We start from the raw sequence: 72,089 nt of genomic DNA, 5'->3' as shown, positions 1-72,089 counted from the left end.
AGTCTGTAACATACAATGGTAAAAATGTTAGATTGGCAGCAGACTTATCCACAGAAACTGGGCAGGACAGAAAGAACTAGCATGATATATTTACAGCACTAAATGAGAAAAACATGCAGCCAAGAATATTATATTCATCTAGGCTATCACTGAAAATAGAAGGTGAAATAAAAAGCTTCCAGGACAAGCAAAAGCTAAAAGAATTTGTAAACACCAAACCAGCTCTACAGAAAATATTGAAAGGGGTCCTCTAAGCAAAGAGAGAGCCTAAATGTAGTAGACCAGAAAGGAAGAGAGACAATATACAGTAACAGTCACTTTATAGGCAATACAATAACACTAATTTCATATTTCTCAATAGGTACCCTGAATGTAAATCGGCTAAATGCCCCAATAAAAAGACACAGGGTATCAGAATGGATAAAAAAAACAAAACCCATCAATATGCCCTCTACAAGAAACTCATTTTAGACCCAAAGATGCCTCCAGATTTAAAGTGAGGGGGTGGAAAACAATTTATCATGCTAATGAACATCAAAAGAAAGCTGGGGTGGCAATCCTTATATCAGATAAACTAGATTTTAAGCCAAAGACTATAATAAGAGATGAGGAAGGACATTATATCATACTAAAAGGATCGGTCCACCAAGAAGATCTAACATTTTAAAATATCTATTCAGCCAACTACATAAACCAATTAATAACAAAATCAAAGAAACACATTGACAATAATGCAATAATAGTAGGGGATGTAAACACCCCCCCCTCACTGAAATGGACAGATCATTGAAGCAAAAGATCAGCAAGGAAATAAAGGCCGTAAATGACACACTGGACCAGATGGACATCACAGATATATTCAAACATTACATCCCAAAGCAAAAGAATACACATTCTACTCTAGTGCATATGGAACCTTCTCTAGAATAGATCACATCCTGGGTCACAAATCAGGTCTCAACTGGTACCAAAAGATTGGGACTATTCCCTGCATATTTTCAGACCACAGTGCTCTGAAGCTAGAACTCAATCACAAGAGGAAATTTGGAAAGAACCCAAATACATGGAGGCTAGAGAGCATCCTACTAAAGAATGAATGGGTAAACCATGAAATTAAAGAGGAATTGAAAAAATTCATGGAAGCAAATGATAATGAAAACACAATGGTTCAAAATCTTTGGGACACAGCAAAGGCAGTCCTGAGAGGAAAATATATAGTAGTACAAGCTTTTCTCAAGAAACAAGAAAAGTATCAAATACACAACCTAACTTTACACCTAAAGGAGCTGGAGAAAGAACAGCAAAGAAAGCCTAAACCCAGCAGGAGAAGAGAAATAATAAAGATCAGAGCAGAAATCAGTGAAATAGAAACCAAAAAAACCAATAGAACAAATCAACGAAACTAGGAGCTAGTTCTTTGAAAGAATTAATAAGATTGATAAACCCCTGGCCCCAGACTTATCAAAAAGAAAAGAGAAAGAACCCAAATAAACAAAATCATGAATGAAAGAGGAGAGATCACAACCAACACCAAAGAAATACAATTATAAGAATATATTATGAGCAACTATACGCTAGTAAATTTGACAATCTGAAAGAAATGGATGCATCCCTAGAGACATATAAACTACCACAACTGAACCAGGATGACATAGAAAACCTGAACAGACCCATAACCAGTAAGGAGATTGAAGCAGTCATCAAAATCTCCCAACAAACATGAGCCCAGGGACAGACAGCTTCCCAGGGGAATTCTACCAAGCAGTTAAAGAATTAATTCCTATTCTCCTAAAACTGTTCTAAAAAATAGAAATAGAAGGAAAACTTCCAAACTCATTTTATGAAGCCAACATGACTTTGATCCCAAAACCAGACAAAGAATCAAAAAAGAGAATTATAGAGCAATATCCTTGATGAATACAGATCTGAAAATTCTCACCATAATACTAGCCAATAGGATCCAACAGTACACTAAAAGGATCATTAACCACGACCAAGTGGGATTTATTCCAAGGCTGCAAGTTTGGCTCAACATCCACAAATCAATCAATGTGATATAATACATTAATAAAAGAAAGAACAAGAACCATATGATACTCTCAATAGATGCTGAAAAAGCATTTGACAAAGTACAGCATCCTTTCCTGATCAAAACTCTTCAAAGGATAGGGATAGAGGGTACATACCTCAATATCATCAAAGCCATCTATGAAAAACCCACAGCAAATATCATTCTCAATGGAGAAAAACTGAGAGCTTTTTTGCTAAGATCAGGAATATGGCAGGGATATCTATTATCACCACTGCTATCCAACATAGTACTAGAAGTCCTAGCCTCAGCAATCAGACAACAAAAGGAAATTAAAGGTATCCAATTCAGCAAAGAAAAAGTCAAACTGTTACTCTTTGCATATGATATGATACTTTATGTGGAAAACCCGAAAGACTCCACTCCAAATCTGCTAGAACTTGTACAGGAATTCAGTAAAGTGTCAGGATATAAAATCAATGCACAGAAATCAGTTGCATTTCTCTACACCAACAACAAGACAGAAGAAAGAGAAATTAAGGAGTCAATCCCATTTACAGTTGCACCCAAAACCATAAGATACCTAGGAATAAACCTAACCAAAGAGGCAAAGAATCTGTACTCAGAAAACTATAAAGTGCTCATGAAAGAAATTGAGGAAGACACAAAGAAATGGAAAAATGTTCCATGTTCATGGTTTGGAAGAACAAATATTATGAGAATGTCTCTGCTACCTAAAGCGATCTACACGTTCAATGGAATCCCTATCACAATCCCATACATTTTTTTTTCAAAGAAATGGAACAAATCATCCTAAAATTTATATGGAACCAGAAAAGCCCTCGAATAGCCAAAGGAATATTGAAAAAAAAAAAAAAAAAACAAAGTTGGTGGCATCATAATGCCAGACTTCAAGCTTTATTACAAAGCTGTCATCATCAAGACAGTATGGTACTGGCACAAAAACAGACACATAGATCAATGGAACAGAATAGAGAGCCCAGAAATAGACCCTCAACTCTATGGTCAACTAATCTTTGACAAAGCAGGAAAGAATGTCCAATGGAAAAGACAGTCTCTTCAACAAATGGTGTTGGGAAAATTGGACAGCCACATGCAGAAAAATGAAACTGGACCATTTCCTTACAACACACACAAAAATAGACTCAAAATGGATGAAGGACCTCAGCGTGAGAAAGGAATCCATCAAAATCCTTGAGGAGAACACAGGCAGCAACCTCTTTGACCTCAACCGCAGCAACTTCTTCCTAGAAATATCGCCCAAAGCAGGGGAAGCAAGGGCTAAAATGAACTCTTGGGACTTCATCAAGATCAAAAGCTTTTGCACAGCAAAGGAAACAGTCAACAAAACCAAAGGACAACTGACAGATTGGGCGAAGATATTTGCAAACGACATATCAGATAAAGGGCTAGTATCCAAAATCTATAAAGAACTTATCAAACTGAACACCCAAAAACAAAGAATCCAATCAAGAAATGGGCAGAGGACATGAACAGACATTTCTGGAAGAAGACTTCCAGATGGCCACAGACACATGAAAAAGTGCTCATCACTTGGCATCAGAGAAATACAAATCAAAACCACAATGAGATAACACCTCACACCAGTAAGAATGGCTAAAATTAACAAGTCAGGAAACAACAGATGCTGGCAAGGATGTGGAAAAGGGGAACCCTCCTACACTGTTGGTAGGAATGCAAGCTGGTGCAACTACTCTGGAGAACAGCATGAAGGTTCCTCAAAAAGTTGAAAATAGAGCTACCCTATGACCCGGCAATTGCACTACTGCATATTTATCCTAAAGATACAAATGTAGTGATCCGACAAGGCACGTGCACCCGAATGTTTATAGCAGTAGTGTCCACAATAGCCAAACTGTGGAAAGGACCTAGATGTCCCTTAACAGATGAATAGATAAAGAAGAGGTGGTATATATATACAATGGAATACTATGCAGCCATCAAAAGAAATGAAATCTTGCCATTTGCAATGATGTGGATAGAACTAGAGGGTATTATGCTGAGTGAAATAAGTCAGCCAGAGAAAGACAATTATCATATGATCTCCCTGATATGAAGAATTTGAGAGGCAAAGTAGGGGTTTGGGGGGTTGGGAAGGAAAAAATGAAACATGATGGGATCGGGAGGGAGACAAACCATAAGAGACTCTTAATCTCACAAAACAAACTGAAGGTTGCTGGAGGTTGGGGGGTAGGGAGAGGGTGATTGGGTTATGGACTTGGGGAGGGTATGAGCTATGATGAGTCCTGTGAAGTGGGTAGACCTGGCAATTCACAGACTTGTACCCCTGAGGCTAATAATACATTATATGTTAATAAAAAATAATAAATTAATTTAAAAAAAGAAATGCAAAGAATAAGCTTCATTTAAAAAAAACAAACTGTATGTGACTAAGTATTTTAGTTTATCATATATTAATGTATCAATGTGGACTACATTTTTAATGCAACATTTATTTTATAAAACTCCAATGACCCACATCAGTTCATCATTACATCATGAGCATTGTATGTTTCTGAACATCCATTTCTAACATTTTTTCTAGACTTCAGTATTATCAATACCATGTTATTAATGTAATTTCAGGAAAGCTGTGGGACAAAGAAACAAAGTGAAATTAACTAATGTACATAAGGATATATCTTGTTACCCATTGCAAACTTGTGTAATGAGACATTTATATGTGCTTTCACCTACAGTTTGCTACAATGTATATCAATGTATGTTAATATACAAACACATACACACACAAAAAATCTGTCTCTTTCTCTTAATCAGGTAGTCTTAAAAGTTATATTCATATTTTTTGTCTTCTGTATTTAAGAATGTCAAACTCCAGAGTTATGTATTATATTATTTAATATGTTCAAGGGTCTTGTTGTTAAAAAACAAAAACAATGAAAAACAACAATAAAATAGCCCTACCATTTCCTAGGAGACATAAGATCAAGTAAATACCATAGTCATTAGATAAATGACTACTACCATGCAATATTTTACCACCTCACACTAAATAAAAGTTCATTTTTAAAGACTTTATAATTACTTTTAAGCTTTATTACATTGAGTTTGGCATTAAGTTGATATAATTGGCTTTTATATACTTTAAATAGAAAATTCAAATTAACAAATATTTATGAGTCCTTAATAAAGAAAAAAGAACTGTGTGTAACAAAATGGGAGAAACAAAGAAAATATTTAAAGATTTTAAAAAAAGTAGAAATATGTTCTTCAGTAGCATCTATTATTGTGTTGTTTTATATTTGTAGAAATGTATGATAAGTCAGTACAATGTTTTTTTTTTTTTTCTTTTTAACCCTCTTATCAATAATACAAGACAGTGTGATGGAAGCTAGTAAACAATTTAGTTGTAAAATTAAGGTTGTTTTGCTTTGTATGTAGTAATTAATTCATACCTTGATAGAAATCACAGCATTGTTTTTATATAATGCTTAAATATTAACACAAATAATATTAATTATGGACATCTGATAAAATACATTTTTTTGTTTGTTTAGAGATGACTCAAAAGAAAAAATTCAAATCACTTGTGATAAACCTGGAATATATAAATCACATAACTGATATCCTAAACAATTTATTATTGAACTTTAAAAATCAGTAAAGATAATGCCATTTTTCCCATATCAAGTAAGGCAATTTCTGTGAATCTTAATATACACATCTGCCTGTGGTCTAGTAATGTAATTAGACACATTAGCACTCTCTCTTTAATTTGGGCATAATTTTGATGAGAAAATACAACTTGTGAAAGCTACATAATGTCAGTAACTTTGAGTCACTTGATTAGCATAAGTACATTTTGAAGTCTAATTCCTATGTGAAGTCTTTGAGTGACTTCTCCAGATAGAATTTGTAGTAAGTATGCCTTCTGAAAGATGCAAGACTGGACCCTTCACTGAAGCAAGTGGCCTACAACAGTGTTGTAAGTCAAATCTATTTGTCAAAAAATGAACTTTTCAGAGACTAGATTCATAAATAGTTTTGTGATTAATTGGACAACATATTAAGAGTATTGGACAACATATTTCAGATGCCAATTTATTTAAAATTAAAATAAATAAAATTATAATGAAAATATTAAGCTAATGATATATGATGGGCATTTAAATGCCTCTTATATGCCAACAGATTGTTGAGTAGAAAGCAAGTCATTTTTGAGAATATTTCATCATTTAAGTTAAGTGCTTAATATAATTACTTAAGGCTTAATCATATTTTTAAATGTATATATTAAATTATAAATCTTAAGAAATTATTGTAAAATGGCCAAATATCTTATTTTTAAGTATTATGTCATTATTCTCTTAAAATAACATTTAGTATCATTTCATAAAAACTAATGTTTGGTCAAAATAATGAATACGATATATTCTTTACTCTAGTGACAGCTTAAAAATGTATCATGTGATAGCTCTACTTATTAGTTAACTTTAATTTTAGTGTTTATTTGAAAAGGAGACCAGGAAACCAGGAGAAATCCTTGGTCTTCCTATATGAGATTACTAATGCAGTCCCTGGAAATTTGTTTCTGGGAAAATAGGGCACTTTTAAAATATTTAGTTATAACAGCATCAAAAGAATAAAATACCTATGAATAAATTTAATGAAAAGGGTAAAAGACTAGTATACTTTTTAAAAAGATTTTATTTATCTGAGAGTGAGAGAAAGCACAAGAAGGGGGAGAGTCTAAGAGAGAAGCAGACTCCCTGCTGAGCAGGGAGCCCAATGTGGGACTCGATCCCCGGACTCCAGGATCATGACCTGAGCTGAAGGCAGCCACTTAACCAACTGAGCCTCCCAGGCACCCAAAAGACTAGTATATTGATAACAAGACAGTAATAAGGAAATTGAAGAAGACACAAATAAATGGAAAGATAGTCCATGCTCATGATTGGAAGAATTAATATGTTAAAATGTCCTACTGATGATGTATGGAACTGTTGAATTACTATATTGTACACCTGAAACTAATATAAAACAGTGTATATTAACAATAATGGAATTAAAATTTAAAAAAGAAATTAAATACATAAAATGTCCCTACTACCTAAAGCAATATACAGATTCATTAAAATCCCTATCAAAATTCCAATGGTATCTTTCACAGAAATAAAACAAACAATCCTAAAATTTGTATGGAAGCACAGGACGCCCTGAGTAGTCAAAGCAATCTTGAGAAAGAAGAACAAAGCTGTATGTATCATATTCCCAATTTCAAATTATATTACAAAACTATCATGGTGAAAACAGTATGGCATTGACATAAAGCAGACAAATAAATCAAAGGAACAGAACAGAGAATCCAGAAATAAACCTGCACATATATGGTCAATTAATTTATGACAAAGGAGTAAGACCTGAAACTATAAAACTCCTAGAAGAAAAGATAGGCTGTAAGCTTTTTGACATATGTCTTGGTGATGATTTTTTAAATCTGACCCCAAAAGCAAGAGCACAAAATGAAAAAAATAAACAGACTAAAAAGCTTCTGCACAGTAAAGGAAACTATCAAGAAAATGAAAAGACAACCTAACTAATGAGAGGAAAATATTTGTAAATTATATATCTGACAAAGAGCTAATACCCCAAATGTGTAAAGAACTCATACAACCCAATAACACAAAAACAATCTAATCAAAAATGGGCAGAAGAGCTCAACATTTTCCAAAGAAAACATATAGATGGCCAATAGGTACATGAAAAGGTGTTCAACATCCATCATCACGGAAATGCAAATCAAAACCACAATGAGATATTGTCTCACACCTGTTAGGATGGCTATTATCAAAAAGATAAGACATAACAAACGGGATATTATTCATTCATAAAAAAGAATCAAATCTTGCCATTTGTGACAACATGTACGGACTTGGAGGGCAGTATGCTAAGTGAAATAAGTCAAACTGAGAAAGACTAATACCATATGATCTCTCTTATGTATGCAATCTAAGGAAATGAAAAGCTCATAGATACAGAGAACATAATAGTTGAAAGAGCTGGGAAGTGGGAAAAATAGGTAAACTGTTTTTGTTTTTAGTTTAAAGAAATTGGATACAATTTTTTAAGGAAACTATCCACTTAAGAAAGGAATTCAGTGAATTAAAGAAACGATGATTAGTAAATTACATTCAATTGAATATCAGTGTCTATTATTTTGCATATGAAATGGTAAATATTGAGAAGAAACCAGACTACTCTCCATAAAATTTGCTTAATCTAGGCTGAATTTTACTCTTCAGAGCTCTTCATAGCACCTTAAGATGAGCTTAATTATGCAAATCAAGTAGGTGAGAAATTTGATTTCAAACTCTTTTATCACCATAGTTTTCTAAGGTGCTAGTATTTTCTCTAATCGAAGCACTAAACTTCCTGCACTTTTCCTTTTTCTTTTTGCCATTATGCTAAGGATATATAATTTCTGCTGATTTAAGTATCTTATGTCAGGGCAGTAAGTATGCAATTAGCTTTAGTTTAAGTGATAGCAGCATGCTATAAATAAGATTCTTAATTGTGTTTGCAAGATTAAAATTCAGCCTCATTGTTTGTTCCCTTTATTTCTTTGGTGGCATTGTGGTATATTCACATTGCTACCTCTAAATGAATGTCAACTTGTTTTACCTCGACTGCAGTCGATCGATACTTCATTAGGCTGAATTGTCTTGTGCCCATGCAACCTTGAAGCTGTGGCTTAATTACCATCCGTATTATGCAGTGGCTCAGAGAGCTGTGCTCAGCTGTGTCAGGTTTGAAAAAAAAAATTTTTTTTAAAGCTATGGTGCTACCTATATCTTGGAAAACATGACCCCTTGGACAAAAAAAAAAAAAAAAAAAAAAAAGGTAATATTTAATAAATTAAGTATTAATGATTTTTAAAAATTCATTGAAATGCACAAATATAAGTTCAATTTTGAAACTCTATTATTTTACAAAACTCTTTGAAAGGGAACACAATTCTCATGATCAAGCCATTGTGCAGTTAAGATAATTTAAAACTAATGGCAAAATTGCATTCATATGAAAGAGAAGAGGGGGAAAGTGCAGTCAAATGGCAATCATGACAAATGACATCTCTTGTCCAAGAGTCATTTTTCCTCACTAGACTGATTTGTCATCCTCCTTTTGACATTTTTCATCCTGCTATGAAATCACACTGACAGAATAAGATATTTCTAGACTTAACAGCAGGCCACAGAAGATGGTTTTGTGCCTCCATTTATTTTTTGGTTGGCTGTTTCAATTTTTATTTTCAAGCAGCTAAAGTCTGGACATACAAAACTTAGTTATAACAAAATACTATCAGTTAAACAACTCCATGGGAGAAGACTATTTTAAAATAAAATGTGAAATGATATGTGATATTATTTAATCGACAAGAAATCTCTCTATTGCTGACATTAAAATATACCAAAATACCAAAAGTTTCGTTTGGCATAGTGTTTAATGAATCATTTAATAGTTCCAGCAGTTTAGGCCAAGGTCCTGGAATTGGAACAGTCCCATAGAAAAATAATCAAAACAAGGAGATTGTTTATCACCTCGCAGAGCTACTACATTTAGATGGCAAATTGGCTTTAAAATTTGTATTAGTTTCCTAGGGCTGTTGGAACAAAGGACCACAGAATCATAGCTGGAAACAGTAGAAATTTATTGTCTCACTGTTCTGGAGGCTAGATATCTGAAATCAAGGTGTTGGCAAAGCTATTTCCCTCTCAATTGTAAGGGAATCTTTCCTTGCCTCCTCTAGCTTCTGCTGGGTTGCCAATAATCTTTGGCATTCCTCCAATCTTTCCACAGCCTGCAGGCAAATTTTAGGGTTAAAACAGTCTCCTGAGCTTGAGTTTGAGAGGGTCCCTTTCTTCTTTCCTCCTTTGCTTGCTCCCTTCCTTCCTTCCTTCCTTTCTTTTTTCCTTCCTTCCATGCTTCTTTCCATCCTTCCTTCCACCCTTCCTTCCTTCCTTTGAAAAATATTTACTGAAAAACTACTATATGCCACAAAACTAACCTAATATTTAGGGATATTTGGATCCATAAGAATTTTCCTTTCAGTACATCACAGCTTATAGGTGGGGAGTGGATAGAAAACAGTACATGAACTATGAAGGTTCTCTATAACACGTTTCTCAGTGGCATATAAATCTTGAAAATCTTCCTAAAATGCAAATTGGGAAACAAGTGTTTTGGGGCCTGGATTCTGCATTCAAAAGAAATCTCCAGCTGATGCTCACGGTAGTGTTTTGTGGCCACAATTTGAGTAGCCACATTAAAAGGCATGAATAGAAGAGGGAGGATGGACTCTAGGTAAAGATCTGGAAAACTCTTAAAGGATATAGTTTCACATGATCTACACATTGAAGAACCAGACTGGGTTGTCACCACACAACAGGGGAAAGGATTGCCAGGTAAAAAAATGTGCAGAAAGAATGACCTGAATTGCAGTGTGGTGGAAGTAAAGAGCCCAGAGTGAATGGGAAGAGGATGATGCATTGGTAGGTGAGTTGCAGCTTTGCAGGCCAGGTTATAGAATGTAAGTATAACCCTAGATAATGGAGAACCAGAGCAACATTAAGCAGAGTTGCCTAGTGTCAAGGCAAGATCTAGTAGTGAGAAACTGAGTTCGTTGGACAAATATTCACTGACTGGTTGCTAGGTGCTGAGCCCTGTCAATTCATTCAAGAAGTACTAGTGAGTAAGTACCCCACTTACCCGTACACTGCGACTTGCATCCTAGTGGGAAGATCTGGTCTTAAGAAGGCAAATCATCTCTCTTTTTTCAGAAGGGGGAATCAAGGAATAATATGAAGTCAAAGTGTTGGTTAAATGGAAAAATGTAGGACATCAGAATGATGTCACCTAAAATAAAACAGATATATCCATTTATATGCATCAAGATAAAATACATATTTCCAGTGAAGTCTGTGGAAACACTGGTCTTAGGTTCTTAGAATATTAGGCAGATGAAAAGACAAAGCAATCAACTCTAGGCTAAACAAAAAAATGTGAAAATGAAATATGATCATTGTACACTGCATGACTTAAGTGAACATATTATGTATATAATAATATTATAAACATGATGACTGATTTAACCCAAAACTTTGAGGTTAAAGGTTAGAAGGGTTTGGTAAGTATTAATTTTCAATTTTAAGAATTCAAATAATTCCCTCTAAAGCAAAAAAAAAAAAAATTCAAGAAATAATAGAATTAGCAGACTTATTTGGATACATGTAGCTAAACGCCAAAAGAAGTAGGTTGAGAGGGGTTGATGGGGATGCAGGTAGGGCAGGAGGCTATTCCTTTTCATCACAAATTATTTGAAATGTAAATTTATATGTACTTACTACTTCGAAAATTGTAGTAGTGGAATGTTGTTGGTTCACAACTTTGGGAGTTCCCCAGGTGAAATCAGGAATTACTCCCATGCAAAGAAAGACCAAAGTAGGGGAAGGCTGTCACAGATTGGTAAGTGGAAGTTTTAATAAGCAAGGGAATTTGCATAGGAGGCTGGTTTTGGGCAGCTGCAAGGCAAGTAGAATTCTGCACCTGCCTACCAGAATCTTACAAGTTTACACCAAGACCTTACCTGGGTTTAGGCACCTATTCAGTCCAGATGGTCTCAACACCACATCACATTACTCTATCAAGGCTGTGTCCTTGAAATGGCTCTTAGTGTGAGATGAGGACAGAGATAGATTCCAAGGATGGAGGGGAGGTGGGTGGTTAGAAACCTCTGAATGCACCCATCTACTCCACAGGTCAACTGGTGGCCATGGACTCTAGATGACTTCTCCAATACTCCAACACATGTTTTGAAAATCTTGTACACAAACTACAGCATAATTAAGGAGATATGGTAAAGCCTATCCAGCTAGGCAGGGGGAAATGTTTCACCACCTTGGAGCAAGTGATTAGCAGAACCTTCCCTGATGGAAGTGATATTTGAATTGAGACCTGAAGGATGAAGGAGCTGCCTCTTTCAGAAGTCAAAAAGAAAGGCCTTAAAATCTGTGGTACCAACAAATGCAGAAACTCTGCAACCAGAAAGAGATTGGGTTATAGGTGGGGAAGAAAGAATGCCCAAATGGACTTGAAGCAAGGGTGAGAAAAAGGCGAGAATGATTCTGGATAAGTTTATAAAATGTAGGTGGGTCAAGATAATTTAAGGTCTTGTGGAATTTTATCTGAAAATCAAGAGGAAGCCATCAAAGGACTTTAAGCCAGGGGCCTGCAAGTGATAAATCAAATTCCTTTTTTAAAAAGAGAGAGAGACCCTCTGGTAGCAGTAGGATGATCAGGAGGTGGTGCTGTGTGTTAGGATTGAGGCGATGATACCTGGACCAGGTGGATCCTATCAGAGAGGCCAAAAAGAAGTCAGACTAAAGCTCTGTTTTAGAGTTTGGAACTGCAGAGTAAGTGTAGATGAGCAAATGACAGCTAAAGGGGAAGAAATGGTAGAAACACCAAGTATGTCCAGATTCAAAAGTCATTTTGGAAAGAGAATTTATAGAGCTGGTGACTAATCAGATATTGACAATAGTTGTAAAGGTAGAGGTTGACTCAGTTGGTTTTTAGCTTTGGATCTTGGTAGGGGCAGATCGATTGACCCTCTTTGAAATATTAGAATAGATCTGGGAAAACCCTTTCTTTCTTTCTTTCTTTCTTTCTTTCTTTCTTTCTTTCTTTCTTTCTTTCTTTCTTTCTTCCTTTCTTTCTTTCTTCCTTTCTTTCTTTCTTTCTTTCTTTCTTTCTTTCCTTTTGACTCATTCTACAACTTTCAAATGTCAGACTATTTCAAAAAGGTTGGAAACTATTTTGGCCGAATTTGAGATCTGCAAACCACCTTAAAGGGCTCAGGTTGTTAAAATGTTATTTAACGGTAGGATTATTATTCTCTTGGTCTCACGGATTTATGAGATAAAAATTAGTTTTGCCAAACTTTTTTCTTAGCTTGCACAATCCTGTTTTGTTCACTTTCCTTGCAGTTCTTCCAGTCTAACTTTTCTAGGCACAGCTCATTTTTGTTTTAGCCTCTCACCCTATATCCTCCCAAATATCACTGCATCTTGCTCACTGGTCCTTTTCTTCTTTTCTTCTTCTTCCTCTTCAGTATGGACTATCTGGATGGGGCTACCAACTTCACCATGCCCTCAAACATCTTGGGCCCTCATATGCTCATACACAAGGCTACAAGAGTTTATGAAATTTCTGATGGTGAGTTTTTACTAAAGACTTTTTCTCTCTGAAAGTGTGAAATGTACTCTTGGAAAAATGGGCTATGTGTGTTGATGTGTCTGCGTGTGCCTGTGGGTTTTCATATGCCTATTTTTGTTTTCTATTATGCTTATTAGAAACTGATCGTAGAGTAAGCAAAGCCCTTGTGTTTGTTAGGCAGCATTGCTTGAATGCAGTGTGTCCTGAAATAAAAGTTAGGGAATCCCAATACCAAAAATCTGCTTCTCTTAAAGTGAACAAGCTTTTTTTCTGAAACATTTCCACTTCTTTTTAACCAAATTATTAATACTTTCAGAGATAAGTGAACCTTATAAGTAAAAATCACTTCTGAAAATTATTTAACTGACTAAAGCACCCATCTGCTTTATTTGATTTTTTATTTATTCCATCATATCTTTATACATGGACTTACCGTGTACATACTGTGTGCCAGATGAGTTATCGTTTGAAGATAAAAGAGTACATTGCTTGGATTCTACTTTAGGACACTATTGCCCCTTTATTTTAATCCTTTTTTTCCCCTCTGGGTATATAGAATTTGTGGTATGAAAAGATTTAGCTGATTTGGCTTTTAAATTATATTTTTAAGTTTCTTTTTTGTTCTGTGATGTTTTGGCACCTGGAAATTATATAACTTTACCATTATGTCACATGGTTTCATTAATATAAATGCTAATTATATTTATCCTGTAACTATCAAGGAAGAGTCCATGCCATTTAACCTGTCACAGTTTCTAGAACTTTCTGTGCTGCAGATTTATTATATTCATATTGAATTTCATTGCATTTTCCCCCATCCTCCACAGTTGCTATTTTTAACATTCAATTGTAGCACAAATATTCCATATAAAAGTATTTCTTTTTCATAAAAATAGATCCAAATTTATATATATCCTTCTTTTGGTATCACTTCAGTCAGTATCAAATAATTCTCTGATCATATATCTTTTACTGCTTTTAGAATAAATGTGCTAATATAAAAAGAAATAACTGGATTATATATAACTTTCATTGGGTTCAATTAAAGGAGACTAGGGGAGAATAAACTGGATAATCATTTCTTTTAAGTATGGTTTGTAACTAAAGAATACTTTGTAAGAATTGATTCCTTTAAATAGCTTCTGATTTTTTTGTGGTATTCTGGAAAACGTTGAAATTTTATGATATTTCCCTTGGCTGGAATAATATTTTTTTTAATTATATTTTTTTCAGGTGAAATCTGTCATGCATTCTAGTACTTAAAGTAAGCAATATGATTAATATTGTTTTAGTTAGTGTCCTTCTAGATTATTTGTCATATTTGTGGTTAAAGACTAAATAATTCATTTGGGGGATACAATTTTTAAAAGATATTTCTTTTTAATTTTGTTTTAAGATTTTATTTATTTATTTGACAGAGAGAGGTAGCAAGAGAGGGAATACAACAGGGGAGTGAGAGAGGGAGAAGCAGGCTTCCTGCTGAGCAGACAGCCAGATGCCAGGCTTGAGCCCAGGACTCTAAGTTCGTGACTTGAGCTGAAGGCAGATGCTTAATGACTGAGCCACCCAGGCACCTCTTTTTAAAATGTTCTTATCCATTCAAGAGCATGTGGTGGTAGAGAAGCCAGCTAAAACATCTCATGGAGTGGAGAAAGACAGTGATTATTAAAATTACAGGGTTAGGAGTTGAGTATTGAGTCCATAGCTTACACCACCAGTCTGGTCAGGAATATTCTGAGTTATGCATGCCCAGAGGAATGATGAACAGCATTGCTGCAATTTTACTAGGCCATAGATACCTACTCTTAACTCCCTCGTGGCAACATGTGCATTCAGGAAATCTCAGATTCACTGCAGCTGGACTCAGGTAAGAAACGTGACAATAACAATGACAGCATTTCCTGGTTCTTATTTATTTATTTATTTTTCCCAGTGTTTGCAGGCAGTGAGTCCCATGTAAGGTAGCTGCTTTTCTTCATTGCTATGTCACTAGGACCTTGCATTTACTAGGTACTCAGTTCAAATGATTATGACTAGAACCTTCAAAAGGTTCATTTGTCATCAGCCCCTCTTCCTGTCATCCATCACTACATTAGGACTTTTAGAAGACACAACTCCATATTATATACCACATTGGACATAAATTCAAAACTAATACTAACATCATAGGAAATCTATAAATTACATTAAGACTGAAATTTAAAAATGGACTTTTCATGTTTCTCATTATCTTAGGTAAGATAGTCTAAGTTTTTATTTTAGGGGGGAGTTGGTAGGTATATAACTGGCTATTGTCTGGACTTTGCAAAGTGTCATCCAAATTTTAGAAGTGATACTTGTATCCAAATTTGTGTCTTGTACTTTAAAATTGATTGAGGTATAATTAACATTTAACCATCATATTGTTTCAGATGCACAGCATAATGATTTGATATTTTTATACACTGTGCAATGATCTCAATAAGTCTAGTTAACATTCACCACCTGTACATAGTTAATTTTTCTTATTCTTAAGAGAATTTTTAAGAACTACCCTCTTAGCAACTTTCAAATATGCAATTAATAGTATTAATTACTATAGTCACCATGTTATACATTGCACCTCCATGACTTACTTATTTTATAACTGGAAGTTTGTACCTTTTGATTCCTTCACACATTTCTCCCACCCTCGCCTCTGGCAATCAACAATGTATTCTCTTAACCAGGAGCTTGTTTTTGTCCTTGTTGTCCTTGTTTTTGTTTTGTCTTTTCAGATTTCACATAAGTGAGATCATTCAGTATTTGTCTTTCTTTGACTTACTTAGTATAATGACCTCACAGTCCATCCGTGTTGTTACAAACGGCAAGATTGTGAGCATTTCTTCTTTTTTTATGGCTGAATAAGATCCCATTATGTATATATACCACATTTTCGTCCCTTCTTTTAAATAATAAACAGAAATTTATTTCTCACAGTTCTGGAAGTTGGGAAGTCCATGACCAAGGCATCAGTAGATTCAGTGTCTGGTGAGAGCCCACCTCCTGATTCATGGATGGTGCCTTCTTTGCTGTGTCTTCTCTTGGTGGAAGGGGACAAGGCCTCATTTTTATTATTTATTTTTTAAGGTTTTATTTAAATTCCAGTTAATTAACATGCAGTGTTATATTAGTTTTAAGTATACAATATAGTGATTAAACACTTCCATACATTATCCAGTGCTCATCACAAGTGACCTCCTTAATTCCCATGTCCTACTTTATTTATTCCCCCCACCCACCTCCCCTCTAGTGACCTTCAGTTTGTTCTCTATAGTTTAGAGTCTGTTTCTTGGTCTGCCTCCCTCTGTTTTTTTCTCCTTTGCTTGTTTGTTTTGTTTCTTAGTTTCTATGTATAAGTGAGATCATATGGGATTTGTGAGATCATATGGGATTTGTCTTTCTCTGACTGACTTATTTCACCTAGTATAATACTCTGTAGCTCCATCCACATCATTGCAAATGGGAGTATTTCATTCTTTTATACACACACACACATATACATGCATACCACCTCTTCTTTACAGTTGATGGACACTTGCGCTGTTTCTGTAATTTGGCTATTGTAGATAATGCTGTTATTAAACAATGAATTAGTGTTTTTGCATTCTTTGGGTAAATACCTAGTGGCGCAGTTGCTGAATCATAGGGTAGTTCTATTTTTGACTTCTTAGGATCATTCATACTGTTTTCTAGAGTGGCTGTACCATTTTGCCTTCCTACCAACAGCGCAAGAGGGTTCTCTTTTCTCCACATCCTCACCAACATCTGTTGTTTTTTCTGTTGTTAATTTTAGCCATTCTGACAGGTGTGAGGCAGTAGCTCATTATTGTTTTTGATATGTATTTCCCTGATGGTCCGTGATGTTGTTTTCCTTATTTTAAAATATTTTTACTTTGATAAAAATCATTTTCAACTGTAGATTTAAAAGATTCTTGAGATATTAAAATGACAGGTTTAAAATATTTTTAAGAAGTATTTATAAAGTGTTTTTGATATTTCTGTTATATTTTTATAATGGCCTCTTGAAATGACCAGACAAACCCCCAGAAACCAAGGCAAGATATAGATAGGTGAAGACAACTAGTTAGACAGCTAGTTAGAGAAATATGAATTGGTCTATAAAAGACAGTGAAGAAAAACAAAATTATTATATGACACATTCATGTGTTTGCCCTATTTTGGCTGCCTGCATGCTGGCTTCCAAGAACCCTCATTACCATGGCACAGAAATGTAGATGGTGTGAGCAGGGTGGCCTCCCCAGGAAGTGCTTTTAGGAGTCAGCTCACATTGTGTCTCGGTCTTGGTGAAATAGTCGGATAAGAAACTATATTGGAAGAAACAATGAGAGTTGAGAAAAGAGAGAGAAAAGGAAACTCTTACCCTATCTTTTTCTGGTGATAAATTAAAGAGGATAAACATCTAAGTTTCAGAAGAAACCAGAACCCATCCATTTGGATTTCAAATTTGAGTTGAATCTTGCAGGCCAGTTTTTCCGATATCCCTTTAAAATGGGAAGAGTGCTGACAAAAATGCTCTGTGTGGTAGTAGAGAGTGGCTAACCCATGGATCTGTATGTACATCAAATGGTGTGTATCTTACCTTCTGTGCTTCAAACGCACAAATGGTAAACCAACAGGAGAATTTGGGGAGAAGGGACTCTTGGGAACTGGAGTCCTAGCGGGAAGTTAGCTAAACAGGTGAATAGGTCACTGAACTTTTATTGACTCTCACTGTGTTCACCTATGTCCTCATATTATTATACCTGGGGAAAGGGAGTGTGAAGCAGTAGAAGTGACCGTCAGGTTTATGAAATTCCACACAGTATGTCACTATTGCTGTCAAGGAAGCAATGCAGAGTTTTCAAGAATATGGCTCAAATTCTCCTACCATTCGTCCCCATCAGTGTCCCCGATTGCAATAATCAAGGAAGCCCAGGAGATCCCTGATGGTTTGTGAAATTGTCCACAGTGATGTGGATTTTTACATGAAGACTAAAGCAATTAGAGTAATACAGTTTTCATGTTAGATAATAAATGTGACAATGCATGGGCAATCAAAATGCCAAAATGTTGACAGTGAAAAATATACAGTGTTGAAAAAAATACAAGTGTGGATTATAAAATGTAGTGTTTAACCCCAAAGTTGGAAATCACCAACAAGCTGGTTTATGAAGAAATATGTTCATGTAGAGATATAGACTATAATGTACAAGACTATGTATACTGAGGAAAGATAATCAGTGTGCATAATATGAGGCTTTAGTATCATTTTAATAATTTGAGGTCTTATATATAAAATAATTATGGTTTTTTTTCTAGCAGGTTATCTTTTTCAATCTTTGTTTTGCAAACTTTGCACGCAAATTTAGGAAGATCATTCTTACATTAATTAATGAATGTTTACTTCTCACAAATAATCAATTTTTGTCCTACCTACCCCGAGATGCCAAAAACAAAAGGATATTCAATGAATATCTGGAGTATATTACATGTGTTACTATTCTACATGTCAGAAAGGAATCTTGTATGGTGATTCCAGACAGTGTTGCATTGTTTATATCTGCTTTAAAAAAGATACTTTAAATCCAGTAGTTTATACACACAGATCTTAATTTCAAATAAAAATGTTTTAAAATCTATTTTTAATTTGTATATTATATGGATTAAATATAACTTTAATCCATAGCCAACAATTTCATATTTTAGATTTTATCTTCATAATTAAATTAAATTCTTCATCCACACAAGTCTTTTAATTCTCCATTTTAAATAATTTTTATAATCAAAATTAAATAAATTCATTTAATAGTCACTTAGTAGCTAGTTTATCAAAGGTAGAAAAAATAGCATTAACTAGAAATTTACATAATTCTTTAAAAAACTGCTTTATTTTATTTTTTTAAAGATTTTATTTATTTATTTGACAGTGAGAGTGAGAGAGCATAGGCAGGGGGAGCAGCAGAGGGAGAGGGAGAAGCAGGCTCCCCAGTGAGCAAGGACTCTATGGGATCATGATCTGAGCTGAAGGCAGACGCTTAACTGACTGAGCTATCCAGGTGTCCCTAAAAACTGTTTCAATCTATTTTTTTTAGAAAGTTTTGAGACTCAGTTTAAAAGAAGAAACTATGTAAGTGGCATCCATACACTTATTTTTCATTCAAAACTCTCTTATGGTTATGATTTAATACTTGATTTTTATTAGCATTGAAAAGTTTCAAGAGCAAAACAGTCTTGCCCTCTGTGAATAATTTTGTGATTTCAGGTATAAGAAAAACATGATATGGACAGGGTATCTGAGCCCAACTTCTCTTGGCTCATCTCCATCAACAGAAAGGCAGTCAGGAGATAGAAATGGGTCTTTTTCTTTCTGGTCATGATTTACCCTCCTGCTGTACTCATCTTTTTGGATAGAGTTTTCACATCTTGTTTTTGTTCTTAAATCATTTCAGCATTCTATAGTGCATAATTTTGTTCAACTACTTTTGACAAAAATTTTATTTGAGAGGAATCATTATTGGATTTCTCATACACAAATGGTACTAATGATTTGTACTTGAAAAAATACTTTGAATTAGTCACAAAGCCCAAATGTCATTATCCTTTAAAAAATAATGAAGACAAAATGCAAGTGATGTTCTAATTCACGATTACAATTAAATTAAACTTTGTCTCTGGATGGGAACAGGAAGGATATAAAACATAAAAGCATATTCAAGTTTGGTAGGGACTTTGGTAAAGTTTGTACTTTATTTGGATTAGGAATGATTTTTTGGTAATAAAACATCTTGCCAACATTAAAACAAATAAACAGAAAGGTTGAATTTTATTACTGTCAAACATATTAAAATCTAAGGAACAGCACGTATGCTATGTCTTGTAAATTTGTCTTTACAACTTTATTGAGATTCATTTCACATACCATAAAATTTACCCATTTTGCTTGTATGGTTCAGTGACTTTTAGCATGTTCATAGAGTCCTGCAACCATCCACAAATTCTAATTTTAAGGGATTTTCTTTACCCCAAAGGAAACTCCATATACACTAGCAGTTGCTCTCCACTCCCAATCTTTTCTACTTCCCAGCTCAGCTCCACCTCCACCCAAGTCCTAGGCAACCACTAATCTACTTTCTCTCTGTGGATTTTCTTATTTTGAATATTATTTTGAATATTTCACAAAAGTGGAATCATCAATACATGTTTTTATGACTGTTTTCTGTTACTTAGCACATTGGCTTCAAGGTTCATCTACGTTGTAGTATGTATCAGTACTTCATTCTTTTCATTACTGAATATTTCATAATTAATACACTACATATTGTTTACCCATTCAGCAGTTGAGGGAGAAGTGGATTATTTTTAGTTTTTGGCAATTATAAATAAGGCTGCTATAAACATTCATGTACAAGGTTTTGCATAGACATATGTTCTCATTTCTCTTGTGTATAAACCTAAAAGTGGAATTGCCGGTCAAACGGTAACTCAAATAACATTTGAAGGGTGCCAAATTGTTTTCCAAAGTAGTAGCAATGTTTTATTTTTCTACCAACAATGTAGGAGGATTCTAATTTCTCTACGTCTTTGTAAACACTTATTTTCTCTATTCTCTATTTTATCTATCTGCTGTGTTTGAAGTGGTATATCATTTGCATTTCCTAATAGCTTATGTTAAGCAACTTTTCATGTATTTATTAGTCATTTGAATACCTTCTTTTGAAAAATGTGAATTCAAATCCTTTGCCCATTTTTGATTGGATTATTTGTCTTTTCACTGTAGAGTTGGAAGATTTCTTAATGTATGGATACAAGTCCCTTGTCATATAAATGATTACCAAATATTTTCTCTTATTCTGTGGATTGTGTTTCTTGATGGTATTATTTGGCATATAAATGTTTTTAATTTTAATGAAGACCAATTTAAATTGTTGTTGTTGTTTGTACCTTTGGCATCATATCTAATCAGCCATTGCCTAATTCAAGGCCATGAACACTTATTCTTATAATTTCTTTTAGGAATTTTGTAGTTTTCTTGAACTTACATTTAGATCTACAAACTGTTTTTAGTTAGTTTTTGTATGTTTTATGAGGTAAGGATAGAAATTCACTTTTTACATGTAGGGATCTAGCCATCACACTTTCCCCAATATATTGTCTTCTTATCCTTGTCATAATCAGTGAACCATAAATGTGAAAATTTTATTTTTGGATTCTTAATTCTATTCTGTTGATCTATGTGTCTGCCTTTATGTCAGTATCAGGCTGCTCAATTACAGAAGATTTGTAGTAAATTTTGTATTTTGAAACATCAGACATCAGTCCTCAATTTTATTCTTTTAAAAAAAGATTTAAACTACTCTAGTTCCTTAAATTTCCATAGAAATTTTAGTATTGAAATTTAGTGAAAATGTACAATGTGTATTTTCAGTAAATATATATCTGTGATTCTATGTATGCCTATCTATATTTATGTATTACCAAAGTACAAAAATGATAATGATGATTAACTCAGTGTACATCTTAGGCTAACAAGTCTCATTTAGATTAATATTATTTAAATAATATAGATATTGTGATCTCTACTTCTATAGATAAGGAAACTGAAGCTTAGGTTGGTTAAAAATATTTAGTGTCATTTAGGGTAAATTTCGAATTAAAATTTAGGAAAATCCTATTCCAAATATTATATACATTTGATTACATCAAATATTCCATTTATAGGCATATACAATGTTAACTAAACTGATTGGAAATTAAATACTGAAGAAAAATAACTAATGAGTCACTATAGCTGTAAATAACTCTATTACACACAGTCAAATCCTAATTAAAAACCTAATTTTTAATTATTTTTACCATAGATCTTGGATACAGCAAAGGTATTTGTAGATGTAGAATGGAAAAATCCATTAATATTCTAATCCAATGTACCATGAAAATTAAAAAAAAGGTTTTTATTTTTCCTAAATTCTTCACCTCAGCATAAGAAGTAGTTCTAGCAACAATATTTGTAACATCTTACTGGTAAATTGTTGGGAAGAATAGCATTTGAAAAAGCAAATGTATCAGGGTGCCTGGGTGGCTCAGTGAGTTAAAGCCTCTGCCTTCAAGCCTCTGCCTTCGGGCCCGCATCGCATAGGGCTCTCTGCTCAGCAGGGAGCCTGCTTCGCTTCCTCTCTCTCTCTCTCTGCCTGCCTCTCTGCCTACTTGTAACCTCTATCAAATAAATAAATAAAATCTTAAAAAAAAAAAAAGCAAATGTATCTTCTGCTTCTAGTAGTGGCATAGAAGCACTCATTGGACTAACATTACTTCCAATCAGAAATACTAAATTTAACTAATAACTTTTTGAAGTCATGCAGAGAGTGGAGATGGATAGCTATGTACTAGAAAGCAGAACTCCGGAAGACATCCACATTTAACTGGTTTCTCCCCTAAAGATACTCTTGTCTGTCAAAAAACATGGAAGGTTTTCTATAAAACAACCTAAAAAGTCTTTTCTAATTACACAGTCTTCTCTCCCTATAAGTGCGCATATAACACATTTATACATGTGCAACAAATATATTTAAATATTGTATAGATGTATATATATATGTGTGTGTGTGTATAAAACTTGCATGTTTGTATATTAAATAGTATCCTTAAAAGTAAGTACCACCTAATATTTAGAAAGCTGTCTCTAATCACATTTATTTCTACCATAGTGATGTGTGAACCACAGTCAGGAATTGAGAAATTCCTCAGAGATCAGATCTGAAGCATAGCCATTATGAATTGCCCATGCATTGAAATTTAACCTCTCATCCCCATGGAAAACTCAAGGAATTAGTATTCAGTATTATTGGATAAGAATTTAAATACATGATTTAGCCGTGGCTTTAATATAATTTAGATTGTAAATTATAAGATATCATGTACCCCAATTATACTACATAAATAATGGATAGGAAGAATAAAGGTAGAGAAAATTATTGTACCAGTAATTTTAAAAGATCTAATTTCATATAATCAGAAAAAAAAAGTCCTTAAAGCAACCTTGCCTACACTGCTAAATGAATTAGATTTAAAAAGAAGAAGAAGAAGAAGAAAACAAAAACTTGTAGGTAAAACTATTTTCTGTAGATCTATAAATGCTCTATAATTTTTTAGAGAAATAAATATTTTTTCAACGGTTAATTAAGATGTAATACTATTGCTGAGCCACTGGAAGATTAAGAAATAGTTTAGATATATCTATAAAATAAACACGTATTAAAATATAAATTTCTAATGATAAAAATAGTTATTTGAATTATTAAACTCAATTTATATTATCAGGTGAACACAAGGTTACACAGCTGAGAAAGTATATAAATGTTTAGTGAAACATAATAAGTAAATGCTTATCTTTGGCAATGTTAAATGAAGGAAGAATAAGCTCTAAAATAATTAAATATAATTATTTGCATAAGAGTAAATGGCTTTATAAATAATATATTGCTGACATTAAATAACTAATGAAAAATTATGTTAAAAAACGCTTTTGGCAATATTACAATTTCAGTCTAAATCACATTACATCTGCTTGTCAGTGTTTCCTCTCTTCATTGCTTCTCCCTTTCACATGGCAGCCCACTAAAATTTGACTTTTGCTCACATCATTGTAGAAAAATTATTTATTCAGAGGTCAAAAAATGATGTCTTAGTTGCCAAATTGAATAAAACAACTTTTAGTTCCAGTTTACTTCACTGTAGCCTGTTCTCAAAATGTCTTCCTGAGCTTTTGCAATTCCACTTTATCTATTTCCCTCTTCCCTGTCATTCTCCTTCCTATGTCTATTCTTAAAATTCTATTTAGGGGCACCTGGGTGGCTTAGTTGGTTAAGCCTCTGACTCTTGATTTTGGTTCAGGTTATGATCTCAGGGTTGTGAGATCCAGCCTTGAGTCAGCTCTATGCTCAGCACTCATCATGGAGCATGGAACCTGCTGAAGATTCTCTCTTTCCCTCTACCCCTCTTCCCCATCCCAACCATGATGTCTGTCTCTCTCAAACAAACAAACAAAACAAAACCTATTTAAATACTTCCAGCTCCTTTTCCCATCCTTCTCTCTTCTCACCTATCTTCTGTGGTTCTCAACTACTTCAGTCCAACAGGTTTTTTTGTTTGTTTGTTTGTTTTTAAAGATTTTATTTATTTATTTGACAGATAGAGATCACAAGCAGGCTGAGGGGCAGGCAGAGAGAGAGGAGGAAGCAGGCTTCCTGCTGAGCAGAGATCCCGTCGTGGGGCTCGATCCCAGCACACTGGGATCATGACCCAAGCCGAAGGCAGAGGCTTTAACCCACTGAGCCACCCAGGTGCCCCTCAGTCCAACATTTTTAACAATAGTTCCAGTTTTCAATTGGGCAGTTCCTTTGAGAGATCAGGTTGATATATCAAGCTCAGCAGAAACCCATAAATGAATGTGCCATAATTCCCCCACTAAACCCTCTGTACTCTCTTTTGGTTGGCTCTATATCCCCCAAGAAATATCTTCATCCTCGACGTGTCCTGATTCTTAACTCCATAATACAGAACTAATCACTCAGTATACTTTGTTGTTTTTTGTCTCTAAAATATCACTCTTGTTTCTGACTGTCATCATCATTATAGCCCCTGACCAGGTTCTCTGCATGTCCTAAATTATTACAATCGCATCTTGTCCTTTCCCAGGGTAATCTCTCTCTTTAGAGCTACTGGATTTGATCAGTTTAACTTGCTTAACAAGCTTCAATGACTTTCTGTTTTTGAAAGAAAGAGAGAGTGAGGAAGGAAGGTAGGAAGGAATGGAAGGAAAGGAAGAAAAAAAGGAAACAAAATGCACATTAACAATCTAATTAATGTACTAGGTGCAGCACCGCACACTTTATATACCTTACTTTTATACTAATAACTAGTGTAATAATAATAAATAATAAATAATAATGATAATAATAATAATAAAACAGGTTTTAACTCAAATCTCTCTCCTTGTGCTCTTTCTATTGTATCTTACAGTCTCAGTGAATTCCAGTCCCATCATGGTACATATGAACCTTCACAAGCAGACCCATGGGCAGACATGGGTTTCTGCTGTTCTAATAGCCATCTCTAATTCTTTTATCTCTCACCCTCTTCCTCCTGTGAAAGAGGCAGACACATCCTTTTCCTTCTTCCACTGCAGATAGAGGGGATCATGGGATTTAGTCTTGGACAAAGAAACCCTGAGGGTCGTCTGAACTGGAATTTTCTCCATGATAAAGAGATAGAGGTAGGTGAAGAGATCCACCTTTGTTCCATTGCTGACCTTTCTGTTTTAGTTACTTTAGGGACACAATGTCTGAAATTGCAGTGGCCACCATTTGACCACAAGGTGACAAGCCCAAAGATGAAAATCAACACTTTTATATTGGAAGGGAAGGGTGGGAAGCACTTGGATTCTTGATGACATCAACAAACCCCCAAACTAACTCTGGACTACAAGTTGAGCAAATAATAAACTTTTTAAATTTATAGTTTAAGCCACTGTTTGTGGTTTTCCTGTTATTTATAACACAAACTGTAGTAAATGATAAACTACTATTTTGGTTTCATCCATTTTAATTCTGGCCAGAGACCCATACCTGCAAATAGAATTAAATACCATTTCCCAAACCTGATAAGCATTTTCATACCCACAGTCTTTGTAGGAGAGCTTCCTGCCCCAGTCCATACTTATTTTTCTGAATGACTAACTTCTATCTTCTCCTTTGATAGATGGTAAAATCTCACCTTTTCAAATCTGTCCTCTGTGTTATTGAAATTTCTTATGGTAGTATGGTTCATTGGAATAACCAGTTGTGGGGGGTGCTTATAAAACTATATCTGCTTGACTAACTGTCATCCCTCTTAGATTCTTCTTCCTTGAGGTTGAAGATTTTAATCATATTTCTCCAACCTTAACAAGTATTTCTATTTAGAACACTAGACGTGCTGGAGGAATACATGAATGCAAAAGCTTGAATCATTTTGGTGGTTGCAGTTTAGCTTTACTCATTTTTTGTTGTTATTTTGTTTTCAGAAGGTCAAAATTATTTCAAAGAAATTTTCTAGGCCATTTTCTAGGGTAATCCACATTCACTGGAATTGAATACAAAGTGTCACATTAAAAATGGACATATTTCAGAGAAAACTCCTTTTCTCTGAAATATGTGGGGGATCTCTGAGCTTTGGCATTATACCACAAATATCAGCCGTGGTATGTGTCCTTAAATCTGCTTCTTCTGAAGCTACAAGATAGGACTAGGTAGGTAAACTGCCTACTGTAATGCTGATGTTTCTTCTCTCACAAGACTTGTGATTTATTACTACATTATAACAACCATTTAGTTTGTCTACCTCATTAGAGTTTAAGCTCCTTGAGGTCAGACAGTTGCTCTTATCTACTCTTGTAACACCAATATTTTGCCCAAAGCCTGGTTCAGATTTACTAACATAAGAATATCTTGCTTTTAAATTTATTCTTAAGTTTATAATATCAAAATACTTCATCTCTGTAAGTTTGAAGTATTTTTTTTAAATTTAAAGTCAAATATGTCTATATAAAAATTCCATAACTTGCATTGACTAGGCTCCCAGAAGAAGTGTAATTCTATTAATATTCCAGTAATAATTAATTAATTCAATTCAGACAGATGTCTTTTAAGAGATGCATAGGACTGAGTTGGCAGTGTTGTCATTTACCCAGGAAAGGGTAGCTCAGACAAGACAGGACTTAACCTACCCCTGGAGACTACACCCTAGCTCTGCAGGACATTAAGCCCTGGCCAATTTCTATAATCTCTTCTCAAAGATTGCAAACCTCATCTCCCCGGGGTCTACAATCCCTGACAGTCTGTAAACCAGCAGGTATAAATTCTGCTTGTAATTTGTAATTACTGGGTCCACATCCCAACGAGAGAGATCAGACATTATTGAGATTGCCTTTATTTAATTAGTGGACATGCTTTTCTCTATAAAATAGTGCAATTTGATATATAATGTCATGAAGACTTGCTTTTTAGGTTCCTTTTTTAAAAAATTGTTCTATGATTCACTTGCCAGGTCTATATACTACTGGAGCCTATTATCACCAACATTAATAATTCTCAATTCAATGCATATTTTAAAGAAAATTTGTTTTTCCTAGAATCAAAACAAGGATAGCAGGTGATAGAATGGAGACTGTTGGATCTTGAATTCTTATCCCTTCTCTGAGAACAGTCCCTATTATTAATGTATATTATTACTTCAAGTATGTCAGAAAAGGAGACATACAGTCAGAGGCAGGAATTTCTCCCTAATTCACTCTGTCTAGCCAGCAAAATGTAACGCAAAATTATTCAGGGGAAAAATGCAATTTTCTGTCATCTCTGTCATACACTGATAACAAAGCTACAGGCTAATATGTTTTGATATTTTTGTCACTCGTTTATCATGTGACCTTTCATGCTATCATTAATACAGCTGAGGGACAGAGCAGATACACTGAAATAAGGGTGTGGAAAAGTCAGATTGCTTCTCTAACAACCAATGGTCAGTCACAGCAATTTATGCTTTTCTCCAGTATAGCCCTGACTGAAGAAGAGGAATTGTTATTAAAATTTGATATTACTGTCTAGGTTCTGCCACCTAGAATTTGCAACTTTTAGCAATGATGGGAATACTGGAGGGTTAATAAATTTCCCTTTGAATTATGATATTAATACAATACAACGTGCCTGTTCAGATATTCAGGACATATATATGAAAAAATGTATCTTAGACATTTGAACATTGACTATTAGTCATACTCTGATTTGGTAAATCCAGGGAGCACATTAAAATATGATTGCTGAAATTGCTCTGCATGTGTTCAGTAAGAACTGTTGATATTTTAAGAGTAAAGATGAACAAAATAATTTGTGGTACTGGGGACCATGGTATGGATACCCGAAAGTTTAATATATATTGTATTTTCTTTGATGATAAATGATACCTGGTTTAAATTTGCATGCAGCCTAACACCATTTCTGACAATGGTCTAGTTTTTATGTTGCCCGTGGAGGCTAGACTGTTAAAATTCCAATATAAAACTAATTTGTACTTGACATTAATGAGTTAAGAAATGTTTTATATAGTACATCAGGGCAGGAAAAGAACTTTACAGGAGTACACTAAAATCAAATTATGTCTGAATACTACCATTATGTTCAAAAATGAAAAAATTCTTTCCCAATCTTAGCTAAGCATTGATACAAGACTCTATGTTTTTAATGTTTCTATTAAGGCAACCATTTTTTTTATACCATATAGAATGATGATAATATGAAGCTAAATTATTAACATTTTAAAAATGTTAAAGGTTATGAAAAATTATAGGGGTTTGTTATAAAATTATTAGTATGAAACTATCTCTTATTAAACAAAAAATAATTATCCTGTCACTTTGAAGAATACCTAAAAAATACAAATAAATCAGAAAATGACCTTTCTAGGAGAAAACAACAACAACAACAAAAAACAAGAGAGGGTGACAGCTTTATATAGAAGAATTGTTAAGTAGGTCCCAGAGAGACTGTGAACATGTATAGTGAATTCTTAAATCTTTTTTTAATATGTATTGTGTAAGTTACAGAGCACTTTTTTTTTACTCTAATTCACTGCTTATTTACTAATAGGATAATGCCACTAGCATAATGGTTTTAAAAAAATACTTCTATTTTGAATTTTTGCTCATTTTATGTTTATCTTAATAGCAAAATAAAATTTTTATACTTCAACTGTAGAAGTGAAAATCATTTTACTTGAAATTTGATCTGATTTCATTAGAAATATTTTATTGAATATTTATTTTATTGCATAATATGATTTAAACTCATATCATAAACAAAAGGAGAACTCAGTAAAATAGTATGTGAGTGTATCTATGTTAGTTAATAGGAGATTTCAGGGAAATGTTAGTTTTATAAATGGATTTATTTCATTGAATAGTTTCTGACAAAATTTATTAATAAATACAAGGCATATAATAGATTTATATAAAAACTAGAGCATTTGGTTTTTAGAGGATGACATATAAATATATTTCAATATAATGTTGAAGTCTCAGTTTATATCCTTTCATTATTCTGCACTCAAGCAAGGATTTGCTAAGACGAATTTTTATAGGGCTTCTCTATCACAACACATAACTTTGATATGGGAGGGGAGGTCCAATTGGAGGGTTAGAGTGGATTCAGTGTGTGCCTGGTTCATCCCCCCGAATCCATGAGCAGATTATTCACCAAAGTGAATTTTACAAAATTCCATTTTTCATTTATGTCACAAGAGGGTGAGAAGCTGGTTATGAGAAGAAAGTGGAATAGTTGGGGCAAACAAAATGAAAAGGAGGGTCTCCACTCTCCAAAGGCAAATATCCTGCATACGAAACAAAGTCATCGGAAGAAGTTTGGATTAGGTCATTCCAGAAGGGAATTCTAAATAGCTTAGCCTCTCAGGGATGCAAACAATACATAAATGCTTTCCTAATTACCATTTAATCTAGTTTATGGAAATAGACTCTGTCATTAGCATAATTTAAAGGAGTTTATTTTCTTCCTTCCATGTAAATCTTATCATCAAATAAAATATGATACCGATTTTGTGGAATCTTTTTAAAAGGTACGTATCGCCATCCATACATATTTTTTCTGTTCTTGGGGCAGAGGATTGACGGTGAGGTGCAAAGCTGAATAGAACAAGATCCTAAGTTAAGCTTCTATACACAGCTTCAGTGGTAAATGTGTTCTGATTTCATTGTAATTGTAATATTACTATAAAGCTATAAAATTAAGCCCGTCCTCCTAATTCTATGATAGTATGCTTAGCGGAAAACAATGATTTCAGGTCTGGTATTCCTGTTTGCATGTAAATAAAGCCAGAGTCACAAACAAAGCCAACAACCTCACATACTTGCCTTCAGTGGTAAAGGATGGAAAGCCTGCCTGCTACCAATCAGCAAGTGGTTGCTATGGTTACAAGGTCAGGAAATATGCCTTTTCCCCAGTTGTCCAAGGCTTGCACATGTCACTTTTGAAACTATGAATTTTATATACAGGTCAGGAGATGCATACCGAGGAAATAAACAGTGAACTGGACCATAATGACAGCTAACGCTCAAGCGTCCTTGGATTTTTAAAAATATCTAGCCAAACTCATTTTGTTATTTCACATGGATTGGGTTTTGTTTGTTGCCTTATCTGTTATATATGTCTGAATAATTTTTTCAAAAAAATAATTTTTTTGTCTAATAAAATTTTATGGGGTAGCTTCAAATTATATCCCATTCTTGTAAGCATGCATCAATAAACTTGTTTCAGAGAAGTGTTATCTTTTCCTCTCTGTAAAACTATTTTAAATGACAGCACTGGGAAATCACAAAAATATAATGCCATGGAACTTATGAACATCATATAAAAACTGTTCTTTGAAGAAATGAATATTGTTATGTTCATCTCTAAACAACATGGGGCTCAGGTTATTAATAAAGGGCTTGTTCTTTTTAAAAAGAATATAAATGTTTCTGGCTCACAATGCCTAATTTGTGAGCTTTTAAAAATATGCTATTTAAAGACAAATTGAAAATTAGCAAATTACAAAAAAATTTTTTATGAAGCAATGAAAAATGTTTTGGGTAAATTAAGTTGCAAACCTCCCAAGGGAATTAGTGCTTTGCAGTTTATAAAACAGGTCAAGGAAATTTGGTAATAATTATTTAAGCATTGACATTGCTTTAACAAGACTTCCTTCTATGATAATTTGTTACTAATCTACCCACATTAAATTAATATTTACTTAAAATGTTAAGGGTAGGTTTTGAGTTTTAATTTATAGAAACAATCTTTATTATTTCTTTACTTTAAAATGCACTAGGAAAAAGAATGAGCAAATGTATTTCAAGTAAAATGATCCAATATTATTTGCAAAGTACTGGATAATTGTTTCAATGCAAATGTGCTTTGCAAAAATGCTTTACCTGTGTAAATACACATCTTGATACACTAAATCTTTATCTATGGGACTCGAGGGGATGCCTATCCATTTGAAGTATGACTAATGTGTGTCATTTAAATAGTAAGGTATAGTTTGGCATATATCTCACAGATTATAAATGACTATCAGCTACATGTGATTAAACAGTAGTATAAAAAAATCACATACAATTCTTCAACAGATATTTTTCTTTCCATAATAGAAATCAGTGATTTTGTACATCTTTTCAATATGAAATGGATTTTACATTGTATTAATTGATACTAAAAGCTTAAAAATAGCCCTAAAATACAATGGAAAACAATGTTGGCCTTTTTTCTTTTTTCTAGATTGCTGAAGCTTTTGTTCAAATGAACGTTTTTTGATTTTTGTTTTTTTTTGTTTTTTTCTTCCTCCTCTCTCTCTCTCTCTCTGTCCTCTTTCTCTCTCTCTCTTTTGGTCAGGAAAGATTAGTCCTTACCTTGATAACAATCCCTCCTATTTTTTTTTTTTTAACTGAAAGCAGCATTCAAATGAGAAACTAAGTACATTTCTTTTCAACAGGCAATTTACCCCATGATGAGATATGCTTTCACTTATTTTTCTTTGACATTCTAGCATCTAGCAGCACAGCAGGTATCTGGAGGGTAGGCTTCAAATAAAGGATAACTACATTCTTACATTAATAGATGCCATTGTATGACTATGTCATATTATTGTAGCATTTAGTTCCTTTAATTGTGCTTTTAAAATTATACATGATAAGCTGATTCAGACAAAGCGAGAAAAATATCAAAATCAATTCTGTTATCATTATTGTCCTATTTATGCACATCTGCTTACATATACACCAGCTGTTCTCCAGACATAGGATTCTTTAAAATTAAGAAAACATTCTGGACCATTTTATTTATATGTAGTAAGGCTCAAAGTATTTAAACTTCACTGAATCCGTACTTTATGCATTGTATTTATCTTTTGGGGACAGAAGAAACTCCAGCAAATATAAAAGTTTCATGTTCTAATTCTCAACATTAGGAATTTTGCTGTCAGAAATAAAAATAGACATAGATTTGTTCACCAAAAAATGCCGTTTGATGTGGATGTAGTTTACATAGCACTGTTAATGCTGGCTTTCTTTTCTTCCTTCTCTTTATATAGTTTCTCCAGAAGACTGCTTCATGCTATCTTAGGAACCTTTTCCCTTCTTTTTGGTGACCTTTCTGTTTGGCCAAATGAGTCCAGGGTATATGTCTTGTGGCCTGTGTGCAACCTTGCCCATTAGCCCGTCCCCAAACCTTTGATGTGAACCATCAGTCCTACGATTTTTGTGGTTCATTCATTTTTGTGTTTCTCTAACGATCTCTGCCCCAGCTCTGAATCCTGTCTTTATTGTAGACAGAACTGACAACAGGCAGCCTTGTCTTTCATTTCCTTGATGTACTTTGTACTGTGGTATGGCTTTTGTTAGTATTGATGCAAACATTACCATAAACCACCACCTAGGGACTAGAAACAATTGACTAACTGTTTTCAAATCCAATACACTTAAGTTGATCAGACACAAAGTTTAAGTACAGTTAGCTATAAACAGCACCAATTCTGTGTGGTCCCAGTCTCTCTAGACTACAAAATAAAGGTCAGTGGAATGTGGATGCTTATGTCAAGACAGCCTGCATTGAAATTTATTCAAGAAATGAATATGGGACCAAGGACTCACTCCTTTACTTCTTCAACAGAAGAAAAGCCAATTCTGTTTCCTGGTCTATTTTAAATGGTTTTCTTTTTATCTACTTAAAAGCTTATTCTTAATAAGAAAAATAGGTTGGCCACTAGGAAAAAACAACTCTTTTATGAATGAGCTCAGATTTCGATGAGATGCACATTTCAGATTGAGAAATATTCATTTTTTTCACTTAGAGTTTAAGTTGCAAACTCACTGTCAGTGAACTTATTTTAATAACTGAATGTGCCCTAGCATGCAGAAGAATTACAAAGGTAGCTATATTGTAAATGCAAAACTGGGCTGACCCTTATTGTGCAAGGAGCAGAGGCCAGGTCATTTTCTTTTTGAGCCTGTGAGATCCTATATTCAGGGCTTTGTAAAAAAAAAAAAAAAAAAAAAAAAGCCTATTCAGATTCAGTTTCCCAGATGATGCTTCAAAGATGTCAGCTCAATCTTTGAAGTTTCTTCCTAAAACAATCAACTGAGAAATTAGGAAATTAAAAACGAAAGATTAGGGAAATAAAGCAGGCTTGAGATACCTACTATTTCTTAATCCTCTAATTGTACATTAAATATACAAAACATTTTAATCAAATTTCTAATTACCTTGTTAAATATTCTAATACTTTAAAGATTCCACACATAAAATATTAATAAGTACTTTAAGGACATATATTAAAATCTTAACACTTCTTTGAAATAAGGGTTTAAGTCAAGAATAACACTGTTATACCACAAATGGTTTTTGTAAGGACATAGATTTATAAATTGCTGTTTTGACTACAACTCCATCATCAAAGTAACACAGCTGTGTGATGTATGAGCTCTGTGGTTTCTTTTCTATAGACAGATAGGACAAAACATTTTTCTACAGATAGTTTAACATTTTTTATCTTATTTAAATTAAAAAAAAAAAAAACCCAACAACTATAGTTTCCAGCAATTTAAAAGTAGTTATTGGGCAGCTATTATTAAAAGTGAGCTTCAAAATAGACAATGGAAAATTAAATCTTGCTTGATATTATTTCTCTCTATATAAAAAGGTTTTTGTACTACATATACATTTATAATTCATAATATTCTATGTATTTAAATAATATTTTAATAGCCCTGTGCATTTAATTTTATTAATATCTTGCTTTGAGGCACTTTTTTCCTGTGTAGTCTTTTCTGTTGCTAAGTGAACTGGAATTGCTATTTTATGAAATTGTATTTATGACATTTACATTATAACTAAATTTGTTGAGACTTAGCCATTCTTTAGTAGACAACTTCACCAAGTTCAATTCAAGTCACATAGATACAAGGAAGCCAAGATGATTTAAGTCATGAGTTCACTATGTCATACCCTTCTTGACATCATTTTATTTTTTAACCATCTTCCAATGGACCGTATAAGATGTATAGGGGTTGATGATTTAAGTGACTGAATTTATGTACAGAATCTCTTGCTGAATCACCAAATAATTGTATTTTGAAAATATATTTGGTAGCTTAAAAGAAATCACCAACTGAAAATGTTTACTTAGGAGTCCTATAATACCCAAATGGTTGAAATTATTATTGCCTGCAATTAAAAATCTGATGTAGTTAAGCTATAGTTAAAGGACTTAAAAGTAAATAGCTATATCAATGCTTTGTAGTTGTAAGTATTGCGGTATCATTCATGACAAAATGTATTGTTTTCTCTGGTGATTATAGTGGCAATATAAGAATTTTAACTGATTTTACAAATGTATCAAAGTAAAAATATTTTAGTTGAACTATGCATTCAGTCTATCTGTTTAATATATAATTTGCAAGTGATTACTTGATTAGACAATTCACTTACTAAATACTTATAAAATTAAGAGTGCTACACTCTGGGAAAGAATAGTGTTTAGAAGTGTTACAATAAGAGCAAATATTTAGGGTACTTGAAATAGGCACGTATCTGTTTAGTTCATTTTCAGAAAACGTTTTACTAAGGATTATTTTTTTCTTCCAAAAAATGTTTAGAAATCTTTATATCACACATGTAGAAAACTAAAAATACAGAAAACTGTATTTATTTAATTTTGTTAAATCATGTGAACCTATAAAATGGTATATAACAACTCCTGCAGATATTTCCTAAGAAAAGAAATGACAGTCTATTTTGTCATTCCTTCCATATAAAGGGATTATTTTTCACCACAAGTTAGCTATAGATTTAATATTTTGTATCATTTTTTAGCTTATCTTTATGGGTAACAAACAGGAGGAGAAACAATAGATTTATTTTTCCAGCACTCATGTGGTCCCATTTCCAATGATTCTTATTTATTTTAAACATTATCTTTCTTTTAAAAGGCCATGAAATTGGTGTACTGATATTTAAAGAATTTTAGTGAGGTATGCTGATTTTTATTTCAACAAGTACACCGTAGATTAACTCATCAGAATTCTGAACCACAACCACTGGAAGAAATATTGGAGAGGAGTTAAAAGAAGATAAACGGAAGGGAGAAGATGTACTTAGTTGTGAAGTGGACACATGCACTTTCATTCAAACCATTTTGCTTCAAGTAATGACCATGGGTCAAGTTCATAACTCTGTAGAGAACTGGATGAGCTGGGAGATACACAAACAAGAACAGGATTACAGCTTGTATTTGCAGACAAACCAGAAGTCGGTGTAGAAACCTTTTCTTATATAGTGAGGAGGTGGTTGCTTACTGAGACATAAAATCTATTTTTAGCAACATGAAACTTTACAGATGTTTCAAACAAATTGAAACCCCTTCAGTTTGACTTTGACTTTGTCTTCAGAGTTTTGAGATTTTAAACCCCTACATTTCCTGCTCAGAAACCAAACTACTCTGAGGGCAAATATGCAGTCATAATTTTAACCTTACCATCAGTGAATATTTTTTAAATAAAAAGTGACTGGCAAACTAGTCAGGCTGAGAATCAGAATTGGTCATCATACGTTTCAAGTTAGGAAAGCATGGCAGAGTATTTTCCTCTATCATTGACCTTTTAACCATCCTATTGTGTACTCATAATAAAATTGAATTTTTTCACCTCTTTTTTTTCAGATAAATATATAAAAATAATTCTTACACCAACTGAAAATATTGGTGAGGTTTTTTCGGACTTTGATTTATCATTCATGGAGACAAATTAAAATAAAAAATTACCATCTTTGGGTACTATAATATTGTGCTAGCTCCTAGTGTCATAAAAAAAATAATCTGCAGATAATTATAGGTTCTCAATGTAACAAAAAAGAAAAAATAATTTATATATTTTCTAATTCAATCTATTCATCAAGCATAATTTCCATTTATTTACTCTTTATGAATGAGGAAATTCTGAATGGTGCTGAGTTGTCCACATCAAACAATGACACTAGAAACTCAACCTACAACTTCTGACCAGAACACATATTTATACACATAATCACACAAAATAAAGAACATAGAGAAATTAGATTTTAAGATATGCATGATAAATCATCTTTAGATGATTAGTTTATAATCTCGTGAAGGATTAAACACAGCAACTAGTACAGAGTTGGTAGTTAGTAATCTTAAAAACAATCAATAAATAATCATGGTTATATTTTGTAAATGATTAAGTGCTTTTTCACACCACAATCAGAATAGAGTTCTAATCACATTTATAAATAAGAATTGTTTTTAAATCTTATTTCCTTGGCAATATCTCTATCCTTTTATTTGTAATTTTTAAAGAGAAGAGGTTCTAAAATGTTTTTGATTAGACTCACTGATAAAATTTCTCAGGATAGCCTTGGAAAGACATCTGCATTAGAGTATTCCAGAAAATATTTATATTGAATATATGACAATATTAAAGTTCATTGCAGCACTTTGGCAGCTGCTCCAGATGCTACCCAATCTAGGGTTTTAAGATTTCAAATAAGAGTTTATGGGCAGTTGTCAAGGTAATTTCTCTTCCAAGAATTTATTTGGGCAATTTCATTACTCCAGTCACTACAGCTAAGGTCTCTTTCTTAGACTGAGGATAATTTCTTTCAAATTTAGTTACAGTATGTGACACAAACCAAGTACTGCTTTCACTGGCATCTGAAAATCTATATAATATCAAAGAAGTAGCTTGAGGAGAACCACACAAGTCATGATTAAAAGCAAAAAAGGGCCAAACTTATTGACAATTTTACTCACACTCTTGTTGTTGGGTTATTTCCATTTTTTAACAATTTTTCTTGATTACTTACATATCCAGTATATTTAAAATTTTTTTCCAGATGCATTTTGTTCGGCTACTCTGTTTAATGGCCATTATAAAGTCTCTGTAGGAGAACTTTAAGAATAACATATATTCGAATGTACTATTATACATATATATACATGTTACTGGACATTTCAGTGCTTCTAAAAAATTATAAGTATTTTATCTCATGGTTAGACATTCTGCATATATTTGTCTTAGTATTCCTTGATATTTTTTGCAGTAGACTTCTCTATTATAATAAAGTATTTTTAATTAACTTTGATTTCATTAATAAATTATTTCTCTTCAGTATTTATAGAGATGAAAAAGCTATTAGGTGTTCAATGGTGTTTAAAGCCACACTTAGACCTACTAGCCATAACCCTTATCAACATTATCATGTTAGAAAATAAAGGATGGCAATAGTGGGGCTTCAATTTAAAGAAAGTAACAGTAAAACTGGGAAACCGCAATTTTACAAAACCATCTCAATTACTTGGTTGCTGTATCTAAAGGGCCAAACTGAAGTGGAGAGTTGTACAATTGCTCCAGTAATTAAGTCCCGAAGAGTTCAAAACACATTTTGCCTAGATAATCCAGGTAATTCCGACTCAAGTGCCCAAGAGTCCCACTTTAAGATTACCCAATGTACTAGAAATCCAAACTTATGGAACAGCTAAATCAGAGAACTATTCTCCTGTCACAAAAGGATTTATCTTAGCAATTTTTTCATTGTTAAAGAGGCCACAGCTCCCCAAGAATGAAGATTTCTTTTTTTTTTTTTTTTTGCTTATTAACTGAGTTGCTCATATATATTGACCAGTCTCCTAAAAGTAAACATGGTATTACTGGAACAGCTCTAATTTCTGATACCCTTGTTTCAGCTATCCAGAGCAGTGCTTTGGGAATCAAACATCTGGCTTAATACCCAAGATCATTGCTTAATAGTTGCTAATCTTGGAAAAAAGTTTTAACCTTTCTAAGTGTCTGTTACTCATTTATTAAATAAGGGTGATATTATTCCATATTTTACATGACTGTTGAAAGAATAACATGACAATGGAAATAAAACAGTCTAACCAGAAAAACAGTAAGCGCTCAATTTTAAGTACTAATATTTGGATGTTAGCTCCTATTTCTCACCTAAAGGAAGCTTAACTTACAAGTCACTTCAAAATGTGATTGATACTCAGTGAAGATAATATGTAAGTGGGAGGTTTGCAATTTTTTTTTAAGTTTTTCGTGGAAACTATTTTCTGAAAGTATACTCACTGATAGAAAATATTTTTAATTCATTTAAAAACTGTTTATTGAGTATATACTTTGTACCACTTACAATTCTAGGCTCTGAACATGTAATAATGAGAAAATACCCTCAGGACTATGCAGTCTTACAGGGAAGACAGATAAGTTATTTAAAAGAATGAATATCCTAACAACAGAGAGTCAAATTATGTATAAAAGAACTTCAAGGAAAAATATATAGATCCATTTTCATACTTGAAACTTTAACACCCTTCTTCCAGAAATAGATAGGTCCAGTAGTCAGCACATTTCAGGAAAGTTCAACTCAACAATACTCTCAAACAAACTGATGTAATTGAGATCTATAAACTATATCCAACTATAGCAGAATACACATTCTTCTCAAGTTCGCATGAAACATTTACCAAAATAGATCACATTCTGGGCCATAAAACACACCTTAACAGATTTAAGTAAGCAGAAATTATACAATGTCTGCTCTCTGAGCATAATGAAAAAAAAAAAAAACAAAAACTAAAAATCAATTACAGAAAGATAATTGAAAAATTTTAAATCTTAAAATGTATGGAAATTAAACAATACATTTCTAAAGAACATGTAAGCCAAAGAGGAATTCTCAAGATATATTAAAAATATTTTGAATAATATGAAAAAAATTATCAAACTTTGTGAGATACAATGAAAGCAAGGCTTAGAGGGAAGTTTATAGTGTTAAGTTCATATATGAGAAAATAAGAAAGATCCAGGGGTGCCTGAATAACTCAGTCAGTTAAGCTTCTGACCCATGAATTTGACTCAGGTCATGATCTCAGGGTCACAAGATTGAGCCCCATGTTGGGCTCAGTGCTGTTCATGCAGCCCGCTTACGATTCTCTCTCTCCCTCTCCCTTTGTCACCCTCTCCATTCACTCTCCTCTCTCTCTCTCAAAAAAAAAAAAATAATAATAATAATCTATGGGGAACTTGGATGGCTCACTTGGTTAAGCATCTGTCTTCAGCTCAGGTCATGATCTCAGGGCCCTAGGATTGAGTCCCATTTTGGGCTTCCTGCTGAGTGGGAAGTCTACTTCTCCCCCCCCACCGATAAATAAACAAAATCTCAAAAATAGAAATCAAAATCAGTAAGTTTTCACCTTAGAAAATTAGGAAAAAAGAGCAAATTAAATCAAAAGTAAGCAGTAAAAAAATAATTAGAGTGGAGATCAATGAAATTGAAAACAAGAAATCAATAGAGAAAAGTAATGAAGTAAAAGGCCAGTTGTTTGAATATCCATAAAATCAATAAGCCTCTAACCAGGCCAACTAAGAAAAAGAGAGAGAGAAAAAAAATTACTAATATCAGAAATGAAAGGGAAGACTTCATACAGATCACATAAACAGTAATGGGATAATAAAGGAATATTACAAAAACTCTAGGCCCACAAATTTAATTAGCTAGATGCACCAAGTCCTTGAAAAACACAATTTGCCAAAATTCAAATAAGCCTGTATCAACTTAATGAGCCTGTATCTACTAAAGAAATTGAATCAATAATTAATAAATTTCCAAAACAAAAATCACCAGGCCCAGATGGATTCACTGGTAAGTTCCAATAGAAATTTAAGGAAAACAAAACAAAACAAAACAAAACAATTCTCTACAATCACTTTCAAAGGATAAAAGCAGAAGAAAGACCCTAACTCATTCTGTCAGCATTATCCTAATACCAAAACCAAACTTTACTAAAAAACCGTGGACCAGTATCTCTCATGAACAGAGATGCAAAAATCCTTAACAAAATATTAGGAAATCAAGTTCAACAATGCAGAAGAATTATATACCACAACCAAATAGGACTTAATTCAGGTATGCAAACCTGTTTGAACATTTGAAAATCAATTAGTGTAACTTATCACATCCACCAGCTAAAACATAATAGTAACATGATCATATCATTAGATGCAGAAAATTATTTGGCAAAATCCAATATCCATTTCTAATAGAAACTCTCAGTAAATTAGGACTGGAGGGGACCTTCTCCAACTTGATAAAGCCTATAAAAAAGCCTACAGTGAATGTCAGATTTAATAGTGAGAAAACTAGTTTTCCCAGTAAGATCAGGAAGAAGGAGAGGACGTCCCCTCTTAGGACTCCTTCTCAACACCATACTGAATGTTTTATCTAATGCATTAAGACAAGAAAAAGAAATAAAATGTATACAGAGTGGCAAGAAAGAAATGAAGCCATTTGCATATGAAATTATTGTCTATGAAAAACATCTGAAAGAATCAACAAGTAATACTTAGAACGAGTAAGTGAATATAGCAAAGTAGCAAGATACAGGGCTAATACACAAAATCGATCACTTCCTCTATACCAGCAGCCAACAAGTGAAATTTGATTTTAAGGACTTTAATACACTTTCAACAATGGCAAGATCATCCAAAGAACCAATATGGAAACATTGGACTTGAAATAAATTTTAGACCAAATGGACCTAATGGGGCCAGTATTAACCAGATAGTTAATAGACATATTTGTACCATTGTATTTCAATAAGATCATTATTTTACTTTTTCTATAAAGCTAAAACATAATAGATCCATTTACTGAAACTTAAGAAATATATTACACACAAATTCAAAGGAAAGAATAACCTTGTAGTAAATGCAACTGTTTTTTTAATCCCATGCTGTACTTTTCCCTAAAGAACAAGTACTTATATATAATATATATGTAACATATTATATATTATATATTATATATAAGATCTACTTTAATATAGGTAGTCAAGCATTGTAAGAAATGAGGTCTAGATTCCTAAAATATAAAGTCTGAAAACAATTGTGTTTTATTTTATTTTATTTTTTTGAAGATTCACTTATTTTAGAGAGAGAGCATGCAGGAGGAAGGGCAGAGGAAGAGGGAGACAATCTTAAGCAGACTCCCTGCTCAGTGGGGGAGCCTACAGGGAGGGGGTGGCCCAGTCTCACAAGCCTGAGATCATGACCTGAGCTAAAACCAAGAATCAGATGCTTAGTTGATGAAGCCACAAAGATGCCCCAACATTTTAAAACAAAGAAACTGAACTGCCCAATACTATCTCCCTAATTAACTTGTCAGAATTGAGTCTGATATTTTTTGAATTTTACATTTTACATCCTTTATAATTCTTTATTTTTAAATTATTCTTTAATAATATGTCTCTTTTCTGTCACATTATATATGTTATATGTGAGTGGAAATCATTTGTGTTCCTTAATAAAATAACTTGTTCTTTTTGTTTTTTTTCTTTTTGTCTAGCTAATGCCACTTTTACTGGTAAAATTACCGATACATTGCTATACCATTAGGTAGAGGTAGCATTTTCTGGAGTTGAAAAATGTCATTGAGGTTGGATGGAGAGGGCAGAGGACAGGAACTGGAATAGAATGTTTTCTTTGGGTAGACTAACCCTTCTTAATGTGCTATCTACTGGGCTGAGCTGGACTTGTGGGGTCTGAGGCCGTGGGAGTGGTGTATGATGGATGAAGATCAAACACTTGGGACTGGCATCTCCTTCTCCCTCCCTCTCTCATTCATTTCTGTTAATGACGACCTCAGTCACTCTTGGCACAACGTTAGTCATCACACTTACAAATAAGAGTAAGCCACAAAACTTAAAAAAAATTTAAAGTCTAAATTATTAGTGATACATTATCACTACCCCCTGTATGTTTTATTGTATTTGGAACATCGTAGTCAAAGAAAAAACACAGGCTTTAAAACTTAGAAAAAAAAACCACCCAAAATACATACTGAGTATAAGATCCTTTTTTTAAACATTTTTCTACTTATTTATTTGAGAGAGAGTGAGAAAGAGAGAGAGAGAGAGAAAGTGAGCAAGCATGAGCAGTGGGAGGGGCAGAGGGAGAGGGAGAAGCAGACTCCCGGCTGAGCGGGGAGCCTGATACAAGGCTCAGTCCAAGGACTCCAGGATCATAACCTGAGCTGAAGGCAGATGCTTAACCTTCTGAGCCACCCAGGCACCCTTAAGATCTTTTTTTGGAAACAACCTAAAACTTATAAAGTTAAATAAAGATTTGGTATTTCTTTAATGATTTGCTCAAGCAAAGTTGGAAGGAGGAGCATCTCAGAGAGGACTGCAGACTCCATTTCAAGTTGGCCAGCTTTATGAAGGTGATGTTGAAAACGATGGGCCTAATATGGGCAGTACTTCCTAATAACGCTTCCCCAAGTAGAGAAATCTACACACCTGATTGCCCATCAGTGCTAGACAAACATAGGCCTGCCCAGGCGCCTCTGTAAAATTAACCTAACAGAATAGTAGAGCAGAACCTCTGCTTCCTGGTGGTCCCTTGACAAACTGGGGGAATACTTGTGGGAAGGAAACTGTGAACATTTTTTTCTCCTTAACTCATTAATTGCTTAACTCTTTTCTCCTTGCATGGAGGAGTCATAATTGGTGGGACAAGACATCAGGAATTAAAAAAAAAAAAAAAAAACAGCTCTTATTATGGGTAGAATATAGCACACATACCCCATTCCCAGCAACTCTTACTGGACTGTAGAATCCTAGAAAAAGAGAAAGATCTGCTATTACGTATCTCTTGGATAGTGGAAGGATGCAAAGACCTACTAGTTATAACAGGAAAATAACAATAGCAAAAGTGGTACAAAAGATGATGGGGTTTTGAAAACTTCGGAGGGAAGAAGTATTCATTTATATTTTGATTCAGTTGCCTTTCCACACTGGATCAGAATGGAAAAGAAGCAAATGTATTAATTTTTAAAAATTTTACCATTTCTGCTTATTTGTAAAAACAAACAAACAAAAAAGATCCATTAAAATGAGTTAAAAGTAGCCCTAAAAGTTGCGATTCAAGGACAATGTGCCACAGAGTCACGGCAAACAGAACACAGATTCATTTGGACACTAAAAGTCCAAGTAAATTATGCTGCTTGAATATATATGTACTTCTCTTTAATATATACTGTTAAATAAGTCCTTTAAAAATTTTTTTCTTAAAGATTTTATTTACTTATTTGAGAGAGAGAGAGAAAGAGCACAAACAGGTGAAGGGCAGAAGGAAAAGCAGCTCCCTGCTGAGCAGGGAGCCCATTATGGCACTTGATCCCAGGACTCCAGGATCATGACCTGAGCTGAACGGAGGGAGATGCTTAACCCGACTGAGCCACCCAGGCATCCCTAAATAAGTCCTTTGAAAATATTACAGAAGTAATAGTATCTTTATTACCTATTTTATCAGTGATCTATTACTAAATGGACAGCTATCAATAAAGTAGTTTTGTTCTATAGAGCCATTTATTTGACTTTAAAAAAAGTCCTCAGATTCACATAAATATTGTGGAACTCCACTATCACTGGTTACCCTTGTACAGTCGTCAATGCCCTCTATGATATTCAATCCAAAGGATATTAGCAATTTCCTATCCCTCTGTGCCTCAGTGGCATTTAACACTGCTGCCTATTAGAAAAAAAAGGTCATCCCTTGGTGTTTTGGCAAAATTTTCTCCTGTTTCTTCCTATTGGACTTGTTATTTCTCTTGCGCTCCCATTGTTTTTTGTTTATTTTTTTTTAAAGATTTTATCTATTTATATTAGAGAGAAAGAGAGAGAGAGCGAGTGCATAAGCAGGGGGGAAAGCCCGTGGGAGGGGGAGAATCCTAAGCGGACTTTGTATTGAGCACAAAGCCAAACGTGGAATTCGACCTCCCAACCCCGAGATCACAAACCTAGTCAAAATCAAGAGTGGACTGCTTAGTCAACTGAGCCACCCAGCAGCCCCTGGAGTTTCCACTGTTATCTCATCCTGTTGTACCATGGTTTTCCCTGTTAGTGTTGCTCAAACTTTTACTACAATGTGTTTTTTCTTTGCATAAGGTTACTCATCCCCATGACCTCAACTGTCTTCTGTACCCTTGAACTCTTCTCAGAGTTCATACATGTGCATTCACCTGCATACTGAAGTATTATTTGTAAATTCCAAAATAAAATCTGACATGTCCAAAATTAAGCTCCCCATATTCTACTCTTTCTTCCAGTAGTTTTATTAGTGAATGGCCCTTCCATCAATTCAGTTGCAAAGGTCAGAAATCTGGGAGTCATTCTTGATACCCCCTCTGCATTATCTGTGATATGAAATGAATAGGAAGGCCTTATAAAATCTTATCCCCCCAAAAAGAGGGTGTAATTAAAAGTACTTACTTTAAAAAAGTAAATAAAAATAAGGGGGGCACCTGGGTGGCTCAGTAGGTTAAAGCCTCTGCCTTCGGCTCAGGTCATGATCCCAGGGTCCTGGGATCGAGCCCCGCATCGGATTCTCTGCTCGGCAGGGAGCCTGCTTCCCTTCCTCTCTCTGCCTGCCTCTCTGCCTCCTTGTGATCTCTGTCAAATAAAAAAATAAAATCTTAAAAAAAATAAGGGTAGAGAAATAAAATGCTGCTGGGAAAATGATAGTGAAATTTGGTGAGAACTACATATAAGATCTTCCCTGGTCTTTATGCAATTCTTATATACCTAGTTGGAACAAAGGATCTCAGAGTCAAACATATGTGGGTCTCTAAAAGAGAATGTCTTCCCAACTATCTTTGGGGTTTCTTTGGAAAAGTAACAGAGCTTATTAAGATGAGTCTTTAAAAAAGAGATATTGTTTCTCTTAATGTCAATGGATAGGTCTGCTTTGAATCATCAAGTACTATCAAAAATACATTTGGACATTAGTGTTCAGAATGTTCTTCTCACTTCAGCCTTTCCTCAAACAAGGTGGGTGTACCAGCTCTGGGAACAAATTAAAAGGTTTTAGCTCGTTTGTGTTATTTCCCAGAGAACATGCTTTTGAAAAAGATATTTTCTACTCATTGTAAACTACAGGATAATGCATATGGAGTAACTATCTTGGTGCTTACAGAATTAGCTGGGCAAGCCTTGTTGCTGCCTTAAGAGATTTTTAATTATATAGTTTATTTCAGTAATTGCTTTATTTTATAGTGCACTTACTTTGTGTACATGGCAACTGTTGTGCCTTTAATTATAAGGTTGAGTATCATATAATTACAGAGTACATACACAGTTATTTCTGTCCTCTGTGCCAGTGTTTAGGTAACTTGGTATTTGTACAAAAGAACCAAATAGTGCTGGGAAGCCTTTTATTTGATTCCCATATAAATAGGCCCCAGCGCAAAATCTTATATATTACACTATTTTTCTTTTTCAAACATTTGCAAGTGCCAGACCAAAGTACACCTTTCTGAAATAACTTACATTACAATGAGAACTAACACTGTAGGCTTTTAAAAATGCTGTCATGGTGCTCGCTTCAGCAGCACATATACTAAAAATGCCGTCATGGAAACTTCCTTTCTTAAGTGTCAAGAAAATATTATGGTATAGTTAATTTAATGCTTCCCAATTTCAGGTTTTATTATTTGTCATTGCTATCAATGCTTAGCTGAATTCTGATACATTTGTTTGAAAATTAGAAAAAAACCACAATTCAAAGTATATTCAAATACATATACGTTCACAAACTGAAACAATAAAAGTGAAAACAATGGATACTTTCACTTCAGTTTCTTTAACTGTTATCATAATCATTAAAGATATTTTTATTTTGTGATTTTTATGAAGTATAAATTATCAATTTCAAATCAAATTCTGAAATGATCTAGATTTTGAAAATTTTTTTAAATGGTGTGTTTTATATTTCAGTTTCTCCTCATTAATCATGCCTAATAATCAAACATGGTTCATTAATCAATTCATTCTATAGACATTAACTTGATGTTTACTGTGTTCCAGGAACTAAACATACTATATTCAATGTGTTCATTATCTAGTAGGAGAGGCAAATAAACAGACCAATAATTGTAATTTGTGTTAAAAGTTTCCCACCATTGCTCCATAGATGGTTAAGATGTGGTTCAGAGAAAAGAGTCATGTTACAATAAGGGCAGACAAGTTTGGGGACCAGAAGGGAGAGAAATTGGATCTTAAAAGCTGAAAAGCTGTCCTCTCCACAGGCAATATCAATTCAAAAAGTGATATCAAAAAGTACAGTAATGACCAATTCAAAAATTGGTTAATATTTGAAGAGAAGGAATAGTAGTTCCATTTTGTAACAGGCCAAATATCTGCATGAATCTATTAAGCCAAAAATTCTTTTTTTTTTTTAATTTTATTTAAAGATTTGAGAGAGAGAGAATGTGAGAGAGAGAGATCATGAGCAGAGGGAGGGGTAGAGGGAGAAGGAGATTCCCCTCTGAGCAGGGAGCCCAATGCGGGACTCGATCCCAGGACCATGGGGTCATGACCTGAGCCGAAGGCAGATACTTAACCAGTTGAGACACCCAAGCACCCTATTAAGCCAAAAATTCTAATATGGGAGTTTAGAATCTACTGATAAAAAGATTATTTGATGGTAAGGAGAATTACAAATAAGATTTTCTATTGCCCCAAAACTATAACCCTAATCGAGGTAAAATGAATTGTGCAGGATGTGTAATTAAAGGATGGGAGCGTATGGAAATACTGAGAGAACTTCTTGCTACAGAACAGGGCCACAGAAAATTCACCCTAGCAGATTTTAGTCTTGAGCATGTGTATGAAACTACTGTTCCCAAATGAATGGATAAGAGCCATCTCTGTGGCCCAGATAGTCAGCATAGTACAATAAACCAAATTCATTGACAATTTGGTATGGATTAAAAGTTACACTGTGTTTTGAGAGTGTTATTGAAAATATCCTATGCAAACTGTAAGAGACTCTTGATCTCAGTAAAAAAACTGAGGGTTGCTGGGGGTTGGGGTGGGAAGGATAGGGTGGCTGGGTGATGGACGCTGGGGAGGGTATGTGCTATGGTGAGTGCTGTGAATTGTGTAAGCCTTATGATTCACAGACCTGTACCCCTGAAGCAAATGATATCTTATATGCTAATAAAAAAGAAAGAAAGAAAGAAAAAAAAGGAAAGAAAGGAAGAAAGAAGATAAGTAAGTGTCCTACGGTGTAAAGCATTGTTTAATATCCAGTGTGAATTAAAACAGGAAAAATACCCTGTACATAAAATCTGTCTACAATTACATTTCCAAGGGATCTGAAAAGACCCAATTAAAACAATATAGTGTCCACACTTTACCTCGAAATTGGTTTCCTCTTTTGCTTCTCAAGTGTTCACTACTCTTCTAGGTTCATGGTGAATTTGAGCCCACTGATGATTCTGAAATTCAGCTTCTTGGATCACTCCTTTGTAGTTCTTGTCATTATTTCTTTTAAGCCATACTTAAAATATCAAGATCTTCCAATGTAGATTTGGAGTTAATCTGATTAACTGAAGTTAATCTACTGAACCAAGGTCAGAAGAAATGCTTTTAGGACTTTTTGAAGCACGCCCCCACATGTGGCATGGTTGGAGGGTTACTGGGAAACTATGCTGTGGAATGCTCATCCTGAGGCCAAATAAGCATTTATATCAAGAAATGAGATTATAAGCAAAAGCTTCTGCCCAAAAGATCTTGTTAGCTCCACACTAGAAGGGCTTTGTCTTTACCCAACATTGAGAAAACACTTTTGAGTCCTTTTCAGATAAACTTTTTTCAGGTAAAACTAAACATACTTCCTAACATAAAAGACTATAAGTTATGGAGAACTTTCGTATCTTCATATTATAAATATCAGTTACTTCTAAAGTTACAAGGAACAGGTTTTCTTTTATAAACCACAAAGCCACAATATAAAATGAGATGGGAGGAGGTTAAGAAGAAAAGGTAAATCAACTTGTCAATAAGAGAAAAAGATATAAATGAGCTTCTACTTATCAACATTTCAAAACAAGAATACGTCTCCTCACTAAATGCGCGTATCAGCTTAAAATCCACTTTATGGTCAATGGGGAAGTATTGCAAAAGGCAGAGAAAGGAAGAAGAAAAAGAACAGATGACTCAGAAATTTCCCCAGTAAATACTTTAACTGGAAATTAATTCTGCTCTTTTCTTGACTTCCTGCATTTTATTTTATTTTTTTTTAAAGATTTTATTTATTTATTTGACAGAGAGAGATCACAAGTAGATGGAGAGGCAGGCAGAGAGAGAGAGAGGGGGAAGCAGGATCTCCGCCGAGCAGAGAACCCGATGCGGGACTCGATCCCAGGACCCTGAGATCATGACCTGAGCTGAAGGCAGCGGCTTAACCCACCGAGCCACCCAGGCACCCAACTTCCTGCATTTTAGAAAGGTGTGTCTGAAGTAAGGTACAGTCTTGAAAGAACTGATATAACAAACTGCAATTTATATACTTTGATTTAAAATTTTTTACCTATTTAAAAATAAGGTTGATTTTCTATGAAATCTCCTAAGCAATTTAATAAGATCAAGGTTATGAATGGGATCTGAGAAGTTTACTTTAGTAGAATTACTGTATATTTTCTAAAATCTTTTTTAATATAAAACTTTACTTATAATTCCTTAAGGAGTCTTTTAAGGAAGGACTACAAGACGGCATACTGTAATCAAAGGTTATATAAAGGACTGGTAGTTACTAATTTTTTAGTAGCTATTGCTTAATTTTGTTTTCAAAGCAAAAATCCCTGTTTGTATAGTTTGGATAATACCTTGATAACCAAATGCACAATATATATGTGTGCACAAGCACACACACTATCAGAAGACACCCTGTCAAAAATAAATGGGCTAAGCATGGCTCACAAATCTTTGATTGCCTTTTCCATTTGTCCAAGTGCCTCCTCTGAAAGACAGAATCACAACAGCCTGCATTTCATCGGTGACCAAGAATTATGTTTGGCTATAACCTGGCTCTTAGGCAGACCTAAAGTAATGTCCATTATACTTTTCTAATGGTTAATTATGCATCCCCATATTGTTGTTGGTTTCTCATTTGTGCTATTTCCTACACTATTTAATTTTAAGAATAATTGGTAACCACATCTTTTGCATGATAGCACCTAAACATCTGCAACAGTGTTTCCACAATATATTTTGTGCATATGAATTCTGTGTCCTTAAACACAATATTTGGTTTCTGACACAGGGGAATCTGAAGATCAGGGATTTCTTTAGGCAGTTGTCAACACCCTTTAGATTTTTTTCATGTTTGTGGTGTTACTAACATTAGCTCTTAGTAATAACATGGATGTGAAGAAGAATCCTGAAAGCTTAACCTTAATCAGATTTTTATTTTCATATTCTTATCATTCCATGTTAAATCTCATAGTAACTCATTTTCTGAGTGCATAAATGGATGCTCGAGAATAATCTCTCTTGAAGATGAAATTTATGAAGAGTCTTAGAATTGGGCACACATAAAAGTTGTGGGTTTTGACTCAAGACCACCCACAGGTCTCCTTTTGCTTCTTCCTAAATCTTTTAGTTTTTCTGATTACATCAGAGAGGAAGTCTGTATTAGGGGCTGGTTTGTCTTTAGCACCTTTTTTTAAATTTGCTAACCCCTCTTTTAACAAAGAGCCTGTGTTCCCAGCTCTGGGCCATTTATATATCTAGAGCAGCCAAGGGGATGAAGCTAGTGGAGCTGAAGAAACCCAGAGGAGCATCAATCAATTGAGCACATGTCACGTTGATAATAAATACTGAAAGCTGGGGATCCTGAGTCTACAAACCCAGAGGGTGTCCTCTATTACATTCAGACATTGGGGTAGCACTGCATTTCCCGATGAGCTAGGCAAACATGATCTTCCTCTTGAAAATATTGTACGAAGCTCACAACAGCCAAATCCTATCATCTCCCAGAGGCACTCCCATGGGTACATTCATATTCTTTAGAGAATATCAGACTTTTCTGCTGGGACCACTCAACTGGATGCAAGAATTTCTCTCTATGATGGCAGGAATTCTAAGAAAGGTAATCAAAGCAGCACCTGATGAAGAGAGATTCCTTCCTCCCTTCCATGCCTGGCGCAGTCATAAATTTTGTCTTTCATACTGTCCACAATGACAAGTGGAACTTTCCCGAGACCCCGAGACTTCTGAAGGAGTGGGAAAGAGTCAGAGTATCTCTCACTTACTTGGTGGTGAAACCTCAATGGTTTTACAATGTATGAGGCTAGACTTATTAAGGAAATGCCTTTGCTAAATATTCACTGAATTTTTGTTAGAGCTGGCTGGTGCTGAGAGCCAGTAATAACAAAATAAAACGAAATTTCTTCCTGCCATCAAGTAACTCAGTCTAGTGAGTGCAAGAGAAACTAGTGTATTTCCAGCACCTAGAACAATGGCTACCTCATTATCAGCTCTCATTATATTTTTCAAGAAATCATTATACAGTTTGACGAGATGAATACACAACTATGGTTGCACGGGGGTGTGGGGTGTGGAAGCCACAGAAATATGCAAGAGGAACAGAATTTCACTGACCAAGGAACTGAGGTTTAGAGATGTTGAGGGACTTGTGCACAGTATGTAGCTACTAAGTGCCAGGACTATTTCTAGAACTTACCCTTTTGCAAATATATACATTATGATGGTCTAGACAAGGAGTGATCAGGCTTAAGGTACAATATTTCACTAAGCTGACTTGTCCAGATTAGCGTTCCTGGGCCTGTTAGCCCTCCATGATGGCTACTGAGAATTATTATTATTATTAATTATTATTATTATTATTATTATTATTGATGGAGCAGGCCTGTATGTCTTTAGACTGCATCTGGGGCATGGTTTTTGCAGGGCATCTTTCTGTGTAGGTGAGATAAGACTCTTCCACCCTTCTCACATCCTGAACATGCATCCAGCTGGAAAGTTCCTGAGAGAGGAGGATGACAACGAAGAAGGAAAGTAAGAAGCCCAAGAAACTTCTTTGGCTAAGTGATTATCTGCATTCTACTGAGGCTTTCTGTTTAGTATTCAGGTTTCTGGAAGCACTGAGTAATTTGGTGGCTGGTGGGTGGTTCACCAGCTCTTACCATCAGGAAATTCACTTGTAAGCCCAGTAAAGCACTAAATGGATAGAAACAAACAAACATTCATTGAATGGATAGAAACAAGTGAAAAATAATAATTTTAATACATTTTTAAATTTTGAAATAATTTTAGATTTACAGAAAATTTGCAAGTGTAGCACAGAGTTCCAATATAACCTCTATCCAGCCTCCTTAATGTTAACATTTTATACAACCATGGTATGTTTATCAAAACCAAGAAATGTACTTATGTTCAGGACTTTAAACACTTTACTGAGAGTCATAAAAGATTCATGAATAACTGAAGATAAATTCCATATCCTTGTTTGGAAGACTTAATATTATAATGACGCCAGTTCTTTTAGAATTAATGAATAAATTTAATATAATCCCTATGAAATGCCAGGGGGATTTCCTTTAGAACCTGACATAATAATTTTGTTTTATTTTAGAAGAATAGAGTAATAAGAAATTTATCCTAGTAGATATTAAAATGTTATTTACTTAAAATAATGTAATAGTGATGTAATAGAGACAAAATGAATGAATGGAAAAAGAGACCTCAGATATAGGTTTAGGTAAACACAAAAATATGATAAATGTTACAGATGAAATCAGTAGAAAAGGATGGATTATTTCATAAACATTTTGGATCAAATGGCTACAGAATGATTTTGAGAACCATGAATCAAAATCAATTCCTAATAGATTAAAATTGTTAAACAGTATAAGAATATTAAATTATATATACATGTTAAAAAGTTATAACAAAGGCAGAAATCATAAACAAATAACAGTTCAGTTACATACATTTTAAATGTATTTCCATAAGGAAAGATAAAGAAAGATTATATTCTTTAAAATGGTAGAATATGTCACTCCAAAATATGTCCACTATGACATAAGGATTATTTTGAGCTAAAGGCACTTAGAAAAGAAGCAAATAGTAAATGTAAGCAAAGTATTTAATCTTCCCTTTTCTTCTGAAAACAGGAGATAAAAATTCCCACGTGCAGGATGTCTTTCCTTTACCAGGGAAAAAAACAAAACAAAACAATATTCTTCAATTGGGAATCAAAGTTGAGACAATTCTGCACAAACAGACCCTGTTAAAATAATTTTTATCTTCCTTTGACCCTTCTATATATTTTAGTTTCTTCACAATTGTGTCTCTTTGTCCAACCTAGTATAAAAGCATTTAGGTTTTGCCACATCTTTGAGTTTTGTCTCCTTAAGAAATCTCCTGTGTCATGTGACACTTACATAAACGTGTATACTTTTCTCTTATGTATACGTAAGTTTAATTCTCAGGCACAGCTGAAACACCCTAAAAAGGGAAGAGATAAAATTTTCCCTCCCCTACATTGCAAACACATTTCCATATGGAAAAATACAAATTGAAAAATAGACTCAAAAATCCAAACACAGAGAAGATGACATCCTTAAACTATAAAGAACACTAAAATTCATGACAAAACATGAAAATTCCATTTAGAATAAAAAACAAACATAAGTAATACCTGTACAGGAGAAGGTATAAATATAGGCATACACATATTAAATGTATATGGACTCAAACAGACATGCAATCTTTGAAAAGACAGAATTTCTCTTTTAGCCAATTGGGAAAGATTTAATTTAAATATGACTACAGCCAGGGTTATCTTAGAACAAGTAGTTTTGGAATGTCAGTTCATAGAATACATAGATCCATTCTATGAATCACTTTGGCTATACGGATCTAAAACCTTAAAAATTCTGTGATTCCATTTTTAGTAATCTATCCCTAAGAAACAGTGAAATATTAGAATAAAGATTTAGCCACAAATATAACTGCTGTTGTATTACTTAATAAACAAACTTAGAAGTAATGTAAAGGCCGTTCAATAGAGAGTGACTGAAAAAATTTTGTTTCATTTATATACTGAAATACTAAAGATTAATAAAAATGGTTTTGAAGAATTGTATTCATTGATTTGAGAAATGTTTACAAATTATAATTAGGTAAGAAAACATAATGTAAAACACAACTGAAAAATTATATATACACATAAACATATCTAGAAATATACACACCAATATGTACTTTTAGTAATAATGACTTAATTTTTTGGTGTTGCTTACTAATGTCATTTTTATCTATATATTTGTTATGCATCTTAGAGCTCAAATGAAAAATAAAATTAATCATAGAAATCGTCCCTATGCTAATCAGGTAAATTAGATAGACAAATGCCACACAAGTTCACTTTGTACTAAAAATTGCCGCCCGTGGTAACTGAGCAATCATTTTCGTAAGCAGTAGTATGAAAGGGTTCTAAAATTTTACAGGAAATGAGAATGTGTTCCATCATTAATATCATTTGAGTTAAGTTAGAAAGTCAGATAAGGCCCTTAGGTCACATGGAGTCTTTAATGGAACATATGTTTGATTCAATAGAAATGTTATAGCCAAAACATTTGCATCAATGAACTACACATGAATTAAAGATAAGTGAATCAAAAGCCTTAATGTACTGATTTGGAGTCACAAAATCTGTATAATTGTTAAATGTTTCATTAATTTACCAAATGGTTCCTACTTCATGTCTTTTTCTATTTGCAAATTAGAGCTAGTACAAAATACATTCAGTCTGTGCACCATACAAAATGTTAAGCTAATAGTTAGAAAACACTTCAGAGTTCTTTTTAAGAATGTAAAATGTGTATCAAAAGAAAGAATATTATGTCTTTTAAGAGAAAGGCTTATGACTACAAATAGTTTTTGAAATATTATTAAACTTTAATGTACATGTTGTTATACTATTAATAATATACAATTTATATAGCATCACATACTTAAAAATATTTTTACATGTGATTTCACTGAAATTCACATCAACTCTGTGAAATAGGCAAGCAAATTTTGTACACCTACATGTGGGAAATCGGAGGCCACGGAGGTTAAAATGTGAGAGATAACTATGGGTCAGAGAAGAGTGGTAAGTTATTGGTATTTTTTTAAAAAGAATCTTGACAAATCTTCACAAGGAGATAGCCAGGCTTATGAAGAAGTCTTGAAATTATTTCATATGAACATTGGTTGAGAGAATTGAGGAAATGCAGCTTGGAGAAGAGATTGTGCTGGACGTGATGAGAGCTGAGTTCAAAAGTCAGCATGCTACTTTGGATAACAGGGAATCTCAGATTTATTTTTGTTTTGTTTTGAACCAAAGGAAACCTAGGTTTACGACTTGGATCTGCCCTTTAATAACCTTAGAGGTCTTGGGTTCCTTATCTTTATCCTTATCCCCCACAAGCAGGGGGAGCGACAGGCAGAGGAAGAAGTAGGCTCCCCACTGAGCATGGAGCCTGATGCGGGATTCGATCCCAGGACCTGGGATCATGACCTAAGCTGAAGGCAGGTGCTTAACTGACTGAGCCTCCCAGGTGTCCTGGGTTCCTTATGTTTAAAATGAAGATTTTGATACTTACCTTCATTTTAATGGATTAAATGTGGATTTGATTCTGAACCTGAAGAAGGAATACAGTAGTTCCCCAACTTAGAGTAGAGAATGCTTTGATACAATCACAGCCAATTTACTGAATCAAATTCACCAACCATACTGTGAGAATAACATTTTAAAAAATAATTGAAGTCATTGAGACAGTGCCTGCTATATAGTAGAGATTCAGAAAGTGTAGCTAACATTAAACTCATTTTGTATCTTTTGGTGTCCTATGGGCCACCATGTCTTTGACAACTAAATATGATTTTGATAAATTGGCTGTTACAAACCCTGTTTTTCAGGTTGAGAATCAAACACGTTACTTCTTAGATGGCTGATCATCTTCTGAATGGCTGACTTTGAGAACAAATATGAAGTCTCTGGGTAATTCAGGAAGTGTACTTTTATCCTCTATTACGCAAGGCTATTTTCCTTCATATTGTTTTGGGAAAACAATTTCCAATTTCTTTCTCCCTTTGTGGACTGGGTAATTCATGTTACCATTCCTACCTAAACATTCTCAGTGGTTAAGGCTGAGATCTAATCCGGAAATGAGGGTGTAATCTTGGAAGTTACAAGAACTGGCGAGGAATCTCCAGTGGCCCCATATATGACTCTACAGAATTTACCAGCCCTCCCAATTCCACACAGTTTAACTCTAGGCATCGCTAGGACTTGGGCTTCACAAGGGTAAACTCAAGATCTTTCAAAATCACCAGAAGACCACTAACCTAATGTTATATTCCTAGCCTCTAGAATGAAATAATTTTCATTCTAAACTTCCTGTAATACGTACCGGCTATGGGACCTAGTGCAAATATTAAGGCTCTCAGTGTCCCAGGTACTCAATCTATAATGTAGGGATTTTTAATCATATTTGTCTCAAAGTTCTGCTGTGGAAATGACAGGAATTCATATATTTAGATGGCCAGAATGATCCCAGAATATAAGATTTTAAAAAATATTAGTTATTAATATTTGCCAAACTGGCTACAATAATACACTTAGAAACATTTAGGATGTATATTTTGGGAATCTTTTCTAAGCTTTTCTTCATTGAGGTTTGATGTCCACTAAAATTCAGGGTAGTTTTTAACACCTGTTGGCAAGCTGTCTGATAGGTAGAAATCCCACTGAGAGTAGCTTTCTAAGACAGTTCTTTTCAGGTTCAGTTAATATTGTATTGATCTTTGATCTTTAGGCTTGTGCACTATACTTGGAAAAATGCTAGGGAAAAAAAAGAAAAGAACCAGATGAAGGAGAGGCAATAGAGTTTACAATTATACCAGAACTGTAATATTAGGGGAGAATAGGGAAGATACTGGAAGAAAGAAATGAGCAATAATAAGAAGGTGCAACATCTGATTCAGTGACTGAGGTAGAGTTCTCAGGTCTTAGAGTATTTTAGCCAAAGAGGGCGGAGTCTAGGTGGTCTATGAATTAGATTCTTTGGGATAAGGGATACAAGTAAAAGAAAACAGGCAAGATGGGGCTCCTGGATGGCTCAGTAGGTTAAGCCTATGCCTTTGGCTCAGGTCATGATCCCAGGATCCTGGGATTGAGCCCCACACTGAACTCCCTACTCAGCGGAAAGCCTGTTTCTCCCTTTTCCTCTGCCTGCCACTCCCCCTGCTGGGCTCGCTCTCTCTCTCTCTCTCTCTCTCTCTGTGTCAAATAAATATATAAATTCTTAAAAAAGAAAAGAAAAGATACAAGAAAAACTTAGAGCTGCTAGTGGTTGCATAAGCTGAACTGCATACATAACATAGTGTTAGTTCTAGCATTATGTTTATCAGAATATCAGAGAAATATGACAGATAATAACAAATACAAATACAAGAAGAGAATAAAACAGTGTCAAAAATTCTATGAAGTGGGGCACCTGGGTGGCTCAGTTGTTAAGTGTCTGCCTTCAGCTCAGGTCATGATCTCAGGGTCCTGGGATCGGGCTCCCTGCTCAGTGGGGCGCCTGCTTCTCCCCCTCCCTCTGCCTACTGCTCCCCCTACTTGTGTTCATTCTCTCTGTGTCAAATAAACAAATAAAATCTAAAAAAAATTCTATGAAGTATTTCTGTTTTAAGAGTCGATAGAGGCATTCTTTAATTAATATATCAATGAGTTGTTTGGAATTCAAAGTATTTTCCCTGGAAGGACTGCTTCAGACTATAGTTGTTTCATGAGAACTACCAAATATCTATAACACAAACTATAACTGTAAAGTGCTACTGAAAGTATTACTTTATATCACTATGTACAAGGCTTGTATAATATAAAAATAAAACATAAAATATATTTTATTTTATAAAAATAATAAAGTTAGTGTAATAAAACAACCCCAATTCCTAATTAAAGAATAGAAAATCACATACCTGTTAAACCACGAATGGAAGATGTTTCCTAAGTGTTATCTCTCTGAACTCAACAGTGCAATAAATGTTAAGATGAAATTTGGCATCAGCCCTAAAAATCGGGACTAGTTAAGGATGCCTGCTGTTAGTATACTGAAAGTTCTAGTCATTGCAATCAGAATAAAAAGAAACGGTAAATACAAATGTGGAATAGCATATTAATGTATCCCACCTTGCTACACAGCAATGTCACATAAACCATAATCTGAGAATGTACTTGGTAATGGTTTTTTTCAATCTTTTCTCATGAGTGGAAAAAGTCTACCTCAAACCCTAGTTTCAAATAGAGAAACTGATTGCTGATTCTACCTCATGTTTAGAATCTTTATCTTCCATTGTCCTTCAAGAGATGGTCACTGGTTTCTCACCTTGCTTTTTGACCAACAGTCTAGCGAACATGTGGTTTAAGCCTCACCCACTGCTTTGCATTTTAATTCTATTTACTTTTGGTCTTAGAAATCTTGATCTTGTTTTGAATATTACATATTTTTAATTTTTATATTTTATGTTAAATATTCATGTGTTTGAAGTGATCTAGAAGGAATCTCAGAGTACAAATTTCTCATTCTACTTTTACTAAAAGTTTAAGCTAAGCCTGAAAGAGGAAAAGGCTTAATAATTCCATATTCTTTTTTTTTTTTTTAAAGATTTTATTTATTTATTTGACAAAGAGAAATCACAAGTAAGCAGAGAGGCAGGCAGAGAGAGAGGAGGAAGCAGGCTCCCTGCTGAGCAGAAAGCCCGATGCGGGGCTCGAACCCAGGACCTGGGATCATGACCTGAGCCGAAGGCAGCGGCTTAACTCACTGAGCCACCCAGGCGCCCCAATAATGTCCATATTCTTAACATTGTATGAAAAAGATATTATTTAGTATGAAGTCTTTGGAATCCATATCAGATTTAGACTAGAGTTGTCAAATTGAATACAAGAAGCCAGTTAAATTTGGGGCGCCTGGGTGGCTCAGTGGGTTAAGCCGCTGCCTTCGGCTCAAGTCATGATCCCAGGTCCTGGGTTCGAGCCCCGCATCGGGCTTTCTGCTCAGCAGGGAGCCTGTTTCCTCCTCTCTCTCTGCCTGCCTCTCTGCCTACTTGTGATTTCTCTCTGTCAAATAAATAAATAAAATCTTTAAAAAAAAAAAAAAGAAGAAGCCAGTTAAATTTAAATTTCAGATAAACAAGGAATAGTATTTTTGTATGAATAAGCCTCAAGGACTTCATGTAACATACTTATACAAAGCATGTTTGATTTTTTAATAGAAATTAAAGCCTATCTATATCTTTATTCCTGTATTTTTATTTACTACGCATGGCAATCCTAAGTTAGGCTCAATAAAAGATTTCTTATAATGAGAATATTGGATCTTCATGGTCATTTTTTGTTTCTAAAATCTTCAGATTTTAATCACAAAACCATAGGAATTATGGGTCTCTATATCTCCTAGACCTGAGAAATTAAATGTGTTTGTGTCTGTCAAACATTAAGCATAGTGTTTGGCCCAGGAAAAAGTTTCAGAAATGAAAATTAATTATTAAGTATGAAATACTGACTCTATTGAAACTGAAAATAAATACTTCAAATAAAGGCATAAGAGATCCATATAAACCAATGGTTTCCAGGAACTATGTGAAATGATTGGACTTTAAAAATGACTGGCATTTGGATATGAAAGAAGCAAAGAAAACCTCCTTACTAAATGTGGTTTGGGAATAGCGGGACATGGCAAACTTACAGAATAATCATTAGATTTGGAAAAGGCAAAGAGGAGACATTTTTGACAGGTTTTCTCTCATAATGCCATGAAATAAGTTTGCAAGGGGAAGAAAGAGTCAGATAATAAAACACACTGAAAGGCAGGCAGAAGAATTTGGACTCAGTGTGGTAGACAGGAGGAAGCCCTTTTCAATTTTTGACCAAGGAAGTAAAATGATGAAATTGGCCCCTTATAAAATTAGTCTGTCCAAAGTATGCAAGACAGATTGCAAGAGAGAGAAACTTATGAGACATATCAGTTACGAGGCTCTCATAGTCATCCAGCTCTGAAGCAATGAGCCCCTAGATTAGCTGGTGGCATGAGAACAGGCACATGAAGAAAATCTGAAAGATGTGTGAGAGGAGACATGGCAGGGACTGAGGAGGTAAAGGAAAGTCAAGGTGATGCCAAGAATTCTTAAACGTACAACTGAAAAATGGTAATGACAGTGAAAGAAATAAGTAAATTGAAAAAAAACTGAAAAATAAGACTAATTTTAGGCAAACTGCAGTGCAGGAAAAAAAAAAAACTTTCCCTGGAATTACACGTGTGTTTGGGTTTTTTTCTTTCAATAATGCACCAGTGTTAGCTATGTGGCCACTTGATATTTGGATCACTCTTATTTCCAAATCAGATAATCAAGTGTAGGAGACTGTCACCTGGCAGGGCTAGAAAATTAGTTACCCATGAAGGAAATAATCTAGGTAGATCTTCATATGCCATACATGGATTGCCTATGTTTATAGAATTAGAACATAATGAAATGATCTCAAAACTAGACATGAAAACGTTCAAAGATTCTTTTGGTATAAGATTCTTCCTGGGTTTATGATGTAGCATCATATCCATTAATCATAATTATTCTATATCAATATAGAAATGCTAAATAACACCATTCAAAGGCAGATTTGTGAATATACTACCTTTAAGGTCTTTTATATTGTTTTGGTTTACACTTTTTTAATATTAAAAAATTTACATATTTTAATTTTAATTTTAATTTTTTAATTTTAATTTTTTTGATCTTTAAAAATTTATAATTTTAATTTTCAATTTTATTTCTCCCTGCTCAAATATGGTTAATCATGATTTTCAGGCCAGTTTCCATACTCTGGTTTCTCTTCAGATCGCATAAATCTTTTGCCTTTTTTTCAGGCCAGTTTCCTAAATAATTTTTTCCCCCAAATTTTATTTCTATCTCAACAGTTACATCACAAATTTATTCAAACAAGAAAAGCATTTTTCTTTTCTACCTCCCTCTTCCTCTTCATTTTTTTTTCTTTCTTTTTTTTTCTTTTTTTTTTTTTTGGTTGGGGGGAGAGATGCCTGGGAAAGTAAGAAAAAATAATCAGAGGAGTGGTTGAGGAGCAGAAAAAAAATTTATTGTTTGCAATAGAGTATTCTGTTTTGAATTCATGAAGACCTCCCTTATTTATGAAGTACCTTTTTCTAGCAGGTTTTTGATACAAATTACAGATTATTTTTTGTATGTGTACATATATTATCTCAAAGTAGCATCTGAGAAGTTAACTTCTTTGAGTAGGAAAATATGATTGTCCCCACTTTCAGGTCAAGAAAAGTGAAATTTCGGGGCACCTGGGTGGCTCAGTTGGTTAAGCATCTGCCTTTGGGATCAAGCCCCACATCGGGCTCTCTGCTCAGTGGAGATCCTGCTTCTCCCTCTCTCTCTGCCTGCCTCTCTGCCTACTTGTGATCTCTCTCTCTGTCAAATAAATAAAATCTTGAAAAAAAAAAAAAGAAAAGTGAACTCTCATAAAAACTGTCCACATCTTCATGAGGGATGAGTGGCCTAAACAAATCCATGTCCTAACTTTCCCCACTGTAGTAATTTTTGGCAGAAAAAAAAAAATAATCAATGTCAGTGAGCTTAGGGAAAGAAGATGAGGTGTTACTAATACTCTTTTGCCACTGCTACATAGCTTTTCACAAAGGCAACACTCTGACTCCCAAAAGCCCCAAGGATGGTTTACTTTGCTCCCCGGGGATTATTTCATTCCTCCTCCTCAAGAACTCCTACTCTGACATCAAGAACATCTTACTTAGGTTGCTTTTGAACCTCTCACAGATATTTTTAATTTTTCTTTTAGAAGTTAAGGATAAATTTTGGGGTGCCTGGGTGGCTTAGTCAGTCAAGCGTGTCTATCTTTGGTTCAGGTCATGATCTTGGGGTCCTAGAATTGAGCCAGAGTCTGTTCTCCCTCTGGCCCTCCCTCCCACTCACGCTCTCAATCTCTTGCTCTCTCAAATAAATAAATAAAATATTTTAAATAAAAGAAGTTAGAGATAAATGTGAAAGCAAAGGAAATGACTTTTTCAATATATACAGAACATAATTAGTTAAAGTAGAAAATTATAACTCTACCATGCTCAGCATATAATAATTAGAGATTAACAAAATTGTTTTGAAATTGTAAATTTATTTAACAATCAGTTGCTTTCTACGTCTTATTTAAATTTTTAAATAAGCTACCTCATGTTATTTATTCTTCAGCAGATTGAGTTGCAAGAATATGAAAACTGTCTATATTCTGCTGTAGAGATCTTAATAGTACATGTTTTCTTTTCTCCTTGTCTTCTTCCTTCCCTTCCCTCTCCTTTTTCTTCTTCTTCTGTTTCTGTCAATATTTTATGATGGTGATGCAATTTGGAGTACTAGATTGGGGCAGTACTGTCTGTTACTGGTTATTGTTTTAGACATCAAGTACTACATAAATGTGTAGTTTTCTTTTTGAGTATCTTGTATAGTAAAGGCCTCAACATCAGGAATATAACCAACCTGTTCCAATTTTCTAATATGTATCAAGGGAAAAATCTTGGACTGTATCCACGCTCATCTTATATTTGATACCATCTTACCGAATTTTGAAGGTTGGGGGCTGGGTGAGAAGCAGAAAAAAAATATTGTTTTGAATGGAGTATTCTGTTTTTGAATTAATGATGATCTCTGTTGCTTGTGAAGCATATTTTTCTCTAGCAGATCTTTTGATTCTTTCCCTGACAGACTGCTGTATAACATGTTTAATGAACATGACATAGTAGGTAGTAAGCATTCCTGACAGTTCTGAATAAATATTCATCATACTAAAAAAGACAATGACATTTTATTCCCTTCATCATTAAAGGATCCTGTACACTTAATTCATTGTCTTATGATTACAATAAACTCCATTGGATGGAATGTCTAACTTCTATGTTTATTTACTCTGTCTAAAATAAATTTCTTTTATATCCTCGAGTGATCAACACCATTTAAGAATAGACTCATGTAAAATCTAATAACTAACCAAGTGAGGGAGCCCAACAGTTGACCAGGTATTTTAGGCAGTCTAGTTAGTTCATGTAATGTAGATCACATATCTAGATGAATGGTTTTATTTTAAACTTTTATTTAGGTTATTTAAATGGGTTAAGGGCTCCCTTAATGTCTTCCAAAATACAACACAGATATATGGCAAGGATATAATGTGTAGTCCAAGAACATTTTGGTAACCTTGATATACTTACAACTCCCTCAATTTAAAGACAAAATTGAGTTAAATAATGTCACACATTGTTTAAAACTAATAAAAACAACAAAAAAAGGATTTACATAAATTGATATCTTTCATAATGAGACGGTCATGAGTAAATTGAAGTAAAAGATACAAGAAAATAAAAATATGGCTATCAAGTGAGCTATAGCAACAACTTTGGAAATACAGACTTTTATTTTTCGCTTCAAAATCAGATGTTATGTAGACTCAGGGTGAATTTATTTATTACTTTTTCAGTTAAGATGATAATTTCAAAGCAAAGAGAAAGCTGAGTACAATTTTAAATCATCAATATGAGTTTTCATTGTTTGCATTTAAAAAAGCTAATGAGGTACTGTAGGGTGACTAACATAATACAGTAAAAATAAAACAAACAGACATAGTTCAAATTGAAACTAAATGGAATTTTACCGATGTAAGTTTGAAACATGGAAATGAACAATTCACCTCTAATGATATAAAAGTTCTCCACCTTCACCTCTACCTTAATAATAGAAACACAAATTGCTAAATCTTTGATTGAAATGAATCTATACCACAATTTTACAAAAAGGAAAATGTTCAGAATAGAAAATCCTGCCACTAGGCACAGCTATACTGAATTTCTCTAGGGTCAGCATTAGAGCTAGCTACCTTTCTGAAAATATTTACCAACAGCTAATTGGGAAAGCCAGATGTATAGTTCAAATCCATGGTCATCTAACCTATTTAGAAACTGAGAAAAATAAATTAAAAGTGGTAATGATAATAGCTAGGATTTATTGAAAGTGTTCTGCTTGCCAAGTACTGTTTTGTATACTTTTTCATGTATTAACTCAAGGAATCCTCTCAACAATCAGAGGAAGAAGATAATATTAGTTTCATATTTTATATATGAGAAAATTGGGACACATAGATGTTAAGTAATTTGTCCAAGATCCAATAGTTAATGTCAAAGCCAAGTTGTGTCCCCAGAGAATTAGCTCTTAGAGCTTACAATGTGCCACACCAAACAAATGAAAAAACTTGGTGACTTAAGGTAACTATAAAGTTGAAGTTTGCAAAATTGTTGGATACCAGTACGTACCATAAATATTTGATAAAATTCATGCATTCATTCATTTTCTTTTGTCATATTAGTTGAGTTCATCAGATTCCTAATAATCTAGTTCCCACATGAAATTAATTCCTTTTTCAAAAGCAGTGAGCTCCATCTCAAAGAGCTAAAGGACTATCTATCAATTAATTGGGAAATGTGTCTTTTGTCCCCTTTAGTCTTTGTTTCCTTACCTGAAAATTAAAGATTTATATTTTTTCTAACTAAAAGCTTTCAAGTCTCTGATGCTCTTAAAATAAATATATAGGCTACTTAGGAGAAAACTGTGGAGCCCAAACTCAAAAATCATACAAAGTGGTTGGGAAGACAGATATAAATTCAGCTGGCCTTCATAATCATGTACTAATAAGGGTTACTGTAGCAGAAGAAGTGGAAGCAGGTCATGGAAGCAAGTAAAACTGTTGGGTGAGGCAGGGAGGTAAGGCTGGACCTGGACGTTCAGTGTTCAGGTTGTGTGATTTTGGGTAGCACTAGTTTGCATGAGAGTCTGAACGTCACCTGACTGCTGCCATATGCAGTGACCTGAGTTGTTCTTAAAAGGATTGAATGAGGTTGCCTGGGTGGCTCAGTGGCTTAAGCCTCTGCCTTCGGCTCAGGTCATGATCTAGGGGTCCTGGAATTGAGCCCCGCATCGGGCTCTTTGTTCAGCAGGGAGCCTGCTTCCTTCTGTCTCTCTGTCTGCCTCTCTGCCTACTTGTGACCTTTCTCTCTCTGTCAAATAAATAAATAAAATCTAAAAAAAAAAAAAGGATTGAACAAAAAACTGCAAGTAGAAGAAAATGCTTTGTCAATGGCAACACACTATACAAATACAAAATGTTGTTATTGTTACTACTATTACTACATTACTATTAATAAATTATGCAACCAGATCAATGATCATCTTGAAAGGTGCTGTTTGGTTAGCCCTGAAGAGGGAATGGATGTAACCAAGACAGACACTGTGGATTAGTAACGTATCATTAACTTTTAAAATTGTACAATAAACATTTGTCATTCTCCATAATCACAATCATGATGGGAAATTATTTGTTGTTAACTTATCACCTTGATTTCTCTGTTTGAAGGAACCTCGGTCTTAAGGAGACAATACACCAATTGCTCAGATTCTCCCTCAAAAACAGATTCTAGTATCTTCACAAGAATATTGAATTTATATTTCTTCTTATATGTAGAAATTCCATGGAATTTCAGGAAAAGTATTTCAAGTGTAATAAATTTTTGAAAATATGTTTCTGATATATTTTAATTTTTGTCTTTAGATTATATAAAATTAGTGTTTGCTGCTGTTTTTATGTATATATGTATTTTTTTTCTGTTTGGACAGGAAAATTGCTAAATTGTTAAAAAAGGACAATTTTTGACCTATTAAAAAATTTAATTTACTTGAAAACACTCTTCAAATAATTGACAAAAAGGGATAAAGGAAATTCTGATAAAATTGTTTACATCTGTGGACATTTTTCAGATTCAGCTTTTGGTAAATATTCATATCAACAGCTGGAAAGACTTGTAGTACTTTGGAGTAATTTTTCAAAGCACTGGTTGGAGTTTGAAGCCACACTTTTTCCATTCACCTTAATAGAAATCATGTTTCTGACAGCCTAAGCAAATGATTTGAAAATATGTGGATTAGAATTTATAAACTGAGATTTAAGAATTAATATTTAGGAAATGATGTATTGACTGTAAACCTTATTCTGAATGTAGCATTTAAATGCAATTCTTAAAAAAAACCTATTTAATATTAAAGAATCAGCTTATCTGTAGCCAAATGTTTTCTTTAGTTTGGGGTTCTCTTCATTCTTAATTATTTCCAGATTCTCCATGAAAATTAGTAGATGGCATGTGCTAACATCTTTAATATCATTCATAATGCTTGGTATAGAACAGACTCTCAATGTAATTTGAACTAGTTAATATATAAATAATTGTGTTTTTTCCATTTTCTTATCCTCTTGAACTAAAAATTCAAGCATGTAAGTAAGCATAAGAACAAATAGTCAAAGAAACAAAAATTGTGACTGAACTGTATAGGTATCTCCACTTCCTGACTAAAATTTACCACTGATCTGTGTACTGCTGGTTTTGCCATGGAAAGGAAGGCTATGTCAGACTCCTTTAGATGTATACAATATGTATACAATGTCAGACTCCTTTAGATGTATACAATATGTATACAATGTATACAACAAAAATCTTATCTTGAAGAAAAGAGATAAAAACTTTTAAGGAATGTCCCCCAAAAAGTGTGTGTGTGTGTGTGTGTGTGTATGTATATATACATGTATATGTTTTGTATATATGTGTACATGTGTGTGTATATTTATTGGTATTTACAGCATTTGCAATGTGATAACAGTATGTGATTTCAGTAACTATTACTTGTCTAAAAATTATATTTTGGTCATTTTGAATTTCTTCCTCTTCATTTTTAAAGCATCTATAATGGTATCTAGTGATCCATAGATTATTAGTATTTTTAATAAAATAATAGGTTTATTTAGTGAATGGATATTTTAACTCCCCTCCTCCCCATTCCACACCTCCCCCACATCCATAGATTTTTAATCAGTCCTCTAATATCTTCTTTTTATTTTCCTGTTTGCATAGGCATTAGGCTCAAAATTTTACTACTCTAAGATTGCATCATCAGATAATTAATAGACCAAAGAATTCCAGAGGATGATTGGCAGTGGTGATGGAAGGTCACATGGGCTTGTAGAAATAATATGAGCTCTAAAGCCCTTCAAGTCAGTGCCTACTCTCTGGGCTTATGACCAATAGTAAGTCTTTTGCCTCTCATTAAGCCTAAACTTCCTAATTTGTGAACTGGATGTACCATTTATTTGCAAGGTTCTTGTGAGTTTACATAACATATGATTATGGCCTTACAAGGTGTCTCAGCAAATGCTTTTGGAATAGACAAATGAATCTTCTGAACACTTACAGTTTTTGTTTTTGTTTTTAAAGATTTTATTTATTTATTTGACAGACAGAGATCACAAGTAGGCAGAGAGGCAGACAGAGAGGGAGGGAAAGCGGGCTCCCCGCTGAGGAGAGAGCCTGATGCCTGATGCAGGGCTCGATCCCAGGACCCTGAGGATCATGACCTGAGCTGAAGGCAGAGGCTTAACCCACTGAGCCACCCAGGCACCCGTGAACGCTTACAGTTTAAACTAAAGATAGGTTCTTGTCCAGCATCCACATATAGGGTGCCTAGTTTGTCATGACTTGTGTGAGTGACAAAGCTAGAATGATATGAACTGGAATAGACCAGGACAAATTAGTCAAGTGACAACTTGTCCTTGTTGCCTGCAACTGCCTTATTACCCTCCACAAACTGACTTAACAAAATTTCTAAAGAGCAGAAATCCACAGCATCTCAGTAACAATTAGATGCAGCATCTGACTAATATATTTTTCATCAAAAACTCATGCCAATGGCATTAAATAAAAATATGTATTTATGTAGATATTTGCATTCATTATTATTGTTTTAATGGTAATATTATTAATATCAGTTTTATATTTAGTAGCTATTTTTGTTGCTACTATTCTTTTTTAAAACTCCCTGGTCCTCAAGTATTTCTATACAATAAAAACACAAATTCTCTATTTGTTTGAAGCCTTGGGCTAGAAGTAGTAATCTTCTGAGATATTTCAGCTGTAGCATCCATGAGTAAATAGATTTGCAAACAATAATGTTTGGATCTCTATGATCCTGCATGACTGTGACTCTTTTATTTCTACTATTGGTTTACTTTTTTCCTTTTAGCTAACGATTGTGCACTATTTCTGAGACCCAGTGGAAGAGTTACTCAAATCCTTTCTGTTGTTCTCCTCTCCTCCCTTTTCACTGGCAAAGCCACAAGGTTTTGTAAGGTGCCCTTGTTAGAATTTCTTTCTGAATCCATCAGTAGGGAATGTTTTTCTGCTTGTTAGTTCTTTTTATTTCTTTGCTCATTCTTAAGAGGCTTTTCCCCCTTTTAAGCAACATGTTTTCTTTAAACCAATTTTTCATTTGTAAATTACTTATTTTTATATTGGGGAAATTAAAATAGCTCTACAAGTTTCCTTCACGCTAATTAGAAACTCCTGGCGGGGTCTTCCGGTTTCTATTTCTAGATGGTGATCAGATAAGAATCTGTGTTATGCCCATTTCGCTCTGGTAGGGTAATCCGATCGTCCAAAACTTCTGTATTAGATGACAAAATGTATCTCACTGCAGGTTTTTTATGTTCCACTCCCCCCTCCCCGCCATTTCTTGGTTAGGATAAATTATTTCTTCTAAAAGGAGCTATTAAATATAGCGTTCTGGTATTTATAAAGCTTTTACAAGTTTGTGGCATTATGCTTCACGGAATAACAAAAGTTTTCATTTGCATTAAGGTCTATAAGGTACTGTATCAAGCCTCAAATTGTGATTTAATGAAGGGCTCAGACCAGTGTTAACCCCATTCGTTCGAAGAATAATATGCTAATTCTCTATGTAAAATACTCAGTCTATGAAATATGTGAAAAGATATATTTGCAAATACAGTTACAATCAAGGGTAAATATGTCAGAATTTGAACCAAAAGTGAAGGTGTAAATAGCGATGTCATCTTAAGGCCTAATGTCAAAATCTAGTCTACCTTGCATAATTCAATTTAAGAAAGCAATGACCTATGTATGCGAGGAGGATCTAAGATGTATGGTGAGGAACATATTCCAATAAGAAGGAGAATAAAATTTCTGAAATGAGGGAAGTGTGAGAGATATGATTCTAATATAGTAAGTTATAAGAGAAAAGAAAAAAAATAGTCTTAACATATCACCAAGGATAATTGTCCTATCTTCTTTTGCCGGTTGAAGTTATGTTTATTCACTTTGTGTTACGCAAAAGTAGGTAATAAAGATTTCATTTGAAAAACAGTTTCCTTAGGAATTTTTATTGTCTTTATTATGCAAAAGTTCTAAAGTTAAGACTTTAAAGTGTTGCATTTGTAATAGTAAAAAAAAAAAAAAAACAAAAACAAAACAAAAACCTTATTTTGAAGGCAAAATAAGTTTCATTTTTCAGTTAGACTATTTCTCAAAATCTTTGAAGAGGACATACATTCTGGTCATTTAAAACATTCATAAGCAGCAACAGTATTTCCTTTTTACTTAAAGCTCAGCTATTTTATACACCGAGAAGCAGTTCTAAGTGAGTAGTAATCATTGGTCTAATAAAGGTAGATTGCTGTAAGCCTCTTTCCTCCCATTTCCCTTCTTGGTGACCTTTATGCTTCCACATTTTGCACACTACCCTCCCCCCCACCATAAAATTGTCCAGCCATTTCTCACACTCATTTGTATGATTTTCCTTAATAGCCAGATGTGTCATGCTATTCTACATGGTCCCTTCCTTCAGCCAAATCTGCTGGAAATTTTGCTCTCAATTTCCTTCTTCATTTTATGCCATCATTCTCTCTATTTTGTCTCCTAAATATTGTTTTGCTATCTAACAAATTAACCTAAATAAATACCTCACATTTTTTATATCATGATAACACCCTTTCCTTTCTGTATTTGAATCAGGGTGAATCTTAATAGGATGCCTCATTACAATGAAATAAAATTGCAAACTTAACCCAAGCCTTTGAAGAACAACACACACACACACACACACACACACACACACACACAAGGAATCTCATCCTACAAGAGCTTGGCATCACAGAAATTTTTTTACAAGTGTGATCTAAAGATTTTTAAATTTCCTAATCTTTGAATTTCTTATGGCAAGCCAAATGCCTTAGGCTAAACCAGAAAATATAAAACAGTTAATTTAGAAATGCCGTCTTTTAAATCCACAGCAATTTTTAAAAACATGGAGCCCTATTTAATTTGTGATTTGATAATTAGCATATATGTGTCATTTTACTTTATGATGTTTACTAAACATCATTTTGATTATTAGCAAGAGAAATATTCAATGTTATGCTATTGCTACTTCAAACATTGATTCAACTCTCTTCTGTTCATGAAGGCTGACAGGGATTCAAAGGAGGAAATGTAAAACTTGAAGGTAAAGCAAAATAGTGACATTTCAATCTATAAAGCTGCCAATATTTTAATCCTGCATGTAAATCATTTTTATCAGTTCAATCCCATATCTTAATTTGTATACCAAAGAAAATGTTCCTCTGTATTAACTTTGATAAATAGCAATGTAATATTAATTGTATTGTATTTCAAGGTCCTTGTAACCAACAAAGTTTTTTTCTTTTCCCCCGTATTGGTCCTCAATATTATTTTTTAGTTCCCTGTGAATAGATTCTTAAGGTATATTTTTCATTTTCCTGCTGTAAACAACCTACCTTTCATTATTTTGTTATTTAGAATCTTTACTTTCTCAGCTTAAGTGATGTCTTTGTCAATGATAACATTGTATTCACTTAGAGTGATGATTGATATGGTAATATATACAGTGTGATTGAAAGCAACCTTTGTCAATAAGAAGGCCAAATACTCAAACTGTGTATTGGTCTGAATTTGCTCATTATTGGAGACCTTTCATAGTCATATTGACTTGCTGTCCAAATGTTGTTACTCACCTGATGCTTCCATTGTTTAAGTGGTATAGACATTAGTATTGAACATAACTTCCCCCAGTATTTGTCCTAAAATATACATGGCTCAATTTTGCAATGTTCAAGCATATTATAAATGTGTATACAATAGAGATTTTGAGCTAAAAAAGAGATATTTAAGTTTATAAAGTGAAAAATCACATCAGCAAAAAGCTAAGAGTACTATGAGTTTATGTTTTCAATCTACTCTATTTTTAAGTTTGAAATACCACTTTATCCACTTTTATTGGCAAAGAGGTATACAAACATTGAACAGAAAATATTTTGTTATTACTCAAGTATTGAATTTTGTCATATTTGTCTTCGGAAGAGCTATAAGAGAAGAAATAGTTTGCTACAGAATCCATGACATTTTAATGTATTTAGACAATTGAGTATGCATTCATGAATGGAAAAAAAAAAAAAAAAAACAACAAAACTGTCCCTTTAAAGATTCAGTGCAAGAGTCATGATTGTGAAGAAATCTTTGATTTCTTTTCCCTTAAAAAAGACCTATTTTCTCTGCCCTAACCTGCTATTAGAAGGGGTATTATCATCTGTTTTCCTTATAGCATTATGAGTCTTTTTCATTTTCCCCCAGTGCTTTTCATGCTTTTGTGCCTTGGTAAATGAACTATACATATTCGTCTATTTTTTTAAAGATTTTATTTATTTATTTGAGAGAGAGAGCAAGCAAGAGAGCACAAGCAGGGGAAATAGCATGCAGAGGGAGAGGGAAAAGCAGACTCGCCCTTGATCAGGGAGTCTGATGCAAAGGTCAATCCCAGGACCCTGAGATCATGACTTGAGCTGAAGGCAGATGCTTAACAGACTGGGCCACCCAGGTGCCCCAATGTTTGTCCATTTGAGAATAGGAGGGGTTCAGGGATTCAAAAAGAAAGATGATTATTATTGCTTTCATATAGCACTTAACATAGAAAGAGATGTTACTAAATTTTCTGAGAACATTTTCAACCCAGACAATATGAGGCATATACATGATCCTTGATTGTCTTGTTACAGAAACAGATAACAACAGAAAGATATTTTTTTCTTTACTGTTAAGCTACTCACAGACGGAACCATCATGCTCTCAGATGGCATAATTATCCTCATTAACAATTATTATCCTTTAGTATATGACCAAATGCTCCCTTCTTATTGCATTGTGCATTTCCTACTTCTAAATGTATTAATAGACTCATCTCGTTTTTCAGCAGACGATTTCTGAATTGTTCAAGAACCTCCTTTTTTTCTTCTTTTTTGCTGAGTTGCTTGCAAGTCATGACCATTTAAATAACCCTCCACTGCCTCCCCCATACAGCAGTCCTTCATTTGCCATACTTTTTATACCTGTTCCTTGTTTTCCATATCTGGTGCTCTTTCCCTAATCCAGGCCCTGATAACTGGGATAACTGGCTCACTAATTTAGACATTGGACCCTGGTATCTCTGTCCATCTTCTACTCCCATTTCATCCTGTAGCCAGTTTGCGATCATGTTACTCAAAGTCTTCCATTTGCTTACAAGGTGAAATTCAAACTCACCTACTAGCATTCATGTAATTCCTTGTTTTGATCCCAACCTGTAATTTTAACTTTATCACTCCTGTCAACTCTACATAAACTTGAGCTACACACTATATCCAGCACAACTTGCTCTTTTCTTTCCCCAAGTTTCTGCCCAGTTGCATGCCTTTGTCTAAAATAATTTCATTTCCCCATTT

This window comes from Lutra lutra, chromosome 4, assembly GCF_902655055.1.
Source record: "Lutra lutra chromosome 4, mLutLut1.2, whole genome shotgun sequence".
Classification (NCBI taxonomy): Eukaryota; Metazoa; Chordata; class Mammalia; order Carnivora; family Mustelidae; genus Lutra; species Lutra lutra.
The sequence above is the reverse complement of the archived record's forward strand: the minus strand, read 5'-3'. Positions refer to the sequence as shown.